Source organism: Vigna unguiculata, chromosome 8, assembly GCF_037176805.1.
Source record: "Vigna unguiculata cultivar grain cowpea cultivar isolate G323 ecotype 2 chromosome 8, ASM3717680v1, whole genome shotgun sequence".
Lineage (NCBI taxonomy): Eukaryota > Viridiplantae > Streptophyta > Magnoliopsida > Fabales > Fabaceae > Vigna > Vigna unguiculata.
The window spans coordinates 6239219-6292699 of NC_140799.1; the positions used below are offsets into that span (position 1 = coordinate 6239219).

At 33.5% G+C, this 53481-nt stretch overlaps 3 protein-coding genes across 3 annotated transcripts; all 3 read right to left on the minus strand.

The window, feature by feature from the left end:
• Nucleotides 1-14815: 14815 nt before the first annotated feature.
• Nucleotides 14816-21562, minus strand: LOC114194078 (rust resistance kinase Lr10-like). The gene is made up of 3 exons (XM_028084122.2): nt 20748-21562; nt 20467-20499; nt 14816-15996 (listed from the first exon to the last, which is right to left on the minus strand). The coding sequence occupies exons 1-3, from the start codon at nt 21136-21138 to the stop codon at nt 14903-14905; spliced, it is 1518 nt and encodes a 505-aa protein (XP_027939923.2). The 5' UTR covers nt 21139-21562; the 3' UTR covers nt 14816-14902.
• A 6401-nt stretch (nt 21563-27963) lies between these two features.
• On the minus strand, nt 27964-34222 carry LOC146884061 (uncharacterized). The gene is made up of 2 exons (XM_085665497.1): nt 28445-34222; nt 27964-28356 (listed from the first exon to the last, which is right to left on the minus strand). Exon 1 carries the CDS (start codon nt 33983-33985, stop codon nt 33071-33073), a length of 915 nt encoding a protein of 304 aa, XP_085521623.1. The 5' UTR covers nt 33986-34222; the 3' UTR covers nt 27964-28356; nt 28445-33070.
• A 1442-nt stretch (nt 34223-35664) lies between these two features.
• LOC114165504 (uncharacterized) lies at nt 35665-36432 on the minus strand (the record flags this gene model as incomplete). The annotated part of the gene is made up of 1 exon (XM_028050111.2): nt 35665-36432. A coding segment is annotated over one exon (768 nt), but the record flags the coding sequence as incomplete, so codon positions are not given.
• Nucleotides 36433-53481: the final 17049 nt, after the last annotated feature.

The window sequence follows — 53481 nt, forward strand, 5'->3', positions numbered from 1 at the left end:
TCAGCATCACCTCCCAAATCAGCTTTACCCTCACCTCCATTTCCACCTTCTTCCTCACTCAAACCTCCACCATGTCCCAACTCAGCATTAACTTGAACAATCGCATATTCCAAATTATCATCTATATCATCATCTACAACTATTGCTTCTGACACAATATGAACCACAAACAAGTGCACTTCCCCAGTACGCTTAGCAACATTTACCATATTAATTGACCGATTATCATCATACAACAACTGCAACCGTCTATCTACAGCATACCATAATTCTTTAACTTCTAAATACCCCATTAACTTAAGTGTGTCTAACACCTCAAAATACTCCCATGTGTCTGGGTCACATGACCACTGATCAATCAATCCACCCACATATAAAAGCCCACCATTTTGAACAAAATGTCCACCATGGTGGACCACAACCTTGAATCTCCCGTCACGCATCTAAAAACAAAAAATTATATGCTATCAATTAAACAGGGGACCACACACCTCAAACATGAATAAACAAAGGGGAACACAAGGGGACCACCGAACACATATAATATTACCCTACCCACTATCGAAAGCGACAACACAATACACAATAAATCATAAAGCTGTAAAATCCACCGCAAATCAACCACAAATTAAGAGGCAGTACAGAAATCAACCCAAAAAGTTCAACTTTTTAAACAATCAAACACAAAGATATAAAACCCACCGCAAACCCAACGCAAACCCACCATAAACGAAAAATACAACTCCAAGACGAGTCAATAGTACTAACCTGCACTTGGTTGACGCTCCAAACTTGAATGCGAATCTCCAATCGCGTTCTCCAACCACAATGTCGAAGAACCTTCAATCGCAATCACGCTCCAAACTTGAATGCGAACCCTAACTGATGAACTCTCCAGTCGCAAAAACCCTAATTTTCTGACTAACCCTTGGCCATCTCTCGAATGTTCTCCACGATCTCCTTCGTTCCCTCTTCACTCAAATGATTAATCCCCTTTCGTTATCACTTTTCGCTGCAATAAAATCACATTTGATTGCCTAAGACTTGGGTGCTCGACGTTTACCTTTTTTTCACCTTACCATTTGTAAATTTTTTAATTGTTTTAACTTTTTACTTTATTTAACTTTTCACCCCAATTTGTTTTTAACGATACACTGTGCCAGCATGTATTCCAAAAACTGACACGTAGGCCAAACAGTTACACCGTGTCACTATGCCGTTAAAAATTTTAACTCCGTCTGCCAAAAGGACTTAATTGAATGCGATTTTACCAAAACGAGGACTAAATTGAACAAACAACCAAAATAGGGACCAGATTGAATAATTTTGACAAAAATAGGGACCAAATGTGTATTTAAGCCTTAAATTATTTGAAAAAAAATAATTTTTTTTAAATTAATTTTTATAAAAAAAAAATTAAAAATTCCACGGCTTGACACGTGTCCTGTACGGGTACGGTATTAACTCCAACTTAACGGAGATGACCAAATTGAATCTTTTTAGATAATTGGGTACTAAATTGAACAAACCAAAAGTATGAGACCAAATTGAACTTAACAAAAAAGTTAGGGTACCAAATCAGTAATTATACCTAATAATAATAATAATAATAATAATAATAATAATAATAATAATAATATATGTAAATGGAAATATATATATATATATATAGATGATTGTAAATTTGTTTTGAAAAATTCTAAAAAAGTAGTTAGTAAATGAAATATGGTTTTCCTACTCATTTGAAAATGTATAATTATGTAAACTGTTAATCGAAAAAAAAAAAACGAGCATCAATTAAGGAAATAAAAAAGGTAAACAAAATTATGCTTTAACTAAATAAAAATTAATTTAATTTAACATGAAAACTAGAAAAAAATAGTATAATCTTACAAATATTGTTATCATAAAGTGAAGTGAATGTTTAATGGTGTGGTTTGATGAGGCAATTCATAAGGATGATTCATTTATTTGGAGAATTTGAAATTCTTAGTAATGTTTCAATTAGCTAAATTAGAAAAATTTAAATACCCTAAAAAAAGTTGAAATTTGTCATGAACTCAAAACATAATTAAGCATAAAATAAATATTGTAAAAATTAAATTTTATCTCACAAGAAATTCAATTGTTTTTTCCAAACAAAAAATTGAACCATAAGGTATTTTAATTTCTTTATCCAAATAAGTTATTTCGAAAATGAAAAAAAATTTAATTACAAACAATTCAAATACAAAGCATTTCAGTTTCTAAATATTATTGAAATGCTCCCATCCAAACACAAGGTAAAACTATGTAATACAATAAAATGTGACAAGTTAAAGCGAACAAACATTTTAAATTTTTCAAGGATGATCACAATACTAATTGTTTACCACCTATTCAATTAATTTAAATGTTTTTTTTAGAAGATCAAAACTACCTACCTGAGTAAGGAGGATGATAATAACGTGCGTATGCCACTATGAATGAACAATTTAATTTAACAAATATTTTTTTGATAAATATTTTGTTGATAAAATTACTAAATAGAGTAAATTTTTATTCTTTTATAAAAGTTACAAAAATAAAGAAATAAAATTTTAAAATTTTTTTTATCAAAAAATAATTATTTATCAAAGTTTGTCAAAACAAACTTTATCAAAATATCATTACTTTCATTAGAAATAAATAGCATGTTATTGATGGAACTACTCATTACCTATAAGAAATGTAATCATTTCTTAACATTTGATTCCGATCTAACTCACCTCTTCTGCAACGATTCTGGATCGCATAGTCGAAATAGCACATGACCTCTAGACAAGGATTCTTCTGACAGACGAGTGTTAGCCATGAAATCTCAAATCCATAGGCCAATGCCTTGTGCATGGAAGCGTAGGAATGGTTATTGAAAGTCCACAAAGACGTTGGAGCAACAAGCTTTACGTCACAGCCAACTTCAAAGTCCTCTGCTTTTAGATCACCACCAACAGCATATGCATATCCCTTTGAGTCCCACTTCACGCACTTTTCTGTTTCCACATACTTCCCATTCCCTCTCACTGAATGCTTACAGTTCACAAACACTATATGCTCGAAACTCAGAGCTTTCCAATTACCATATGCTCTTAGACCGGCTTGGTATGGATCCGTGTAGTCATCGTAAGTATCAGAGAAATTGGAGCGAGAGAGAGAACGCAGAGGAAGGGAGGAGCAATTGTGGTGTTGAATTGCAGGGTCAACCACTCTCACTGTGTAGTTGTTGTAATTTATTGCCTGAACATGGTATTGTGCAGAGTTCATATACAACAGCGTAACATTATTTTCACAACCAAGCTCATAACTTTCCTCACCACACTTCTCTGGGTCGCCTTTTAATCGAAATGGATAAGTGATGTTGCTGATTTTGCCACACGAAGAAGGGGGACAAACGTGTTTTTTGTGGGCCTTGGTGGCACAAATATGGTGGAGAAGAAGTAGAAGTAGCAGTAGCAGGAACAATGCTCTCTCTCTCCGCATCGTCACCAAATTGTTTCTCATTCAATTCAAATGCAAACAAATCCAAGTTAGATATTGATATCCAAACCAACACACACTCAATATATAACAACAGAGAACTACACTTTCCCTTTTACAAAATTGTTTGAACACTTATCATACTTAAAACGTAGACTTTGACTCAGAAACGCTGTGTCTATCTGGTTTCACATCTCATTTTAATGAATACAAACTTTTAAATACTCGTCGTCAATTCTTATTAGGTATTTAATCATCTAATTTTTTTTAATGGACTTCTTCGAGTTTCTAAAATCATCCTAAATTCTTCTAACTCGAAGCTTTTATTTACATGCTGTCTAAAATAATTTTTAGAGAATTAGTTTGGGAGCCAAATTGAATAAATAAAAAATAAAATATTAAAAATAAACAAATTAATGTTAGCTCAAATAAATAGAATTAGACTTACCCATCAGCTCAAACAAATTAGTGATGAATTACATAATCACACTAATACTAAAAAGTTTTTTACCTATGTTATTTTAGGTTTTTATGTCAGTTGAAGATTAAACGTAATATTAAGAGATGTAAATGTACGTTTATTAACTTTATAAAGCTGTAAAATAGAAAAAAAAATTGCAAAACATACTAAAAAAAAAACATACGATAAAAGTAGAGCTGTCAAAATGGATAATTCGACCTAATCTGACTCAACCCACCACGGGTTGATCACTTAGCGAGCCAATCCAACCCGACTCACTTATTAGCGAGTCAAAAAAATTTCAATCCGGCTCAACCTACCACGGGTTGGTGGGCTAAACAAATTGACTCACGGGTTCATTTAACTAAAAAAAATATAATTTTATCTACGTGTTTTCTAAAAAAACAACCTAACATGACCCAAATGCAAAGCTTAACTTAATAAAAAATACTTGTGTGACCCTTTATTTGTGGATTGGTGAGCCAACCCGGCTCACCACGTGTTCAATCCGGGTGAGCCGAGTTCTAGGTGAGCCGAGAATTTGTAAAAAAGTTTCAACCGAACTTGGCCCAAATTCGTGATAAGTCGGGTTGGCTCGCGGATTTCAACCCATTTTGACAGTTCTAAATAAAACGATGTAAAATATCAATGTTATTGAATTGAAGTATAATTCTGACATATTAAAATATGTATTATAAATAATATAGTTAAATAAACAAAAGCATAGCATCTTTTTCGGTTAGACATATAACGCATTTCAAGCTGGAAATTTGGAAATTTATTTACATTTTGAAAGATATTTTGATTTCTTTATGCTACATCAACATGGGAGAGGCAAAGATGGTTACGTTAAATGAATTTTATTCTTTGTCTCACTGATATATTTCAATCGTTGAATCTGGTGTAAAATATATATATATATATATATATATATATATATATATATATATATATTATATCGGTTTTGGAGTGCATATTAAATGGGTTCCATAACCGATGTAATATAAAATGATGTAATATGTCTAAGAGATATTAGATTGGTTATATTAACCGATCTAATACTTTAAACTGGAAAGGAAGAACAGAAGTACACTCACACTCCTTGTCTCAACTTGAATGCCTAAAATTCAATAGGCTTACACAACAATTAAAGACAAATGAGCAATACAAATTTCACAAAAATAGAAAACAACTTCACAAAATTTCAAATTTCCATTCCCAAATCAAAATGAACACTAAAAGAAAATCATTCCAGAAAATTAAACATTCATTTGAGCATCTCTATATGGTTTCAACAGGCTTGGAGCTTGGGCGACGATGGCAGCGTTAGGGTAGCGAGGAAGAACTGAAGTTGTTGTGACAATGAAAAGAGTTTTCGCATTTTTGTTAAATCTATAAAGTGTATTAAAGAATACTCAAACAAATTGTTGGGTATTGCCAACAAGATAAAATTGTTGGGAAAGGAGTTTCCATATTCTAAACTCGTTGAGAAAATTCTGGTGACGGTGCCAAAAACTATTGCTTCTTTAGAAAACACAAAAGATTTGTCTACAATTACCTTTATAGAGATAATACATGCCTTGCAAACACAAGAACAACGAAGATTGATGAGAGAAGATCATGAGGCGGTTGAAGGTAATTTAAATTACACCGAAGAGAATGCTCTCATAGTCAAGAAAAATAGAAGGAGCAAATACAACAACACACATGTTTTTCCATCTTGTCCCCATTGCAAGAGAAAAGGTCATCAACCCAACTAGTGTTGGTGGAAGCCAGATGTCAAATGTCACAACCAACGAATCTACAAAAGAGTGGATTATAGATAGTGGTTGCACAAACCACATGACTTATGATAGAGAAATGTTCAAGGAGCTCAATAAATCAAATATTTCCAAGGTAAGAATTGGGAATGGAGAACAACTTGTTTAGTTGTGAAAGGTACAAGAACAATTTCAATTAAAACTCATTCAGGTATCAAATTAATTTTTGATGTCTTATATGTTGCTCAATTGTTAGAAAAAGGTTATAAGGTCTCCTTTGAAAATAAAGTATGTGTGGTCACAAATGCTAACAACATAGAGGTATTCAAAATCCACATGAAAGACAAAAGATTTGCGTTGGATTTTATGAAGGAGGAATTTGCTACAAATAAAGTGAGTATGAAAGAAGGATCAAAATCAGAATATAAATATCTCTAGAAGAAAGTAGATGTCCAAGTGAAGAAAGAAAAAGAAGATGATGCTGATACTAATATTCACAAAAGGTCCAATGCCACTACAATGAAATCCACACCGGAAGATGATGCTGATATAAGAAGAAATATGAAAGATGATGCCAAATTGAAGAAAGATGTGATGCCATGGAAGAAAGAGAAAAACAAATATTACAAGAACAAAAAGAGGAGAAAATCAAGCATCAAAAGATGAAGAATTAAATATGAAGATATAAAATTTAAATAAACAGATATTAAGCAGAGAGGAATATTGAAAATATTACTTAATATCTTTTTTATTTAAATTAATTTCTAAGGAATATTTCAGTTTTATATATATGTTTTAATTTTAAAAATTAGTTATTATTTTATATTATGAGTGAGATATTCTAAATATTTTATACTTGATATTCTGTTTTATATTTTGTTCTATATATAGGGTATATCAATAAAATACAACAATGTTCCTCCGTATAGCATATCATATATATCTCTCATATATCTCATATTTATCATATTTTCAAAAGTCCGAACAGTTTTATTTATAAAGAAGATTACTGCATAGTTTTTTATATTTTTGAGACAAAGTTTCGTTCGGCTTACATAACCTTATTGAGATAATTAATATATTTTATCGAAAGAAGTAATATATGAAAATATTTTGTTTTTCATTAAATAAACTCTTCAATATAGAAACAAGTTATCATAAAGAATTTAAATTTTCTACTTTCTCCATAAAACCATTTTAATACATAATTTATATGGATAAAACCTTATTAAATATCACTGTTAGGCAAATAAGATGTAAAATAGTTAATAAGAAAACACAAGTAAAAAATATTATAGACGAACTTCCACATAAAATAATAATGTTGAATATGTACAATAAAACTTTATTATACATTGTCAAATAGAATGCTTCAATAATGGATTAGTGGTATACTTGCACTTTACATAAATTAATTAAGAGAATGTGTTGAGTCGATAGATTCTGAGTTTATTTTTTTATCATCTATACTCATTTTATCAAGATATATAATATAATACATTTCGGAGGTATTTTCAAGTCTTCAAGCATTTTTACTACTTAAATCCTCGTTCACTTAACTTCTTTCTTTTTAAAACTTCCTGCCATTTTCTTTATTTCCTCATATGAGTATCTAAATAGGTGTGAAAATATTTTGTTCAAAATAATTTTTAATATTTTACGTCTTTTTTTCCATTTACCTACCAAAAGTCCAACGTTACTCCAAATACAAATTTACAAGCTCACACCATGATGACAAATTGGGCAATTCCTGTAACAACATCTTATTTAAGTAAATAAACATTATGGTAAAGAACAATCAATTATATAAATTTAGAATGCAAAAATGTATTCGGTTTTAAGGAAAAAAATCAATTTGGTATATTAAAAAATAAACATAAAGTTGTTTCTTAAATTTGATATTATACACATTCATTTTGACTGCAAGACAAAAAGAAAATTCTCTAAAGCATGTATATAAGTCGATTTCGTCGTTCAAAATAATATGTTTAAGTGAATTTTCTTAATCTATAATGCACGAATATGATACGTGTATCGGATATGACATTATACGATACGTCGATACGTTTATTTTGAAAATAATGTGATACGATATGTGATAGATACGCGATATATGAATATTAAAAAATGGGTACAATCATTCTTAAAAACATAATAAATATATGATTATTATTGTGTTAATCCAAATTATGTACTAAAATTACCAACATAAATGTACCACTGTAGGAAAACTCTTAAATAATGACCAATTTTAGTAACCAAAAATATGTTAGAGGCCAATTTCTTAATTAGAGACCAATTTATAGACTAATTATTTTGGTAGTCAAAATCTTGATAGCTAATGTTAGTGACAAATTATTTTGGTAGTCAAAATCTTGGTAACTAATGTTAGTGACCAATTTAGAAATCAATTCATAATAAAAATTATTTTAATTATCAATTTAGAGACTAATTATAATTTTTTGAAATTATTTTAGTTGCCAATATTTTTTAGTTTTTAAATTGATACTTAAATTGGTCATTATATAGTGACTAATTATTTTTGTTACTAAAATTGATCATTATTTAGATATTTTCTTGTATTGTACTACGTCTTTGTAAATTAGATACTCCACTTATAAGTATCGATAAGGTATCCTAAAGTATCGGATACGGATATGTGTAGGACACAGATACGTGACCTAAGTTGAAGTATCGGTGCATCATAGGTCTTAACATTTACGTGTATATTATAAATTAACTAATTGTATTAAAATTGAAAAATAAATTATTTTTCTACGGAGATTAAAACAAACATTTTAATTTTGATAACTAATTTATTGCTTTTGTATTTATAAATTGTTCTACTATATTAGGTTTAATTAGTAATTTAATTTCTATATTTAAGTTAATTTAATTTTTTCCTACACTTACTTTTAACTTAGTTAAGTTCTTATTCTTTTTTAATTTTAAGTAGAGTCAACATAAAATTTGCATTTTCAAGTTACGTGGTCGTGGGTATTTATTTGTTGAGGTGGAATCTTTTCTTTTTAGGTTAGATTTTAACCTCTTTCTTTAACCCTACCTCCTTCTCTTTCTCAGATTTTGATCACAACCGTACTACCAACAAATCACTTCATTGACTACACCAATATAACTCAACCTCGAACAAACTATATCAAAGTAACCAATGACTTGGATCGAAGAAGATGGCCAAAAAAGCCAAGAAAAGACACACAAAGGGGGGGGGGGGGGGGGGGGGGGATTGAGGACAATTGAATAATTGAATACAGACAATGATTCAATCAAAGAGGACAACAAGATGAGGTATTGGTGGTGGAGTTGGAATCTTTCATTTTTAGGGTTTGGGATCTGAATCTAAGAAACATACAAGGAAGAGAAGGAGGTAGATTAGTGAAAGAGATTAGACTCTAACCAAAAATAAAAAATAAAGCAAAAGTCTATCTTAGCAAATAAATATCCACCCTAGGTAATTTGCAAATGTCAATTATGTGTTAGGTTCACTCAACCATTGGGGTGTTACAAAATGTCAATTATTGGGGTGTTACAAGGTGTTTTGAGGTAATAAAGATAGAAGGAAACCTAGGAGTTTGAGAGACAAGAGGATAAATAAGATTCCAGAATATAGGAAAAAGGGGAGATCACTCTTTTGGATGTTCTTGTTGACAGGATTTTACTGTTTGGCTAGAACATTTTGACGCTCACTGTGGGGCGTCAGTAAAACAGTTCCTAATGTCCAAATTTTTATTCTTCCAATACATATTATCATAGACAATTAGGTGCAATGTGGAGTGTTCACGCCCTCTACTGTCATGTGTCATTGATCCACGTTGTGTCACTCATCGTCCTCAAACCATATCACCTTGATGCCTTTTACGATCACAACTTTCCACAAACGCACCTCGTTGAGAGCACACAGGATTTTCCAGAGAAGTGCAATTTTCTAAAACCTAAAAAACAACATAGTTATTACTTACATTTCAAAGTCTGGTTGCCCTCCGGCAGAATATAATGATCATCCAACCTATTATGGAAGTCTCCCCATTGGATTTTTAATTCCTAAATTTTTGTATTCATTTTAAAATTATATCTCCATTGGTTTTATAAATTGTACAATTGATTTTACGTGATGATGACTTGTTCTTTTGGTTGTGGAAGAAAAATTATAGAAAAATTCGTCTTAAGTCTTTGAATGTGTTTTTGTTGGATTGAAGATCTCTAGAATTAGTATGATGATTGGATTAGTTGTGCATAATCCTGCATTGCGTTGAGACACCATGATCGGTTGATAATAAAAATATCGTTTTGATTGTCAAGGATTTAGGATAATATGATTTCTCCTTTTTTCCGATTTCTTTTTTTTTTCTCGATTTCTCCTTTTTTTCTTCTATTTGATTTCTCGGGATTTGATCACCAAACATGATCATTCAATTGTTATTTGTTTCTTTGCAGTGGTGTCCGAAGTATGTTTCATCATTCATCTCATTGAGGGATAATGTTTCCTTATGATAAGCACATTGATGATCGAGGAGTACAAAATAAAAGGGGTATTTCTTTCTACACCCCTAAATTTTCTTCTTACACTTCCATGTTTTTCTTTGATGAACATTATGTCCATATAAAAAAATATAAATTAAAAATGAGATAAGGTAAGCAGCAATAATTTCTTACCAACCTTAATTACTCTAGCAACTTTGCCCCGCTGTATATTCTAATATTCTACTCATGATCATTTATTTTCACTTTCTTTAATATTGCATCACAAACAAGTCCAAGTTGGTGCCAAAAACCGAGTTCCATCACAAATTCAACTCTCAGACACAAAGAAAATAGGTTGAATGAAAGAACAATCAAATAGGATTTTTACCCTAGTCAAATCTCAATTAAAGTCAAAAATTCAAAGGTTAAGAGGGGAAATATAAGAAAGTTAAGGTGCAGGAAGAAAAGTTGGGGGTGTAGGAAAAAATTCCAAAAACTCGATTGAAAAGGGTGTAAAAAAAATTGAAGTGAAAAAAGTTGAGTTAGTTGAGCCATTAGAAGGACGGGGACAAATAGAAAATTGGAGAATGAGAGTTTCAAAAAGGTAAAATGGAGGTTGTAAAAAAAAGAATTTTTCTATTTTTGTTTGGTTTTTTAAGATAGAGAATTGGATTAAATCGAAAAGACCCAACACTTTTTTCCTTTCATTTATATTTTTTTCTTTTGTTCTCTCTTTTTTCATTTTTCAAATTCCCTAAGGATGGAGGAAGAGGAAAAAGAAAAAGAAGAGAAGATAAAATGAAGAAAAAGAGTAAGAACAAATTTATCATCTTCCATAGTTCCAACAGCAACGAAAGACGAGATCCGACAAAGACGAGAGCGAGACAAGTTCCGATGGTTGCAGCAACGAAGCTCCATACTTGGTCCAAGTTAGGCAGCGGCGGGAGCACCCAGAGTGTGGCGGCATGACAAGCAAAATGGCCTCGTCCTTGTGATCGGAGATGGTGGAGAAGGTTGTCGATGGCAATGATAATGGAGGGCTTAGCCTGGCCAAATATGCCGAGATCTGGATCTACCCCTCTCACCAAAATCTGATTTCTCAGCACAAGGGACATCAAATCTTCAATGTCATGAAATAAGAGGGAAAACGAAAGGGATAAAAAAAACCAAAAGTTTTTTCTCGAAAAACTTGAATTGCTAAATTAAAGAGGAAAACCTAAAAATTAGCCTGAGAAAATTTTAATAGTAAACTGAATTGGGGTTTCGTGAAAAACCCTTGATAATTACATGGGGTTTTTAAAAACTACGTTATGGCTGTATTTTATTGAGGTTATTAAAACCTCTGGTAATAAACTCCAAGCAAGCAAAATTAAGTATTTTTGTAATGCTCTTTTTTTTCCGATTTTTCCTTTTTCTTGATTTCTCCTTTTTTTTCTTCTATTTGATTTCTTGGGATTTGATCACCAAATATGATCATTCAATTATTATTTGTTTCTTTGATCTGGTGTTTGAAGTATGTTTCATCATTCATCTCATTGAGGAATAATGTTTCCCTGTGATAAGCACATTGATAATTGAGGAGTAAAAAATAATACAATGCTCAGACATCATAAAATCTGATATTAAGGAGGGATTAACCCAACCACTAATCTTGAATAAACCATGAAAAAAGCTACCTTTTTTGGTCTACTTATGCGTGACTAACAAAGCAGTCAACTCAGTCTTAGTGTAGGAGAAAGACATAAGCAGAAGCCAATCCATTGTGTCAGTAAGATGTTACAAGGAGGGGAGCATAAGTCTGATATCAAAAGTTAGACTGCGAACTATATTAGTTGTGGTGTTCACAACACAAGATTAAGGTATTACTTTCAAGACATTAAGGTATTACTTTCAAGACTTCAAGATTATTGTTAAAACTGACCCAACTATTTTGATCCTGCAAATAAGTAAAACAAACAATTAATATTTTTAAATTTAAAGATTTAATGGTAAAGATATTAATGGTGACTTTTAAATAGAAAAAGCAAATGAAATGTATTGGTTCTAACTTAGGGGAATGTAAAAATAAAATGGATAGGGTGGGGATAATGAAAATGTGTTGGGTTTGGCCTAAAGCGGGTGTAAAAAATAAAACAGGGTGGTATAAGTGGATAAAAATATGCTGGACTTGGTTCAAAGGGTGTACAAAATAAAAGGGGTATTTCTTTCTACACCCCTAAATTTTCTTCTTGCAGCTCCAAGTTTTTCTTTGATGAACATTATGTCCATATAAAAAAAATATAAATTAAAAATGTGATAAGGTAAGCGGTAATAATTTCTTACCAACCTTAATTACTCTAGCAACTTTGCCCCGCTGTATATTCTAATATTCTACACCCCCAACTCATGATCATTCATTTTCACTTTCATTAATATTGCATCACAACGACGTTTTGTAGGTGGTTCTTCTTCCTTCTAGAGCTATTCTTCGTTCATTTTTCTTCACTTTCATTCCAACAGTGTTTTGGATTTTGCAACTGCGTTTTCAACTTCTTCATTGTTAAGTTATTCTTCATCGTTCTTGTTCTTTCCTCTCTTTTGTCTCCGCTTTCATCATTCCACCTTCGGTTCACAAATCAAGCAATATATTTGTGATTTCAATTTTTTAAGAGCATTTTTTTTGTTGATTGGGGTGTAAAATCCATTAAAATCGAAAGCTAAAAATTGGGATTATCAAATGTGGAAGAGGAGGCTAAAATCCGTCATCATCGGATTCTGAAATTCGGGTGCACTGAATTTTGAAATGCAGGGTACAAAAAGTTTGTGATAGCCAATAGTTTCGGTTCATGAAAGCCGATAATATCGGTTCCTGAAAATTGGTACTTCCGATTTTTGAAAGTCGATAGTTCCACATCCTAAAACTCGGTGAACCAAAACTGACTTTTGAAAGCTAGTATTGCCGCATCCTACAAGTCAGTGACCACTAAACTGGCTTACGAAAACCAGTGTACCACTTCTTACAAGCTAGTGACTCTAAAACGCGAAAAATTGCGCTAGATCTCAGATTTTTCATCTACCCAAAACCAACCCCAAACCCCTTAACAAAAAGAAACTTACCTTATGAGGAAGAAAAGAATCCCGTGTGAAGAAATAGAGATGGTAAATAAATTTGTCCCGTGGGTATTGTACGAACTCATCTCCGTTTTGACGGAGAATCCCCCATTGATTGGGTATAAGTATGGGAAATTTCCGACTTTTTCAATTGGGTACGAGGATGGTTATAGAGATGTACATATCCCTGTCATAATACCCGTCCTTGCCATAATACCCGTCCCTGCCATATCTTCGTCATCATTTAAATTATTAAAATATTTACAATTATAATTTTTATAAATGATCGTTGTGGTTAAAATAATCTAACACAAATTATAATTTTTATAACTATTGTGAAAAAAAACCCTGTACTTGTAAATTTATAAAGAAAAATTAACGGTGTGTATATTTTTTTTTCTAAAAAAAATTACCAATATAATACTTAATAATTTCTATATAATTATTAGAATTAATTTAAAAATAATTATATAAATATTTAATAAAAGTGTAAATTTTAATAAAAACCAATTTTAAATTCGTGCGTATGCAGGATTGGTGTATGTTTGTTTGTTTATTAGAAGAGATTTAGGAGTTGAGAAAGAAATAATAAATATTTTATAATAAATATTTTTAAGTTTATAATTAGGTTTTGAATAGAATTATTGTGAAAATTGATTTACAGGTTTAGGATAAAACATCGAGTGAAAACATAAATTGTAAATTTTGTAAAAGTACATAGGATAAAACATATGCACAAATATTGAGTTAAATTTCTAAAAATATAACAAACATGCAAAAATATGTATAATAGACTCACTAAAAGGATAAAACATGTGCACAAATATTGATTGGACTTTCAAAAAATATAAAGGATATGTAAAAATATGTAAAGTAGACTCGCTAGAAAAATAAATCACTGTATGAACATATTGATCTAATGTGTATTATTTGACTTATTTAATTAATGCATTGACAAACTAGTCTAATATGTATTGTTAGACTTGTCTAATTAGCATATTGAGACACTCGTTTAATTATTTAATTGATTTGTCTATTTATCATGATGTTGTGAGATAACTATATATTATTATAATTTTTAATAATAATGATAAATGATAAAATATTAATAATTAAAAATAAGTATCACATAAAGTTTTACAATATAATAATAATAATAAGAATAACTATTATTATTATTATTATTATTAATAGTGACAACCAATTTATTTTCATTCTCTTTTGTATTTGTGATATCTAGTTATTATCACTATTACATATAATACTCTAGTGACAATAAATGTATTACTATTGTCTTATATATTTGTGATATTTTATTATTTTCACTATTACATGAAATTATTAGTGATAATTACTTTTGTCACAATAAAATTTGATTTTAGTGATATTTAAGATTATTGTCACAAGTACAATAGTGATAAAGATACTAGTGACATCTTAATTATTGTCACAAGATGGTATTGGTGACATATTTATAATTTTTAGTGATGAATATTAATATCAGTATAGTTACTTTTTCTTGTAGTGAGTGTTTAGAATAAAATGGATGCAAAATATTATTGTTCATTGTAGAATTGTATATACTGTACAAACAAAGTAATTTCAACATTGAATACATCTATTTAGAGTTGATTGTTTGATCCTCTATCACCGTTTCATCTGGGTAGAGAATAGGTTTTGGAGGCATTTCCAAGTCTTCAACATCTCCTTCAAGCATTTCTACTACTCTATCCATTGAGGGACGATCATTTGGTTTCAATTGTATACACCACAATGCCACTATGATCATCTTCTTTATTATTTTCCTTTCGTCCTCTGTCATATCTTCCATTTCAATAATTTCCTCTTCTCTAATGTGATTATAAATCCAAAGTGGAAAGTAAAGCTGACTTGAGTGTTCTACAAGGGGGTTTAAATTCTTTCTCTTGCTTGCCATCTCCATCAAGAGCATTCCAAAACTATACACATCAACCTTATTGGATATTCCTCCAATGTTATTATAAAATAATTCTGGAGCCATATATCCAATGGTTCCTCTTGCTGCAGTCATTGTGACAATGCTATTATCTATTGAATATAGCTTTGCCAACCCAAAGTCAGAGATCTTCGGTAGAAAGTTTTCATCTAGGAGGATGTTGTGGGGTTTTATATCAAAATGCAAAATCTTCATCTCACACCCATGGTGGAGATAAGCAATCCCACGAGCCACTTCAATTGATATATTATATATTTTTTCATAACTTAAATGAACCCTCTCATCTTTTGAAAAAATAAATTTATCGAGAGATCCATTGGACATGAATTCATACACAATATAACGCTTTGAGCCATGAACACAAAATCCAATTAACTTTACCACATTTTGATGATGTATTCTTCCAATGGTTGCAATTTCACTGATAAAATCTTGTCCATTTCCTTTGGATTTGTCTAACATTTTGATTGCCACACAAGGTCCATTGGACAACTTTGCCTTAAATACCGAACCAAATCCTCCTTCCCCTAATTTCTCTTTAAACCCTCCAGCCATCTTCTTAATTTGCTTGTATGAGTATCTAATAGGTGCCATATTATTTTTCTTAAGATAGTTTTCAATATTTTGATACATTGATGCATGTCTTTTCCGCCATTTGCATATCAAAACCACAACAATCAATGGTGGTATTCCAAGCAAACCTCTACAACTCCATGCCATCAAGACAAATGGGGTACCTGCGAGAAAATTTTGGCTGAGTGAATAAATATCATGGTAAAGAATCATTTGATTTACATTGTTAATATAAATACAATAAGGTACACGTTAAAGTAAAAGATTACATGATGAAAAAGTAAATTTAATTTCTAAATTAAACAAATATCAATATACTTAGTTGTTGTTGAAGTTCCTAAATATAAGAAAGTTTTTCTTTTATAGGATGTAAGAAAATTGTCTTCAACGAGGAGCATGTATTCTCATGTGAATGTTTAGATAATGAATTTGAAATTACATATAATATAGTTAATAAATTATAATTTTTTTTATCAGCAAAAACAAATATAATATATTAATGGAGCAATTGGGTTGCCCCAACCCGTATACAACAAGCTTAATAACATAAAAAGGAAAATACAATATAGTAATACATTATTTAGTTGCCCTCCCTGCAACAAGGAAAACCCAACACAATATGACCAATGTTTATTTTCTAGCTATAGTATTTTTGACAATATGTTGAATGTACGATAAATCTCTTTCACTACAATAGCAAGATTCTTAGTTCCTTTATTCTTATAGTGTCTTTACCCCTCAAATAGATGCAACACTTGTGATATAGATTGTCTTCTAGTATTAAATGTGTAAGATCCGTGAGAATTAATTAATTAAATAGATGCAACACTTGTGATATAGATTGTCTTCTAGTATTAAATGTGTAAGACCCGTGGGAATTAATTAATTAAATAATTAATTAATTAATAAATGCGAGTGGTGGGAACTTTGAGATCATTAAATGTTAATTGGTATGACGTGGAAAAGTATTAGCTCAAATGGTTGAGAGTACTTTGATTGTGTGAGAGGACTTGGGTTTGAGTCTTATGTATGCAATTTATGCGTTGATTGATTTATTATCATTTTGATAATATAATTGTGTCTATTGAGTGATATTATAATTGTAGAACTTTGATAATTATCACTAAATATAAGTTGGTTGAATGGTTGTGTATGGATTTGACCTTTTTTTTTGTGAGTATTGGGTGCACAAGAGACTAAATTGGGAGTAAGGTTGATGCAAGGCATAGCTGGACAAGGAACCTTAATTTTTGCCCTTTTAATCAAGCATTCCAGGTTAGGGGAGGCTGCTTTGTATGTGTATAAATTATGCTTATGGTTTTGCGTTTCTCTTATCAAATTGATTCTTGTATGCTCTGGAATTGTGATATACTTGATGTGTATGAACATTTGTGGATATTGGTTTACTGTGCTAAGGTTATTTTTCTATTTTTAGGATGAAAGGGGTAAGGGTTTTGGTTCAGAATGAGGGATCATGTATGAGTCCCAAGATTATGGTTCAAATGTGATTATAATATGTCTATTTGGGTTGTTGGTGCTTATATGGTTGTTTAGTACGAATTACATTGTGTTGGTATGGTCTTGTTGGTTGATTTCACCCGCATAACGGATACCCGACATATATAGGTACAGATATGAGACAAATATTTATCCAGCGGGTAAGATACATGGGAGCTACTACCTGTACCTCACCCATCTTGTTGACATCCCTACTCATGATGTCCAAAAGATATCCAAACCCAATAATCACACATTTTCCTTATATAATTTGTTGCCCTACAACTAAAAAAGAGGTGACTTATTATTTCCTCATTATTTCCACACATTACACACATTCTAGTTCCCAACTCTATACCTATATTGTACAAATTGTTGTATGTTGTAACTTTATTTAACATCATTCTCCATGCAAAGTGTTTAATTATTGGTAACGCTTTAATTCTCCAAAACTTATCGTAGAAGACTTCATCCTCACCTTTGATTCCATTTTGCAACTTCTTATATGCAAACTTTACAGTATAGACTTTTATTTCTTCATCCTTCCATTGCCACTCATCATCACTATCCTTAACTAATACACCCCTGTAATTGGTTCTACATTGCATTATTAAGTGGTTTTTCTCATTCGAACCACTCTCTTCTCTATTCAAGCTTCCATATCCATCGATTTTCGTACCAATACCCAAACTCTCTAGTGTAGCATGTTTTAGGTTTGAATTAGCAAAGAGTCTAGGGTATTTATCCCTCAAAGCAAATCTCCTAACCAAGTGTCATCCCAAAACAATATTTATTTCCTGATCCTATTTCCAACAAATACTATTGTCAAACCAGTTACCACTTTGTCCTCTCCCGCACGCTATCATAACATCTCTACCATCCCGAGCCGCTAATTTGATTCTTATTCTCCTTTAGGCTGTGTTCTTTTGTAGGTATGAATATGGGAGAGAGTGTGAAGATGGATTTGGGTGAACGAATTTGTGTGTTTTTTTTAGTGGATTTAGAGGGTAAAGTGAGTGGATTTGGAGATAAGTTTTATGAAAGTTAGTGAAAGATTTGATTGATGTGATAAATAAAATAAATTATAAAAATATATAGAATTAGAAAGTTACCAAAATACCCTTGATGGAAAAAGAGAATGATTTTGTAGTTTGATGTTATAAAAATAATTATAATTAATTAATACAAATTAAAAAAATATTAAAATTATATGAAATTTTAAAATAAAAAAATTAAATTTTTATGAATGTAAAAAAAATTTATAGAATTAAATTTTTAAATAAAGTTATACAATTAATTTTTAAACAAAATTAAAAAAATTAAAAAAAGTTAAAAAAAAAAATAACACATACGCACCGGTGTCGTAACCGGTGTTAAGCTCTTCTAGGCATTGGTTACGGAATCGGTGCCCACACACACACCATGCTACAGTCACTCACCACCTTATTTCACACACTTTCACACACCACCTTATTTCACACACTTTCACACACCACCTTAGTAATAATATACATGAAGAGGGTAGAAAAGTAAATGTTTATATATCTTCCCAGATCTCTGCAAAGTTGAGAGGATAAATTTTTAGAATAATCCCGTAAATTAGTCGTCGCTTTTCTGGTTAAATCGTTGAATGAGAACACAAAATATTTTTAAATCCATCTTTGTTAATACACATGAACAGTAGAAACCTTTCAAAAAAATAGAGGCTTAGTGCTCTCCATGACCTATATTTTGACATAAGATGTCTTTCCATAATCCAGTTTTTTTCCTTTCCTAATCTCCATTTCCACTTTCCTAGTAGGACTATATTAAAAAGTTTTAAGTCTTTGAATCCCAATCCACCTTTTTTCTTAGTTTTACATTATTTCCCATTTTATCCATGCAATCTTCCTACCCTGTATCCCCATCCCCACAAGAAATCCCTCTATAGTCTCATTTCCTTTAGCACATAATGTGGAACTTTAAAAAATGATATGAAACAGAGGGATTGCTGATAACACATAATTTATCAAAGTCGCTCTTCGAGCAAAAGATATATTTTTCCTTTCCATCTAGCTAAACTTTTTCTTATTTTTTATATCATATATTTCCGAAACTCCTTTCTTCTATGATTTCCTCCTATTTGTATCCATAGGCATGTAAAGAACCGACAATAATCCACGGTTAAAGATTACTCCAGATCTCTCTGTGATCCTATATTAAACTCCTATGCCTCCTATCCTGCTTTTATGAAAATTTAAGTCTAAAGGCCAATTCAAAACATCTGATAATGCTTTTTATAACCAAGATAGTTTGGGTATACGCCTTACATACAAACAACATATCATCAACGAATTGCATCATGGAGATCAATATTTCTCTACCACCCACCTTAATCCCTTCTAGTAAACTTTTACCCTAAGCTTGCCTAAGTGTTCTTGCTATAGTCCTTCTACCACTATTAGGAATAAGAATGAAGTTAATGTATCCTCTTGCCTTAAACCTTTTTGAGGTTTAAATTCTCCTGTCAGACTACCATTAACTAAGATAGATAATTGATGACTATAAGCATTCCCTTATCCATTTAATCTACATAGAGCAAAATCCTAGCATTTTCATTATGTACGAAAGCAATTTTCAATTGACTGAATCATAAGATTTTTCAAAATCTACGTTTACTATAATATACTTACCTTTTTTTCCTCTTAACTTCATCTACCACATTTGCTACCAACACACTATCTAATAATTTTCTATTTTCTAAAAAGTTTACTGCTCTAAGTCTGTAACTTTATTTAATACTGTTTGCGGCCTCTTTAAGATTGGCGTATATTCATCCGGTCCTTGTGGATATTTTGTCTTGCATATTAAGCAAACAAACGATGCATTACTTCCTTTAGGCCACTTTTCACATCTATGAAAAGTTATATGTTATCTTTACCAACGGATGGAGGAAGAAGATTTTGAGAACTGAGGAGAAAGTCATCACGTAACTAATTCTTGTTATTATTCTTAGTGGCAAACTAAAGCATATACGTTCTTGTCATGATAATAAAAAGAAAGTCTGCATAAATTTATTAGTAAGATTGTGTGAACTTTATATATATCTCATATATAACTAAAAGAATTGGTCAATTATGATGATAAAAATTTCTTACCTGCTGATTTCTGTATCAGCTCTTCCAGTATACCTATATATATCACCCAAAAATGAAAGAAATATAAATTTTAGAACATTGTTGATCCCGACTCCATCGTACCAAGAAGACTATTTGCATAATTTCATAAAGCTATAATGCATGAGCTTTTCTTTTACAGCAGCTTTCAGTTCTGACTAATACAGGTAAAATACAAAAAAAAATGAATTGTTACTTTTTTTTTAATTAATTGAATAAATAGAACAAGTATGTGTGTGGTACTTGATTTAGAATCCACTCACCGAAGTTGCAATATTGAAGCTTCTGTATAGAAGAGTCGAAATAGCAATAAGTTGATGAGAGTAGACAATTCTGGCAGGCGAGTTTTACCCAAGAAATCTCAAATCCATAGGCCAAGCTGCTGTGCATGGAAGTGTAGGAATGGTTATTGAAACTCCTCAAAGATGTTGGAGCAACAAGCTTTATGTCACACCCAACTTCCATGTCTGCAGCTTTCAGGTCACCACCGACAGCATATGCATAGCCCTTTGAGTCCCACTTCACGCACTCTTCTGTTTTCACATACTTTACATTCTCTCTCACTGAATGGTTACAATTCAGAAACACTATATGCTTGAAATTCAGCGATTCCCAATTACCATGCGGATCTAGATCGGCTTGGTATGGACCCATGCGGTGGGTGTAAGTGTCAGAGAAATTGGAGCGAGAGAGGGAGCGGAGAGGAAGAGAGGAGCAGTTATGGAGTTGATTGCCTGAACATGGTATTTTGCAGAGTGCAGATACAACGCCGTAACATTATTCTCACAACCAAGTTCATACCTTTCGTCCCCACACTTCTCTGGGTCGCCTTTTAATCGAAATGGATTAGTGATGTTGCTGATTTTGCCACACGAAGAAGGAAGACAACGAGCATGACTTGTGTGGAGTAGAAGTAGCAGTAGTACCACCAACAATGTTGTCTCTCTCCACAGCATCATGTCCAAACTGTTTCTCATTCAATTAAAATTTGAATGCAAAAGTTAGATTTTGAAAACCAGACAGACTGAAGACTTTATGATACACACTTTTAAATACTCGTTAAATGCGTGAATTCTTATTTAGGTATTACATCATGTAATTTTGTTACTGGAGTTCTCTGAGTTTCTAAAACCACATAAAATCAAATAAGGACAAAATCTTAAATATATACTAAATAATGGAAAAGTTATCGAAATAAAATTTTATATCCTGATTCAAAAGCAATGTTTATATTTTTCTTCTTTAAATATTTGCAAATTATTGAAGGGCTAAAAGTTCCACCACATGTACACTTGTGACGAAAAGAATATCATCCCTGTTGATAAGGTCTATGGAGCCAGAAATTGTAATAGATTTCAGAGTTTTGTCTTACATAAACACTTAATAAATATTTTAATTAGTACAATTATTTTTTAAATATTTGTTTAAATTACATAAATAAAATATATTTTATTTGTATGAATTTTAATTTAATAAAAATTATTAGATATTTTAATTAATATAATTTAAATTTTAATCTAATTTAATATATTTTTATTGGATTTTAAATTCGGTTAACATTTTTTTAAACTGTTTTTTGAATTGTATTTCAAAATTCGGTAAATTTTGGAACTGGACTTCGAAATCCCTAAATTTCTTAATTAGATTTCGAAATCTGATAAATTTCTTAATCGAATTTCAAAATCCGATAATTTGTTTAACTGGCTTTCAAATCCAATAAATTTCTTAATCGGATTTCAAAAATTCAGTAAATTTCTTAACCAAATTTCGAAAATCTGCACATCCAGTATATAACAATTTGGTGTGGGAGGATCAATAAATATAATTGGAATACTTATTAAGGGAAATATTTGGTATCACAGTAAAATTTTGGGGTGTAAGAGAAAAGTTAAAAGTGCAGAAAGAAACTCGCAATTTTGGCCAGTCCGTCTCAACCGAATTCGAACTTTAATCAAATGTACATGTGCAAATGCATTATTGTCTTACATAAACACTTATACTATTAGCAGTTAATTGTTTTAAATTGCTTTTAATTAGTTTTAATTATTGTTTAGCAGTTATAATCTGTGAATAAACCAGGTCAATAACTGGACTTATATTTTAGGGACTGGAGCTATTTTTTAGCTCAACTATTAGTCTGTTATCCCATTACTTTATGCGTGAGTAATGGAGCAGTTACTTTAGTTTTTTTATTAGCTTTAAATGTGTAATCTGTTTCAGTATTGAATAATAATTTTCAAGTACAGAATTTCAGAGCATATCTTACTTGTTAAACGTTCACATCTGGTATCATAGCTCCTTTATAGGGGCCTGAACCAAAACCAGAGTTAAGAGAGAGAAACACTAAGGGAGGGGTTAAACCATACATAGGGAGAGTGTGAGAGAAACACTGAAAGTGAGGGGTTTAAACCAAATATTGGGTGAGTGTTAAGAGAAACACTACGAGAGTCAAAGACAAAACAATGGCAGATTCTGGAAAGTATGTGCAGCCTGTTATTCCCAAGTTCGATGGACACTATGATCATTGGGCAAAGTTGATGGAGAACTTCGTACGATCAAAGGAGTATTGGCACTTGGTGGAACACGAAATTGCAGACGTTTCTGATAAAACGAATGCATCTGAAGCTGAATTAAAGGCACTTGAGGAACAGAAACTGAAGGATTTGAAGATAAAAAATTATCTCTATCAAGCAATTGATAGAGAAATATTGACACAATTTTAAATGATGAAACAGCCAAAAACATCTGGGATTCAATGAAGCAGAGGTTTCAAGGCTCCACACGAGTCAAACAAGCATAATTACAAGCATTGCGCAAAGATTTTGAGACATTACATATGAAGGAAGGTGAATCAGTTAACTCCTACTTTGGTCAAACACTGAAGGTAGCCAAAAGCATGAAGGCATGTGGTGAAAACATGAAAGAAAATATCACAACCGCAAAAATCTTGCGGTCAATGACTGCAAAATTTAATTACGTTGTTTGCTCCATCGAAGAGTCCAATAATATGGATATTATGACCATTGATGAACTCCAAAGCAGCCTGCTCGTCCATGAACAGAGAATGTTGCTCACTGTTGAAGAAGAACAAGTCATGCAAGCCGTGACTGATGACAAAAGTGGAAGAGGCAGAGGAAGAGGACGAAGCAGAGGAGGATCTTTCAGAGGCAGAGGCAGGGGAAGACAATCTTTTAACAAAGCTGAGATACAATGCTTTAAGTGTCATAAATTTGGACACTTTCAATATGAATGTCCTACGTGGGAGAAGAAGGTCAATTATACCGAACTAGAGGAGGACAAAGTAGAAGAAGAAGATGAGCTTTTATTAATGGCCATTGCAGACCTCAATGAAGGAAACAAAACATATTGGTTTCTAGACTCTGGATGCAGTAACCACATGAGTGGTAACAAGGATTGGTTGTCAGAATTAGATGAGACCTATCGTCATAAAGTGAAACTTGGAAATGATGCACAAATTGCTGTGATGGGAAGAGGCAGTGTTCGAATTATTCTGCATGGTATCACACATGTATTTTCACATGTGTTCTATGTTCCTGAACTCAAAAGTAATCTATTGAGTATAGGACAATTGCAAGAGAAAGGATTAATGATAACAATTCAGCACAACAAATGTGTTGTTAATCATCCTGATCGAGGACAAATCATGGAAGTAAGTATGAATGGCAACCAGATGTTTGTTCTTTCAGCAACTATTGTGTCAGCAAAGGCAACTTGCCTTCAAGTGAACTTGGAGCAGGATTCTCAATTGTGGCATAATCGGTTAGGACATTTGAGCTATGATGGCCTCAAAACGCTTGTCTCTAAACAAATGGTGAATGGGTTGCCATCAATCACAACTCCCAAAGATCTGTGCACTCATTGCTTGGCTGGAAAGCAGCACCGCAATGCCATGACAAAAAGGAGCTTATGGAGGGCATCAAAGAACTTACAACTTATTCATGCAGATTTATGTGGACCTATTCGGCCAGTATCAAGTAGGAACAAAAGGTATATTCTGAGTTTTATTGATGATCTATCAAGAAAAACTTGGGTATATTTTTTGAGTGAAAAATCAGAAGCATTTCGTTGTTTTAAAATTTTTAAAGCATTGGTTGAAAAGGAGACTGGAGAGAGCATCCTATGCCTACGAACAGATAGGGGAGGGGAATTTACATCCCAAGAATTTGTAGACTTTTGTCAGAATCATGGAATTAAAAGACAACTTACTGCTGCATACACTCCTCAGCAGAATGGAGTGGCTGAGAGGAAGAATAGAACCATTATGAATATGGTTCGGGCTATGATAATAGGAAGGAATGTCCCAAAAATATACTGGCCAGAGGCAACAAAATGGTGTGTCCACATTCTCAATAGAAGCCCCACAGTAGCAGTACAAGATAAAACTCCTGAAGAGGCATGGAGTGGAATGAAGCCAACAGTAGAGTACTTCAGAGTATTTGGATGTCTAGCTCATGTTCACACACCAGATCAACAACGAATCAAACTGGATACCAAAAGTAAAAAATGTGTCCTACTTGGTGTTAGTGAAGAATCAAAAGCATACAGGTTGCTTGATCCTATAAATAACAGGATCATAATCAGCAAGGATGTCATTTTTGAAGAAGGGAAAAATTGGAATTGGGAGAAGAATGAGCAAGAGAACCATCAAGACAATTTAGATTAGGGAGATGCAGTGAGCAACACTGAAAAGCAATCAGTAGAGAATGAAATCAATGATGCAGAACAACAAGATGCATAAATTTCAAGTGATGACCCAATACAAGCAGAAGCCCGTAATGAGCCAAATATTCTTGCAGCTGCACCAGTTGAAGGAAGGGCTAGAAGGAGCAGACGACAACCAATCTGGATGGCAGACTATGACAAAGGAGAAGGTCTTTCAGATGATGATACTACAACTGTAATGTTAGTGACAGAAGATGATCCAGTTGTATTTGAAGAAGCCATCAAGAGTAAGAGATGGAGAGATGCCATGAAAAGAGAAATGGAGGCAATAGAAAAGAACAAAACCTGGGAATTAACTAACTTGCCGAAGGGAATGAAGCCAATTGGAGTAAAATTGATATTCAAAACAAAGCTCAAAGAAAATGGAGAAATTGAAAAATTTAAGGCAAAATTAGTTGCTAAAGGGTATGCACAACAATATGGAGTGGACTACACATAAGTATTCGCACCAGTCGCGAAACTTGACACCATACGGATAATACTCTCAACAGCTGCACACCATGGTTGGAGCATTTTTCAGTTAGATGTGAAAAGTGCTTTCTTACATGGAGAACTAAATGAAGAAATTTATGTTCAACAACCAACTGGTTTTATGAAGATTGGTGAAGAAGAGAAGGTATACAAATTAAGAAAGGCATTATATGGACTTAAACAAGCACCAAGGGCTTGGTACAACAAAATAGAAACCTATTTCCTACGTAATGGTTTTGAGAGATGTCTCTGTGAACACACACTTTTCACCAAATCAGTTGAAGGAGGTAAACTTTTAATTGTAAGTTTATATGTAGATGATTTGATATATACTGGAAATGATGTGAGCCTATGCCATAGCTTCAAAAAATCTATGATGTCAGAATTTGATATGACTAACCTAGGAAGAATGAGGTACTTTCTTGGAGTGGAAATTTTACAGGACTCAAAGGGAATTTTTATGTGTCAAAGGAAGTATGCCCAGGATGTACTGTCACGGTTTGGGATGAAGGATTGCAAAGCTGTCAAGAATCCAATTGTTCTAGGAACAAAATTATCCAGAGAAAATGCAGGGACCAAGGTGGATGCCACTTTATTTAAAAAGGTGGTAGGCAGTCTCATGTATTTGACAACAACTAGACCAGATCTGATGTATGGAGTCAGCTTGATCAGTAGATTCATGGCCAACCCCACTGAGACTCACTGGACTGCAGCTAAAAGACTACTAAGATACTTGAAAGGAACTACAGAGTTTGGGATATATTACAAGAGAGGAGAAAACACTAGTATAATTGCCTATACAGACAGTGATTTTGCTGGAGACTCAGATGATAGAAAAAGTACTTCAGCATCTGTTTTCTTCTTAGGATCTGGAGCAGTTTCTTGGTCCTCTAAGAAGCAACCAATAGTTACACTATCCACAACAGAAGCTGAGTATATAGTTGCAGCCTCTTGTGCATGTCAAAGCATTTGGATTAAAAGAATCATGGAGACTCTTTGTTTCAATGAGGAAAATAAGATTCTGATGTTATGTGACAATAATTCAGCCATTCAACTGTCCAAGAACCCAGTTTTTCATGGAAGAAGTAAACACATTGATGTTAGATTTCATTTTTTAAGAGATCTTGTTAAGGATGGAAGGATTAATCTCAGTTACTGCAATACACAGGACCAAGCAGCAGACATAATGACTAAACCACTTAAATTGGAACAATTTTTAAAACTTAGAAGCATGCTGGGAATGGTTGAAGCGCAGGAAATAAACTAGATACTTGCAAGCATCTAGTTTAAGGAAGGGAATATTAGCAGTTAATTGTTTTAAATTGCTTTTAATTAGTTTTAATTATTGTTTAGCAGTTATAATATGTGAATAAACCAGGTCAATAACTGGACCTATATTTTAGGGACTGGAGCTATTTTTTAGCTCAACTATTAGTCTGTTATCCCATTACTTTATGCGTGAGTAATGGAGCAGTTACTTTAGTTTTTTTATTAGCTTTAAATGTGTAATCTGTTTCAGTATTGAATAACAATTTTCAAGTACAGAATTTCAGAGCATATCTTACTTGTTAAACGTTCACAGATACATGCAAATACATTGACGGAGTCAAATGTATATATAACTAATTAATAATTATTGATTAGTATGTATGTGAACAAATATAACTCACTCTTAGGAATGACATAGGCAAGGTAGAGACAAACTTTATTATTTAATATTTCGTCTTTAAATTAAAATTTTAAATAATCCGATTTTAAACCTCTTGTACGTGTTAGGAATAGTCCAAGTGTGAGTCAAAAAGTCCCACATTGAATAGAATAGACAAAGTTAAACACTATATAAGAATAAAGACCCATAACACTATTGCCTTAAAGTTTTGGTGTAAAAGTAGTGTCAAAGGTCTTGTACATGTGTAAGACTAATGAAATATAACCATATGGAACCACAATCTCTCAATGACCATGACCATGACCATGACTATAAACCACTGTTGTGTGTGTGTATATATATATATATATATATATATATATATATATATATATATATATATATATATATATATATATATATATATATATATATATATATATATATATATATATAACCCAACAGTGGTATCAGAGCCAATGGTTCGAAGTGACTGACCGCATAACCATAACCATAACCATAAAAGGGGTCACCTAAGGGAAATATATCCATATCAAAACATAATACCAAAACATGTGAAAGAATATATAACCCAACAGTATGAGGACAAAAACAGATTGAAAAGTCACTTGGGAGACTCACATATCAACTATAGCCACCAAATTTTTCTGGCGGGCCGAGTGTGAATAGTGATGAAGAAACAACAATGGCAAACATTTAACTCCATAAGCAAAGAAAAAAAGTCCTCCTTCTAATTCCCTCGACCATGGCAAATATGCTCATTCTGCTTGCACACTTGAAGAATTACTACCTTTTCATCAATATCACCTTCGGGCTTGATAGCTAACCAGAAACAGTGCTAAATAAACAAAAAAAAAGTTTGTTGTGCTATTAAACAAAAGAGTTTAGGTAGGACCACAATAAACAGGGCAAATTAAACAATCACAAAAGTAATGGTAAAGGCAACAGAGGTTCGATGGAGGTATAACAATTGGAGAAATGAATCATTCCTGAAAAGGTAATAAAGGAAGGACAAATTCAGTGACAGAGACACAAAGGAAATGTTGATGAAGAATGACAGCAGAGAAAGAATCATACCACATGTGTCCTCATTGAATGCAATCCCTTAATTTTATGCTCTCCCTTATATTACGTGAACTTTTGCGCAATTTCTGACCCTCCGTATTGCTTGCCACCTGTCCCTCACGCTTAACTCATTTGTTCACCTTCTTTATCTCATGTTACAATACTCCCCTCTTGAACATCAACCTTGTCCTCAAGGTTAAAATTGGGATAGGATTGCTGCATAACTTCCACGTCTTCCCAAGAACTATCATCAATATCCCATTTAATTAGCCATTGCTTAATTTCCTTCCCATTGTTGATCAGTGTTCGAACATGCTGATTGGTTGTATGAGGGATCTAAACTCATTTGTAGTAAGGGGCAATGGTAGGTAGTGTTGCTTTTGATCACCATGGAAGTTTTTTAGCAAGGAAATGTGGAAGAGCGGAAGTATCTTTGCAGATTGGGGAAGCAGTAATTTGAAAGCCACAATGTAGAAATCGTGCAACAAAATGATTAACGTTTGGACAAAAACCAAGAGGGGGTGAATTAGTTTTAATATTAAAATTAATACTTTAATTTTTTTTTGAGATTTTACCATTTAATTTAATATTTGTTCCTTTAAATGCAATCGTAGATGCAATAAAGAGATAAGGAAGAAGATTTGACACAAGTATTTATACTGGTTCAGATCAAAAGATCCTACGTCCAGTTGTTAATCTCTTTAAACAAAGAGATTAACTCAATCAATAATAATAACACTACAATAAAATAATCAAGATAGTAGGGAAAAGAAAACACCTCTCTTGAAGACACAAGAGATGAAAGTAACTTTCTCTGAATCACACAGAGACCTTGACCTAGCTTTCCTAACAATAAAAACACTCAATCTCCTAGAAACCCTCTTTGGAAAAGTTATCGCTCTACCCACACTAGGCTTTTCAAAGAACTTTTAAGAACACTCAGAGAACTTCTTTGCAAACACAACACTAAGACTCTAGCTCTCAAAAAGGTAAGTTTGAAGTAGAACTATAGTTCCTTAAATAGGGGTTTTGAAAATTAGGTCAAAAACTAAACAGTCATGTTCAAACTGCCAAGGATAATCGATTATCACTATAATCAATTGTTCCAGTGCATTTTCTAAAAACAAAAGTTTGAGCAGATAATCGATTATCTAGGGTGATAATTGATTATTCTAGTGGGTTTCTAAAAAAATGAGCTTAGCTTAAGATAATCGATTATCCTAAGTGATAATCGATTATCCTAAGTGATAATCGATTATCACAATGGTTTATACAAAAATAAGAGAATCAGAGTGATTACTATCTTGTTGTTGATTATAAGCTATTCTAAACACTTCAAGGCAATTACAAGATAACTTTAAACATAGAACACTTGGCTTCAGATTGTCTTCCGGATGACTTTTGAGTTTCTTTGTCATCATCAAAATTTTGCTTTAACATTAACTTGTCTTCTGCTTTTGCCAACACACATGCCCAATTTTCTCAATAGCTTCGAATGGGCCAAAATACCTTAAACTTAATTTCTTGTTCTTCCTTAACACGACTGAATGTTATTGATAAGGTTGTAGCTTGACCAAAGCTAGATCACCCACTTCCAAAGTAAACATTTATGTGGTTTTTATCTTCTTGTCTCTTCATATAGTTTTGAGATTGGTGCAATTTCACCTTCAACTTGCTCAGCACAATGTCACAAAATGTCAAGCTGTGATGGGGGTTTATCATAAATAGTTTGGTAAGAGGATGTGCCCATGCTATGATGGAATGCAAAATTGTACCAATATTGTGCCCAAGGAAGCATCTCGACCTAGTCTTTAGGATGATCAAACACGTAGCATCGAAGATACATCTCTAGAGTTTTATTGAGATTTTCGGTTTGACCGTCGGATTGTGGGTGATAAGAAGAACTCATGGCCAATTTGGTGCCTTGTGATTTGAATAGTGCGTCCAAAATGAATTGATAAACACCCTATCCCTGTCCAAAACAATTGACTTGGGGAAACCATACAACTTTACAATGTCCTGAATGAATGCGTTTGCTACACTCTTATTGGTAAAGCCAGGTTTTAATGGAATGAAATGCTCGAACTTAGAGAGCCTATCTATCACGACCATTATAGTTGAATAACCATGAGACAATGGCAAATTGGTTATAAAGTCCATTGCAATATCTCCTTAAATAAGGTTAGGAATAGGAAGTGGTTGAAGGAGACCCGGTCGATAAAGAGTGATCGATTTTTGCTTGTGGACAAATGACACAAGCTTTGATAAATTTTCTGATATCCTCTCGCATCTTAGGCGAGTAAAACTATGCTCCAATTCTTGCGCTGGTTCTAGTGGTACCCGCATGTCCACCCACCTTGGAGGCATGAAATTTGGCCAAGATCATATTGATGAGGGTTTGATCATTAGGTACCAAAATTTTACCCTTCCTTACGATTACATCATTGTGCAATGTATAATCTTCATAGTGCCTGACATTGTTCATGCAATTCTGACAAATTTGTAGCAAGGACTAATCTTTTTTTGTGGCCTCTGCTACCACTATTAACTAAGAGTTAATAGGTTTAGACCATGCCATTGCAAAGCTTTTGGATAAGGCATTTGCAGGGATGTTTTCTTTCCCAGGCGAATAATTGATAGTGAAATCATAACCGAGGAACTTGGGCAACCACTGTTGCTGCTACAAGGTTTGTAGTGTTTGATCCACGAATTGTTTCAAATTTTTCTGATCCATTTTAATGATGAATTTGTGACCAAGTAGATAATGTCTAAATTTGGCTAAGGATTGAGTAATAGCATAAAACTCCCTTGTGTAAGCAGACTGCTTCTGCATTCTGAGTAAAATTTTCTTAGAGAAATATGCAATTGGGTGGTTATTTTGACTTAAGACAACCTCTATCCCCGAGCCGGATGCATCCGTTTCCAGAACAAATGGAACCAAAAATTTTGGAATTGTCAATACCGGAGCAATAGTTAAAGTTGTTTTTAAGGCGACAAAAGCTTACTTAGTGGACGCACTCCATTTAAAGGAGTGTTTCTTCAATAAATTTGTCAATGGGGCAGCAATAGTGGCATAACCCTTCACAAAGCGCCTATAATAGCCTGTCAATCCCAAAAAACTACGTAACTGTTTCATATTTGAAGGTGTACCTAGTTCTTAACAACTTCTAACTTATCAAAATCCATAGCGACCCTAACACCCGATAATGTGTGACCTAAGTAATTTATTTATTGGACTCCAAAAGTGCATTTGGAAAACTTGGCAAACAATTGATTATCTCTGAGAATGAAGAGCACAATTTCAAGATGATGAAAGTGATCTTGCCAATTGATGTTGTACACTAGTATGTCATAAAGAAAAACTAGTACAAATTGTCGCAACAGTCCGTGAAATATATGATTCATGAGACTTTGGAAGGTTGTCGGTGCATTGGACAGCCTAAAAGGCATGACCAGCCCCTTAACCCTTGATGTGTGTAGAAAGTCGTCTTGTGCCTATCTTCCAGGTTTAGCAGAATTTGTTGATAACCTGACCTAAGATCCAACTTAGAGAAATAGCAAGTTCCATAAAGTTCATCAATCAATTCATCGACGGTGGGGATGGGAAAACTATCCTTGATAGAAATCGCATTTAAAGCCCTGTAGTCTATATATACTCGCCAAGATCAATCTTTCTTCTTGACCAAGATGATTGGAGAAGAAACAGGGTAGTTGCTCGGTTGAATGATACCTTCCCGCAACATGTTGTCCACGAGCTTTTCAATTTCTTCCTTTTGGTTATGAGGGTACCTATAGGGTTGAACTCTAACAGGATTTGAGTATTCTCGGATTGGTATGTGGTAGACATGAGATCGGGGTGCGGTAGGCCAGAAGGGGTACTGAACACCAAGCTATAATTGTGTATAAGAAGTGCCAAGTCTGGTTTGAAGTCATTAGGAAGGGCAAGGCAGGGGAGTGGTTGGGATTACTCATGAACTAAGTGCATGTTGTACACTTCTGTTATGGCCTTTGTGTTGACCATACGCCTGATGTGATATAATTGGGCTAGCACAGGAATATTGTCTTGGTCAACTTGTAATGTAGTAAATTTCCCACTATATAGAAACTTAATACGAAGGGTGTCATAATCTACTAAATGAGGCCCTATAGTTTTGAGAAAGCTAGCACCAAGTATAAGATTTGTACCAGAAATAGGTAACAAAAACGCAGACAACGTGAAGAGATTGCCCTGAGCTTGTAAGTTTAAATCCTGAATCAAGCCCTCTGACTCCATGTAATTCCCATTGCCCACCGTGACCCTGAACCTGGGAGCTTGAACAATGGGATGTTTCAGAAAATGTGCCACCCTCAGCTGCAAAACTTATCGGAGCTACCTTTGTCAATCAAGACTGTTACTGATAAAGTATTGATATATGCTTTAAACCTCCATTTAAAGCATTCATAGATAGGTGATGCACTTCCTTGCTTTTTGATGCTTGTTCGACTGTATCATCAGATGGGTTTGTATCATTCTTCGATTCCTCCTCACTAAGTTGAAGCACTAAACATTATCGGTTAGGAAATTTGTGATTGAAAGAAAATTTTTCATCACAAAAATAACAGAGGCCCTTTCTCTCCTCAACTGCATTTCCGCCAGGCTTATCTTCTTGATAGTGGTGGGTTTGAGTTGCGGACTAGTTGGCGTGGTAATAAAGGTGGGAGAGGTGATTTGGGTGCAATGATAGATGGTTTGGTGCTGTGTTGAGGTAAAGGATTATAGGGAGTGGAATAGGAGGATGAAGTGGTAAATCTGGTGGAGTAGGAGGTTGATGATTTTGGTGGAGTGGAGTATTTTTCCTCATATAATTTTGTCAAGGCTACTACGTGCAACAAAGTGGTTAGGGTCATAGCAACTATATCACGTCTAATTTCAACAAGTAAACCACTAATGAAATAGTTTAAAACAACCTTCTCACTCAACCCTTTAGATCTATTCGCAAGAACCATGAATTTTAAGTAATAAGTCGAAACTGACCCATCTTGTTGCAACTTGAAGAGATTTGACATTGGATAATCGAATGGGGACGAACTAAATTGAGACTCCAAGGCATGGGTTAAAGCATTCCAAGTGGTGACGGCTTCGAGTTTGTGCAACATTTGGAACCAAAGGACCACCTCCTTCTTGAAATACATTGAAGCAATTTCAAAACGATCAGAGTTAGGAGTGTTATGATAGCTAAAGAACTTGTCTGCTTTAAAAATCCACTCAAGCACCGGAGTAGAACCATCAAAATGAGGGAAACCTAGCGAAATATCCTTAACTAGAGGAGCAACGTTGAAGGGAATATGTTTTAGCACCGAACCTGAGTTTGATGGACTGCCTAGAGGTTGAGAAACGTTTTCTAACACTTGCTGCAACACCAATTGGATTCGATCCATCTTTGTGTCCTGCGATTTGGATTGGACTGCAAGAGCTGCTTTGAGTTTTTCCACCGTTAACGACAAATGACGCAGATCCTCCGCATGGTGTTTGACCTCCGTTTGTAAGTCCTTCGTACGTGTGTTCTCAGCCATGGAGTTAATGAAAGCACCAGTGAAGTAGTGCTAAATAAACGAAAATAGTTTGCTCTGCTATTAAACAAAAGAGTTTACGTAGGGCCACAATAAAAAAGGTAAATTAAACAATCACAAAAGTAATGGTAAAGGCAATAAAGGTTCAATGGAGGTATAAAAATTGGAGAAATGAATCATTCCTGAAAAGGTAATAAAGGAAGGACAAAGTCAGTGACAGAGATGCAGAGGAAATGTTGAGGAAGAATGACAGCAGAGAAAGAGTCATACCACACGTGTCCTTAATTTTAAGCTCTCCATTTTATTACGTGAACTTTTGTGCAATTTCTGACCCTCTGTATTGGGGAAATTTGTAAAAAGGATCTGTTTCAAGGCTTTTTTGTAAAATGGGGTCGCTTTGAAAAAAAATTGCAAAAATGGGTCGTGTCGTCCGGCAGGGGAACGACATTAAGGTGAAGTCATCCTCCCAAAGGCCAGTTTCCTTTTTTTTTTTTTTTAATGAAGTCGTCCGGCCTCCGGCCGGTTTCTAAGATGAAGTTGTCTAGCAAGAGGCCGGTTTCAGTTAATGATTTTTTTTTTTCGTTGCAGTTTTATTTTATGATTTATAAATTTTTAATTTTTAGTTTTTCCAATCATTTACATTTCTTAAATTTTTGTATAGTATATTTAATTTGTGGGTATTCTTTTATTAATAATAAATTAATTTAAGAAAATACATCATATAATAAAAATAACATAATAAAAATTCGCAACCAATACATAATAAAAATTACATAATAAAAATTACATAATGAAAATAATATAATAAAAGTTACATGTAAATTGGATAAAGTGATAAATTACTGACGGTAGGGACAGTTGCCCCTATGATGTCCTTCATTTCTACAATATGAACATTTGCTTCGTCTGTTTGGATTTGGTTCATCGATCTCATTATGGATTCTATTAGTTGGTGGTCTTCCCCTTACCCTACGACGCATGTTTGGGTCTGAAATGAAATTTGGTCCGGTGTATATGAACCAATATTCTTTATTCCTAACCGGATGAAACTGTATTTCATATGCTTTGTTGATGTTGTAGAGGCTATAAACTAGGTGAATGTATGTGGTTAGGTCTATATGTGCGAAAGAGCAAACAACTATTACGTGATGACAAGGCAGTCGAACAGCTTGAAAATGACCACAATCACACCACCAATCATTTAATTTAACTGTAAAAGACATTGGTAGGCGGTGATCATGTGGAGAAAACATCTCTTGAACTTGAAATTCGTTATTGTCTCGTAAGTATCGACGCACTTGACACATTCCCGCTTGTTGTTGATTTTTTCTAATAATAGTATTAATTTCCTCGGGATACTGGTGGCCTGCTCGTAACATGGAGTCTGCCTTAACCCCTCTTTCAACAAACCATGTTGCGGTCCTTTCAAATGTTGCCTTAATTAGGGCACAAATTGGTAATGAACGAGCTCTTTTCAAAACAGAATTCATACATTCTGCCAGGTTTGTTGTCATGTGTCCGAATCTACTACCCCCGTCGTAGGCCTGAGTCCATTTTTGTAGTGGTATCCTATCGATCCAAGATGCCACTTCTGGTGAATGTGATCTCAAAGTCGCAACTTTAGCATCGAATATGGGTTGTTTGACCTCGTAAGCTGTAAAAATGCAATTATATTAGTTAATTTAATTATTGAATGTGATGATTGAAAGAAAAATTTTATTACCCATATTCTTTAACCGGTTTTTCAATTCGTGATTCTTGAATTTTTTGTTGAAATTGGAAGCAATATGACGTATGCAGTATACTGATTGCAATCCATCTGCTTCCCATTGTACTTCTTCAGATTGTAGGGCCGCCAATATGCCTTTCCCCTTGTCTGTTATCAAGCAGAGGTTTGGTTGTGGTGTAACGTGCTCCCTTAAGAGTTGAAAAAACCATATCAAGGCCTCCTTTGTTTCTCCTTCCACTATAGCGAAGGCCAAAGGGAATATATTACGTGACCCATCTTGAGCTAGTGCTGTTAACAATGTCCCTTGATATCTTCCTATGAGAAATGTGCCATCTACTTGGACAACTGGCTTGCAATAATTGAACCCTTGAATGCATGGTCCAAAAGACCAAAATACGCGTTCTATAATATAGCAAGAAGGGTCAGGTTGGCCACTAACAAGTCTAGGAGATCCAGTGCACTGAATTATTGTGCTGGGATTGCTTTCTTGTACAGCTTGATACCACCTGGGAAGTTCATTGTAAGACTCTTCCCAATCTCCAAACTCCTTAGCAAGCGCTTTTTGCTTACCATTCCAAGCTTTGTCATATGAAACTGAATATCCGAAACGATTCTTGATTTCAGCTACTAAACTTTTGATAGGTATGGAAGGATTTTCCTTTAAAGATTTGATAGGTATGGAAGGATTGGGTGGCGCATCATCACCAATGGATTGCAATTTGGAATGGTCGACAAAATCGGATCATTCAAGGTACACCGTTCAGCGGAAACGGTCATTTGCGTGATGAAACACCGTATATGCAGTGGTACATCAACCACACTATCCGTTATATATCTCCATCAGAATCTTCTGACGATGAGGTTATTTATAATACATTTGTAGCACATTTGTTTATCATACATACTTATTCATGCCAATAACCATGTTATTATTTTACAGTACGACATATCACAAGAACCTTCTCAGCCTGCTTCACAACCCTACACTGCCCATGTTGGGTCTTCTCCAGATTTCATGCATCATCACCAACCCTTTTTCGGACAGTCCCCTATGGGTCAAGGTCAAATGTTTGGACATTCACATCCTCAATTTGGCAACCCATCAAACACCTCATTCCAACACATCCCTTCCTCATACGGTTTCTTCCCGCATCAGTCAACTTATGGTGCTGGTCCATCACATATGTTTGGAACCACAACCATGACACCACCATCTGCCTATTATCCAGGATCTTCATCATCAATGCCATTCTATCCTCCGCCAATGCCTTCCCAATCACCACAAATTCCTCAAAATGTCCAAAGTCAACAAGATGAAGATGACGATGACGATGATGAACCATAACAACAACCACTAACACGTCCCAACAGACCCAGAAGAAGACCAACATGTGGAACCGGAGGACATAGATGACTGTTTCATTATTTTCAAGTTACTAAATTATTGTATTTTAATTTTTAATCATTTAAAAAATATATTAAAGTTTATTTTTATTTTTATTTCAATTTATTATCATTTACTGTTAAAAAAAACATAAAATGAAGTCGTCATCTGCAAAGACGACTTCACTGACGCCAAAGTGAAAACCGGCCTTCAGGAGGACGACTTCATTTTAAAAAAAAAAAAAAAGTGAAACCGGCCTTTGGGAGGACGACTTCACCTTTAAAGTCGTCCTCCCCTCTGACGACACGACCCAGTTTTGCAATTAAAAATTCAAACGACCCTTTTTTACAAATTCGTGGTCAAACTGACCCCTTTTTACAAAATTCCCTCTGTATTGCTTACCACGTGTCCCTCACGCTTAACTCATTTGTCCACCTTCTTTGTGCATGTTACATAACCCAATCATAGTCGGGGGATGACCAATAAGTCTAACTTCTCCTCCATTGGTCACTTTAACATGAGTTCTAATGCATGTACCTTGGACAAGCTCATTCGGAGCTTCATTCTTATTATCCTCTACATTTTTATTTACCCCCTATTATTGATGATGGAAAACTCCACTCGATTATCCCCCACTTTCGGAGCAAGATTTGAAGGTTGACTTCGACGTGGCATCCTTAGCATACTCCCGTCCCTTCAAACTCTCAAACGAAAAAATATGAACAGTCGACATTATTACCTTTAAACAAGTGGTTAGTTGCTCTAACACCAGAAGATGAAAATGACGCAACAACCCCACCATTATTTATAGAGGAAGAAAGCTCAATAGTTGCATGATTTGTAACGTTGAATCTAGCAATATCCAATGGCCATAAAAACCCAACGCTTCAAGATGTGCCAACGCAAACTTCTAAGAGTTAGGACCCTCAAATCGCAATGGTCGCTTTTTGGAACAGGCTCACGGCCTCCAAGGGGCCATCATGAGATGTATTTCAAGCCGAACGAGTGTAAGAACGTATTTAATGTGTACATACATTAAATTTTGCACATAGCACCCCAATTGTTTCACTATAAATATATATTTTCTGTTAATAAAAAAAATTGATCACTAATAAGATTTTGGCTATAAAAGCAATTGGTTTCTAATTAGAAAATTAATCTCTAAACATATTTTTTATCACTAAAATTTATCAATATTTACGAGTTTTCTTAAAGTGACATTAATATAATAAGTAAAACATCCTTAAAAAGTAAAAAATATCATCCTTAAAAAGCATTTTATGTTAGTAATATATATATATATATATATATATATATTTATACCATTATATGAAGATGATTCTTTATTTTAGTGTGCACATTTGGTTTTCAGTTTTATCCTTTAAGTAACAATGTTATTTAAATTAAAATAATTATTTTACTAATTTTACTTTTTAAATGACAATTTAGTTTTTTAAAATTTGGCCATACCTTTTGATTTAGAAATATTTTAACATTTAAATACATCTTCCTCCTTTTAAAGATAAAATAGTCACGGGCATACTCTAAATGTTAGTGACCAATAACTTTTTTTAAAGTATTTTAGTTACCAATAACTTATAGTTTATTCATTAGTATCTAAATTGATTATTATAGTGACTAATTATTTTTTGTCATTAAAATTGGTAACTATTTAAGGATTGTCTTGCAATGTTAAAATTATATATTATTATAATTTATAAGTTGAATAATTAAATTAGTAAAAGAAAATAAAAGCTTACTTGTAAATTATAAAAAGTTACATAAAGTTAATAATTATAGAAAGATATAAAGATGACATTCTCAGTCAAAACGTTTTCTAAAAATTGTGATTCTACCTTTTATTAACATATAATGGATTGTGTTAATATCATAATTAGCTATCTCCAACCAAATCAAAATTAGTTTCGTTATTATCACAAATAATTAGAGATGACAAATAAACTCGTCCCGTGAATATTGCTCGAACTCGTCCCCATTTTGACGGAGAATCCCCTCATTGACTAGGTATGGGTATGACTATGAGGAATCTCCGACTTTTTCAATTGGGTATGGGGATGTACATATTCGTCCTGTCCTCGTCCCCGTCCCCATCCACATACCCGTCATAATACCCATCCCCGCCATATCCCCGTCCTCACTTAAATTATTAAAATATTCATAGTCAATTTAGTAGCTTTATATATATATATATATATATATATTACTACACACTTTTTATATTTTAATTATTCTAATTGTTTGTTTTTAATGAAATTCATTCGCATCTCCAATATATTTTTCATAATATCATAACCTTTATTCAGTTATGTTCAATTGATGTATGTTAATTAAATATTTTTTATGTTAACACTCTCAATCCAAGTGTTTAATAGCATAAACATTTTCATTTACTAGGTAATATAAAAAAATTATCTTTTTTAGTCTATTATTATTATTATTAATTTTTGTTTCATTTGAAAAATTATTTTGTTTTGCTAAAACAATTTTCATTATTTCTCATCCAGTGACTATGTTGATATTTGAAAATTTTTCTTAGATCTCTAAGTTATATTTTTCATTTTATGACACTCTTAATTATATATTTGTTTTCCTTTGTGAGATTTCATTCAATAATCTCTCAAAGTGTTTCTAAGACACACATTTGATATGTTTTAATATTTTTATCTGTTGTTTATTTTTGTCATGTAGAATACTATTTTGATATATTTTATATAAGTATTTTTTTTCTAACTAAATATCAAACTGTAATTTTGTCACTATAATTTGTTAAAATCAGATCTATCTAATATAACCCAATCAAGATAGGGGATGAATTGGTTATTGAATCTTTTACTGATTTTAAATGAATCTTGAAAGTTTCTTTAATATTTATACCTCAAATAACCAGTTTTACAGTTATGTGTTAATGGACTGTGTAAAGCAATTGAGAAAGGCATGAAAGATGAGAGAAACAAAGAACACAACAATTTATACTGGTTCTATTCAAGAATGAATCTACGTCCAGTCTTCTCCTAAGCAACCCACTTAGGAGGATTCCACTAAATCAATAGAGATACAAGAATTACAAGAGCATCTATATAATTCAAGACCCTAAAGACTAAGGAGTTTGATCTACAAATCAAGAACTCCCCCTAGATGCAATGCATCCACACAATTGCACCTAGACCTTCACTTCACACAGTGAATCAATTGTAAATAGAAATACAATAGAAAAGAAACAAGGAACGAATACACCTAGTGAAGTACATATTTGTCACTTCATCTTAGATCCAAGCTTGACCCATCAAGGTTGAATCCACCATCAATCTTCTTGAAAGTTCACTTGAATGATCTCTCAAGAACACACAAGAACTCTGTAGATCTTAGAAAAGTAGTCTCTCAATTCGTTTCTCAGTAATTCAGTTAGTTTTCTCTCTTTTCTTTAAAACTGATTTCAAAATTCATTTTATACTAGAGTTCTGCTGCAGTGACTAATAGATTGGGAAATTACCTAATAGATTATCATGAGTGTATTTTCACTACATCAGTGCAATGCCCTCATCTAATCTATTAGTTAAGTAGCTAATCTACTCACGAGTTCACATTCAAGAGTTTGATGGCTGATACAATTTGATGCAAACTTGTTTTACATGTAATTCTTGATTTACAACACCTAATGCAAGAGATGGAAAAATAGGACTAATCCTAAACCAATGATGCACAAGATGCATAGGCTTTGGACATCATCAAAACCATCTTCATTGAATTGAGTAGGTGATGAGTTCAAATTTTTGTCCTCATTTAATATTTAAATTTGGGGATTTAATTGAATTTTCTGTGCTTAAGAATTGATTTAATTAGGATTTGTGATTATTGGATTTATTGAGTACGTTTGGTAAAAATGACGTAAAAATTGATTTTAGTTGAATGAAATATTATTGGATATTCTAACGTTTGTTAATGCAGTTGGAATTTATTTTTGGTCATTAATAGTGTGGATTTGAAATATTTAAAGTTACAAAATAAGTCCAAAATCAGTAAATTCTGGAAAAGAATAAATCAGGAGCTAAATGCACCCCCAGTTTTAATTTACACAATCCTCCTGCAAGTGGACCACAAAAACCTGTTTTGCACCCCCAATCTTTACTAAGTTGCACCCCTCCTACCACTTAAACTCCATTCACTCATATGCTACCATGTGGCAATCCTCAACTTTTAAAATTGGCCAGCATGAACAAGCCATGTGGCAACAATCCTTGCACTAACAAATTGTCCAATGGAAGGCTGCCACGTCATCATCTTCCATCTCCAAAACAGAAACCCTAATTTTCCTCAAACCCTAGCCGCCACCATGTCGACAGCCACCTCCATGTCGTCCACCTTGCCGAAAACCGTTTCTACACTCCACCAAAAACAACATCCTTCTTGCTAGAACAGTCACAACCATACAGCCGCGCAGCCGCACATCATCTCGACGCTGCCATCACCATCGAGAGTTCATCTTCACGCTGCCACCACAACCATTGAAGACACAGCATCACCACTATCATTTTCATTGCAATGCTGGCGCGAGCTCCACCTTTGCACATCGAACTAGATTCACAGCCACCACGCCAGCGCATCCTGCACTTCACCTCGTTGGAGAAGAAGACCCTGCCGGAAAACGCACCAGCAGCCGTCAGCCGCGCAACTGCCAAGGGAGGGAGAAGTGTGTGAGAGCAAACCCTAATTCTGGAGAGAGACTCTTTGTGGCACATGTCAGCATCTAATAGGCAGTCAACGGGTCAAACTATGGTCAACTGGTCAAACTCTGATCAATTTTTGGTCAATTTTATAAAAATGATTAAATAAGAGAGGCAGAATTGAAAACTGGACAGAAAAGTTGCTAATTAATTAAATAAAAATAAAATATTTTAGCAACCGATAGATAAAGCCCAAAGTCCAGTTGAAGCCTATATAAAGAGACTTAAGGGAGCAGAAGGGGGACAACTGATAACTGATAACAAATACATTTCTCATTCTTCCTTTCTTTTTATTTTCTTTCCTTCATCATATTATCATGTATTCCATTAAAGCCATGAAGGGCTAAGCTTTAAGGGTTGATTCCACTGTAATTTCTTAACTCGATTCTAAGGTTAGATGAATTTATGTATTTGTTATTTTGATTATTGTTGTGGTTTTTTGTTTATCTATGTCCTTTGCTTCTTAATCGAATAGAAAATAATGATTTTAAATCTACACGCATGCTAATCATATGAGTAAAAGGTTTTTAAATTCAATTGAGACTTTACTTTGATTTTGTTTAGAAACTTTCATTTGATTTAATAAGTTTTTGCCAATAATTGAGACTGTACTTTGATTAGAGGTAATTACTTTAACTAAAATTAGTCAAGACTTTACTTTGATTAATTAAGTTTTCTATTGGATGAAGAAACAAAGGAATAGACATGATTAGGCATAGTAAAATTTAATTGAGACTGTACTTTGGTTGAATTTACTATGGATAATCTAAAAATTCTCACTTTTAATTGAGACTATACTCTGATTAAAAGTGAGAATGCCAACAAATGAATTGAGTCTTTACATTGATTGATTTGTAAATCAATAACAATAATTAATTTAACAATAATCTCTAAGTAACTGATGAAGAATCCTATTTAGAAAAAGTAGTGGAATTGACCTATTTATTATTATTGTGTTTACAATCTTTTATTTGTGTGACATTCATTCTTTGCATCAAAACCCCCATATTTTTATTACTAGTTTTAATTGCATTTTTAAGAATCAAATATTTGAGATCAATTCTGTATTCGTTGTGAGACGACTCAGGGTTATCTTAACCTTAACTAGTTTGTTCACTACTAATTTGGCAATACTGAAGTTACTAAAGTTAAGTAGTGGTAATTTGATCGCCTAATGACAACAATATCAAATTTGGCGCCGTTGCCGGGGAACACGGTTAGAATTTTTATCATTTTAGTTCTTATTTTTATTTTTATTCTTTTGATTTTATTTAGTATTTTTATTTTTATTTTTATTTTATTTTATTTTTATCACTAACATTTTTTTTTCTCAATTTTTGTTCTAACATTTTTTTTTATTTTCTTTAGTTATTTTATTTTATTTTATTCAGTTATTTTTTAAGCATAGTTTTTGTTTGAGGAATTTTGTTGGGAAATTTGTGAAACCAGTTGGGAAAAACTTTGGCTAAGGAAAGATAAGGTACTTAAGTTGTCCATTGAGACGCACCTCTCTTTCCTAGAAGTCTACTCAACAAGCTTTCAACTTATTTCTTTTCAGAAAACCTCTTTCAAAAATGCAAAATAATTTTTCATACGAAAATAATCAACATTGTAGTTTTCAAATGGATTACAATTACTATCCACAGCAACCACGTGATTTTCAGCAACAAATTGTCACACCTACTTCTGCACCTGATATAAGTGGGTTAACTTTACGACAATTTAATGATCTATATCCTAGATCATCTTTTTTGGGATATGAGCAACAACCATATTCTGAGTGTCCACCTCAGCAACTATATGTTCCAAATAGTTTTCAGCAACAATATGTACCACCACATCAAGTTGAAGCAACCAATGGACCATCCTACAGGGAAGTTATGATATTAATGGGTGAAGTTATAGAGAAATTAGAGTCCATGGATGAAAGGTTGCAATTTGATCAACGATGCAGAAATATTGAGCAAGAGTGGTACGAAAATAAGCAAATACTGTCTGATATGTTGAGGGATGCAAGTAAGAATAACTTCATAGAATTACTTGTAACTGTTAAATATCACCCCTCAACCCCATCAGAGATTTCCTGAAAATCCAGATTTTAACGAACTTCGTCATAAAATCAAATATGTCCTTCTGAAGTTGGCCATCAGAGCTGCAGTGAGGAAGGTCACTTTGGAAGATATGATGAAAATGATGACTGAAATGATGAAGATGAATCAGACAGATCAGAAAGAGATGATGAATGCCGCCACACAAAGCTTGCAAAATCAGTATGAAAAACCAATAGCGGAATCACATCACATTGATATATCTACTGATGGACATATTAAGGATGTTGCTGAAGTTGATGAAGAAATTAAAGATTCTCACACAAACATATCTATTGATGGATATGTTGACGATGCTCCATGTGAATATAAAGTTGTACCTGTTGATGATTTTATGAGTACAAATGATCATTTTCAAGAGCAAAGTTGTGAGAACAATACAATGGAGGAACCAAGTGCAATTGAAGAGCCACTGACTTGGTTAATGATGAAGCAGTAGAGTCAACAACACCAGGTGAAACTTTTTGCTCAGAAGATGAGATTATGAGGATTACTAATGATCCGCTTAACCATTCGAATGCACCTGATGATGCTCAAGTTGAGTTGAAGCCATACACTCCACACATCAAGTTTGTTGATGTGAATGATGCAAATAAGTTTTCAGTGGTTATCTTTGTTGACATGGCTGCAGAAAAAGAAGAAAGGTTGCTACAACAGGTAAAAAGCTTTGATTCAAATTCTTTTGAAATCATTGTTGATAGAAAAGTTAATTTGCATGCATATTTGTTTGAGGTTTTCTGAAAAGAAATAAGTTGAAAGCTTGTTGAGTATACTTCCAGGAAAGAGAGGTGCGTCTCAATAGACAACTTCAGTACCTTATCTTTCCTTAGCCAAAGTTTTTCCCAACTAGTTTCACAAATTTCCCAACAAAATTCCTCAAACAAAAACTATGCTTAAAAAAATAACTAAATAAAATAAAATAACTAAAGAAAATAAAAAAAATGTTAGAACAAAAATTGAGAAAAGAAAATGTTAGTGATAAACAAAAAATAAAAATAAAAATAAAAATAATAAATAATAAATAAAATCAAAAGAATAAAAATAAAAATAAGAACTAAAATGATAAAAATTCTAACCGTGTTCCCTGGCAACAGCGCCAAATTTGATATCGCTGTCGTTAGGCGATCAAACTACCACTACTTAACTTTAGCAACTTCAGTATTGCCAAATTAGTAGTGAACAAACTAGTTAGGGTTAAGATAACCCTGAGTCGTTTCACAATGAATACGGAATTGATCTCAAATATTTGATTCTTAAAAATGCAATTAAAACTAGTAATAAAAATATGGGGGTTTTGATGCAAAGAATGAATGCCACACAAATAAAAGATTGTAAACACAATAATAATAAATAGGTCAATTCCACTGCTTTTTCTAAATAGGATTCTTCATCGGTTACTTAGAGATTATTGTTAAATTAATTATTGTTGTTGATTTACAAATCAATCAATGTAAAGACTCAATTCATTTGTTGGCATTCTCACTTTTAATCAAAGTACAGTCTCAATTAAGAGTGAGAATTTTTAGATTATCCATAGTAAATTCAACCAAAGTACAATCTCAATTAAATTTTACTATGCCTAATCATGTTTATTCCTTTGTTTCTTCATCCAATAGAAAACTTAATTAATCAAAGTAAAGTCTTGACTAATTTTAGTTAAAGTAATTACCTCTAATCAAAGTACAGTCTCAATTATTGGCAAAAACTTATTAAATCAAATGAATGTTTCTAAATAAAATCAAAGTAAAATCTCAATTGAATTTAAAAACCTTTTTACTCATATGATTAGCATGCGTGTAGATTTAAAATCACTATTTTCTATTCAATTAAGAAGCAAAGGACATAGATAAACAAAAAACCACAACAATAATCAAAATAACAAATACATAAATTCATCTAACCTTAGAATCGAGTTAAGAAATTATAGTGGAATCAACCCTTAAAGCTTAGCCCTTCATGGCTTTAATGGAATACATGATAATATGATGAAGGAAAGAAAATAAAAAGAAAGGAAGAATGAGAAATGTGGTGGATGACGGTATTTTCCAAAACCAGAGAGTTCTAAGTTATCAGTTGTCCCCCTTCTGCTCCCTTAAGTCTCTTTATATAGGCTTCAATTGGACTTTGGGCTTTCTTTGTCGGTTGTTAAAATATTTTATTTTTATTTAATTAATTAGCAACTTAATTTCTGTCCAATTTCCAATTTTGCCCCTCTTATTTAATCATTTTTACAAAATTGACCAGAATTTGACCAGAGTTTGACCAGTTGACCAGAGTTTGACCCGTTGACTGCCTATCAGATGCTGACACATAGCGCACAGAGTCTCTCTCCAGAATTAGGGTTTGCTCTCACACTCTTCTCCCTCCCATGGAAGCCACGGCAGCCGCCACCGCAAGTTCCTCCGACCACCGCGATCCAGAAAATGGCAGCACCATCATCTTCCTTGCGACCACGATTCTATAACATCATTTCTCTCCACCGCGCTCCCATGGAACCTGCACCATGATAGCGAGTCCACGCTACCAGCAAAAACCAGAACAACAACACCTTCATCTTCACAGATCTGCGCTTGCGAGAATCCATTAACGCTAGCACGAACCACGGCAGCCACCGCCTGTACAATATCACCACTACACTGCAACAACTCCTCCATTACAGCAGTTGCACCGCACCACCATAGTAGCCATTGATTCCATCATTGCAACCAGATCTACACCGTGCCGAGAGCCAGAACCAGAAACGCGCACTAGTAGTGCCGTCACCTACACGTCGTTCCCTAGAAAGCAGATCTGCACCACCATCACGAGTTCGTCCCAGCAGGAAAACGCGATCCAGATCCACGCACAACCTACAGCAGTTGCGCCTACCATCATCAACGCCAGCAGCAAGCTTCTACACCACCGCGCCTTCGTCGGAGAAGAAAAGGCAGCCACCACCACGAGCCAACGCTGGCAGTAGAGGAGCAACCATCATTGCATCTCCAATATGCTGAAACCCTAATTCTGGAGAGAGAAAATGCATTGCCACGTGTCATCATCTGATAGGGCAGCCAACTGGTCAAATCTGGTCAAATGGTCAAAGCTAGCAGTCAACTCTGGTCAAAACTGCAAAAATGGTCAAACAAGAGGGGCAGAATTGGATATTGGACAGTAATTAAGTTGCTAATTAATTAAATAAAGATAAAATATTTTAGCAACCGAACAAATAAAGGCCAAGTCCGATCCAAGTCCTATATAAAGAGACCAAGGGAGAAGTAGAAAGAAACAAGTTTGGGACTTCAGAGTTTTGGAACCCTTCGGGGGGCCTAATTTCGGTTCCTTTCTCTCTCTCCATTCTTCTATTTTTATTTTGCATTCATGGAGTTCTAAACTTCTTAAGTTGATTCCATTGTAATTTCTTAATTGGATTCTGAGGTTAGATCAATTAATTTCTTTGTTCTTTTTATTATTGTTAAGGTTTTAATTCATATATGTCTTTTATCTTTGAATCACATAAAAAACAATGATTTTAAATCTATATGCATGTTGATCATATGAGTTCAAGGGTTTTTAAATCTAATTGAGACTTTACTTTGATCTTATTTAGAAACTTTCATGTGATTAAATGAGTTTTTACCAATAATTGAGACTTTACTTTGATTAAAGGTATTTACTCTAACGAAAATTAATTGAGACTTTACACTGATTAATTTGTAAATCTACAACAATAATTAATTGAGCAATAATCTTTAGATAACCGATGATGAATCTATTTTGAAAAAGCAATGGAATCAATCTATTTTCTTTACTATTGTTTATATCTTATTTTATCTTTTTATCCTTATCCCTCATATTTTTATAATTGTATTTGACTAACTCTTGTATAGTTTTATAAGAACTAATTTGTTAAAAATCAATTTCGTGTTCGTTGGGAGACGACTTTGGGTTACTTTACCCTTACTATTTTGTTGACTACTTTCTTAACAATACTAAAGTTGTTATAGATAAGTAGTATTAATTTGATCGCGTCAACGACAATGTTATCAGCAGGTTCCCCCTCTCAACAATCTCTCCCTTTTTTATGATGGCCAATATGTGTCCTACAACATAGAAACAAGACAAACAACCTTTCTCCCCCTTTAGACATTAGCAAAAAGAGCAATAACATTTCAAATCTCCATACAGAATATGACAATAGATGCATGGCCATTCCAGCAGATGTAAGCAGAAAGTAAGGATATCAGATACACATAACAAAGAGAAGCATCAAACATAAGCAGCAACCAAGAACAATATATATATATATATATATATATATATATATATATATATATATATATACATAAGCAGAACCAACAGCAGAATAAGCAAAGTGCAACTTAAGTACAAATCAGGGTGAGAGATAGACCATCTTAGCTATGTAAGAACTATGGGAGGCTAAACAAAAAGACACATACCACCTCACTAAGAACTAAAAGAAGTCTAAGAGGCACAAAAAGTTAGCCTAAAGGGTAGTTAGACAAAAGTGGGTGTGTGGGGATAGGACTGAGCTATTCGTCATTAGTGACGTCCTCGTAGTGCTCACTCTCAATACCCTCTGCATAATCAACAACAACATTCAGAGTGGGAGGTGCACGACCGGTATTGAGCAGAGCAAGTTATTCTTTAATAGAGGAAAGTTGTTTCTCAATGGAGTCCATCTTTGTCATCTAGGTTTGGTGATGATCGAGAAGAGTGGTAACCATCCGCAACATTTCTTGCTCACAGGCAGAATGTGGAGCAACAGCGGAAGAAGGTTCGACATTGTCAACTTGTTCTTCATCAGGTTTGTCCTTGAAAGACCATGTATTTGCCCTAAAAGCCATGCCCATGTGACAAAGAGTGTTTGGTCCAATCAAACTGGTATGGTTCTGACCATGGGAAATTTCCCCAAAGAAATCAACATTATAGTGTTCAAACACCTTGCACAAGAAGACGACATAGGGCAGTGGATAGTTTGGTAACTTAATAGCCTTCTGAATCGTATCAGTGACAACCTCAAACCAATAAATGAAAACGTTGGATTTGAAGACATGGAGGAGAAAAACATCCTTTGTCGTGAGTTGAGCATGATTGCCATTGCGAGGAACCAGAATCCAAGTGATGATGAAGGCGAGCACTCGTTCATCCTTCTTCATCCTGTCGGCCTGGAAGATACTATAGTCACGCTTTGTAGTGGGATCCCTTAAGCAAGACTGGTAAATGTCCAAACGATTGATTCTGGGAAGACCACAATGGGCAGGGAGACCACTTGGCTGGAATCTAGCAATAGAGGCCCGAATCTACTAGGTCAAAACGATGTTAACCCCTTTGATGCGAGAAGTGAGAACATCATCTTCGCACCCTAGATTTGCAAAGAAAACCTTGACGAGATCTGGGTACACATTGCTCTTCAATTGAACAAACTTCTCCAAGCTTTGGAAGGAGAGGAGAGCAGGAAAATCAAATATGTGGGTCTGGAAAAAGGGAAGTTCAACGAACTTGTGATTGATAATCTTGCGATTGCAGAATGAGTGCACAAAGTTGTCTTAAGCTTCGATGTCGCTAATCCAACCATCAAGATCAGGATCTCATTGTTTGATCCCATCCCGTTTGACTCGCTTGCGAGAGGTGGAGGAAGAAGCCATAATTGATGGAGTGAGGTTGCAGACGAGGGACGGAGCAGGGATGGAAAGAGGAAAGTGAGAACCTAGGGTTTTAAGAGTTAAGACTAGGTGCCTTGGTTCTGGAAGTGATAAAGAGAAAAGGGGCAGGAAGACATTAAACTAATGGATTAACGGGGTTCACTTAATGGATTATTTTGCAGTTAGATGTTGAGAATACTTACTGAATGAAACACGATAATGGATTAAGGCCAAAATTAGTCTAGCAACTATGCAAACAACACACAAAATGCACACCAGCAGATGCAAGGAAAGAATGAAACAGGTATGTAAAATTATGTCAATTAATTCTTGCAACATATATGTGACCATAGTCATCCAACTGATTTTTAATCCAGATGGCCTGAGCACAACATCTACCAACAGCTATATACTCTACCTCAGTGGTGGAAAGAGCAACACATACTTGCTTTTTGGAGTGCCATGAGATTAGAGAGCAGCCTAAGAGATGGCAGGTGCCACTGGTGCTCTTCCTATCTATTTTACAACCTCCAAAGTCTAAATCACTATACATATACCCTGTTAAGGATATAGTTGCTCCATGAGGATACCATAATCCTAGGTTTCAAGTTCCTTTTAGGTATTTTAGTATCCTTTTAACAGCATTTAAATGGGACTCTTTGGGACAAGACTGAAATCTGGTGCGCACACACACACGTTGTGCATAATGTCTGGATGACTAGCAGTTAAGTATAGGAGTGAACCAATCATACCTCGATATTTAGTTTGTCAACTACAGTTCCTGCCTCATCTACATCAAGATAAAAGTTGGTAGCCATTAGAGTTGAGGATTCTTTGCAGTTCTCCATGTTAAACTTTTTCAGTAGCTCGGTGCAATACTTTGATTGATGAACGAAAAGACCATGCTCCCCCTGCTTTATTTAGAGGCCAAGAAAGAAGTGCAGCTCCCCCATCATGGACATCTCAAACTCATCCTGCATGCACTTAGTAATCTAGGAGTAACCTAGGAAGATGCCTTCATCAGCTTTAGAATCAAACTTGCCAAGATTGGATTTACCATTATTTAGTATAAAACACTTACAACCAAAAGCCTTGAAATATGACACATTTGGCTTTCTACCCTTGAAGATTTCATATGGTGTGAGTTTCAAAACAGGTCTGATCAACACTTTGTTCAGTACATAGCAGGCTGTACTCACAACATCTGCCCAAAAATATTTTGGCAAAGAGTTGTCATTAAGCATTATTCTTGCCAACTCTTCTAAAGATCTATTTTTACTTTCTACAACACCATTTTGTTGTGGTGTTCTAGGGGCTGAGAAATTATGAGAGATGCCATGCTGTTCACAAAACTTTTCAAAAGAATCATTTTGAAACTCACCCCCATGATCACTTCTAATAAATTTGATTTTCAAATCTTTCTCATTTTGAACAATTTTGGCAAATTTTCTAAAGACTTGAAAGGTGTCACTTTTAGATGAGATAAAGAAGGTCCAGGTAAATCGTGAGTAGTCATCAACAAGTACTAGTGCATAATAATTTTCACCTAAGCTTTTGGTTCTAGATGGCCCAAACAGATCCATATGTATCGGTTCTAATGGATTAGAAGTAGAAATATGTTGTTTTAACTTGAAGGATGTCTTTACTTGTTTACCTTTTTGGTATGCATCACACAATTTGTCTTGTTGAAATTTTATATCAGGCAAACTAGTAACTAAATGCTTCGAGACAAGCTTGTTTAGATGTCTCATGTGTATGTGTGCAAGTCTTTTGTGCCAAATCCAAGGTTCATCATTTTTAGCAAATAAATAAGCAATAGAATCAAATAAAGTGTTTTCAAAATCTACCATGTATATGTTTTGAATCCTTTTTCCAACAAAAACCAGTTCATTTGTTGATGGATGACAAATCAAACAGTGATTTAACTTTAAAAGTTACTTTTAGTTTCTTATCACATAATTGGCTAATACTAAGCAAGTTGTGCTTGAGTCCATCAACTAGTAACACATCCTCAATTTCAACAGCAAATGAGGATCTCACTTTACCTGTACCCATAATTTTACCTTTGTTATTATCACCATATGTGACATGTCTACTCACCTTGTGAGAGATTTTGCTGAACTTTTTGATATCACCTGTCATGTGTCTAGAACAGCCGTTGTCCAGGTACCACATTGACTACTTCGTTTCAGCATTCACCTGCAAATCAAATTATTTGGATGAAGCAGGTACCTAGGTAAACTTGAGTCCTTTTATGTTAGACAGTTTTGTAGTTCCTTTGGGTACCCATTTAAATTTCCCTTTAGGAACTCCACTGTTTTTAAAGTAGCAAGAATTTGAGGAATGACCAAGTTCAGAACAATAGGTACAGGTGATACAGTTATTACACAGCACAATTCCATTCAATTAATAACATTCATCACCACGTACAAAGATTCATTCAAATTTTCCAGAAGTCACAAGGACTTCCGCACCAAATAACATCAAATAGTCGCTAGGCGGTTCATGCCAGAACCAAGAACACAGTAAAAAATGTGATGTGTCGCCTGGCGGTAGGGGTTAGGCCGCAAGGCGGATTCTAGGAAAAACCCAGAAACCTATGAAAAACAGCGCAAAAAGGAGTGGAAATCATGAAAAGTTACATGACAACGCACAGTTATTCGAACACGAAATAAAAACACCAAAGACAGCTCCCTTTACCTGGAAATTCTTGCTCCAAGTAGTATTCTAACCCTTTCTTGATGATGCCCAAAAAAAAACTTCCTTCCTCTCTCCACAAATTTCATGTTTTGTGATAATTCATGTTTTGTGATAATTCCTATAATTTTAGGATTACATTATCACTACTCTCATTCAATCATATCATTAAAATAATACACATTTTAAAATAACATATAATTTGGCATACATAGGTAGGGCTGGGCATAATTTACTAAACTATATTAAACTATAGTTAATTGTACTATATTAAATTAAAGTATACTAAACTATTCATAATAATAATTGAACTGTATGTATTATAAAATACTTTAGTTTTAAGAAACTAAACTTATGTTAAGTTAACTATTGAACTATAATAAATTGAAAGAGCAAAATACCTCAAATAAAATATTGGTATTAAGATAAGAATTGGACTTATGTATTTTGTGTCTTACGTTCTATTCTTTCTCTTTCATATTGAAATATTTATTTTATTTTGTCTTAATTTTTTTATTTACTCTTTCTTTGAGAAAAATATAAAATATTTATAATTTATTTATTAAAAAAATATAAATTAATTCAAGATCTTATTTTATTTTGAATGAATTTTACTATGTAATGTTATTTTTATGTTATGATTTTACAGAAGTTATTTTTAAAAATTAAATTTTGTGACAGCTAACATTTTTATAATTTTTTTATTTATATTCTTAAATATTGAAATTAGTATAATAAATATAAATATTGGTACTACCGTTTTTTTTTTAAAATCCTATGTAATATTATTTTTTTTAGTTTTAAAATATTTATTATGCGGCGTCAACTTTTTTAAAGAGAATTTATTTTAAAAAATTCTTAAAAAATATAAAAAGTTATTGATTCGCTGCTTCACGAAATATATTTTAGAACTTCATAAAATTTCTAGAACATTATTCACACAAATATTAATGAATACAAATGTTAAAAAAAATATTAATTTTGAGAATTTTCTAAAATAAATCCTTTTAAAAAATTTGATGCAACATAATAAACATTAAACATTGTAAAACTAAAGTAATATTACATAAAATTTAAAAATATAAAAAATAAGTTAATACCGATATTTATATTTATTATATTAATTTTAATATTTTAATTACATTTTAAGTTACGGAAAACTTTAATATAAATAAAAAAATTATAAAAATGTTAATT

What these genes read in the sequence shown, in the direction of transcription:
- LOC114194078 (XM_028084122.2), bottom strand. Translation starts at nt 21,138, where the DNA reads ATGGGTCCATACCAAGCCGATCTAGATCCGCATGGTAATTGGGAATCG. An exon ending in GCTTCAATATTGCAACTTCG is followed by an intron (nt 20,500 to 20,747) that starts GTGAGTGGATTC and finishes TGATATATATAG; the next exon opens with GTATACTGGAAGAGCTGATA. An exon ending in GCTGATACAGAAATCAGCAG is followed by an intron (nt 15,997 to 20,466) that starts GTAAGAAATTTT and finishes ATTTTCTCGCAG; the next exon opens with GTACCCCATTTGTCTTGATG.
- LOC146884061 (XM_085665497.1), bottom strand. Translation starts at nt 33,985, where the DNA reads ATGGCTGAGAACACACGTACGAAGGACTTACAAACGGAGGTCAAACAC.